General features: G+C 54.8%; 4 protein-coding genes across 4 annotated transcripts; all 4 read left to right on the top strand.

Moving 5' to 3' along the window:
- The first annotated feature begins 4,300 nt into the window (after nt 1-4,300).
- KRT74 (keratin 74) lies at nt 4,301-12,723 on the top strand. The gene is made up of 9 exons (XM_055336869.1): nt 4,301-4,829; nt 5,438-5,652; nt 6,109-6,169; nt 6,644-6,739; nt 7,245-7,409; nt 8,605-8,730; nt 10,138-10,358; nt 10,779-10,813; nt 11,294-12,723. The coding sequence occupies exons 1-9, from the start codon at nt 4,359-4,361 to the stop codon at nt 11,503-11,505; spliced, it is 1,602 nt and encodes a 533-aa protein (XP_055192844.1). The 5' UTR covers nt 4,301-4,358; the 3' UTR covers nt 11,506-12,723.
- Nucleotides 12,724-21,333: 8,610 nt separating this feature from the next.
- KRT71 (keratin 71) lies at nt 21,334-30,036 on the top strand. Its single transcript, XM_055336871.1, has 9 exons — nt 21,334-21,865; nt 23,811-24,025; nt 24,738-24,798; nt 25,321-25,416; nt 25,781-25,945; nt 26,147-26,272; nt 27,690-27,910; nt 28,542-28,576; nt 29,226-30,036. The coding sequence occupies exons 1-9, from the start codon at nt 21,419-21,421 to the stop codon at nt 29,435-29,437; spliced, it is 1,578 nt and encodes a 525-aa protein (XP_055192846.1). The 5' UTR covers nt 21,334-21,418; the 3' UTR covers nt 29,438-30,036.
- A 19,962-nt stretch (nt 30,037-49,998) lies between these two features.
- LOC129517206 (SCO-spondin-like) lies at nt 49,999-51,389 on the top strand. Its single transcript, XM_055336867.1, has 2 exons — nt 49,999-50,396; nt 50,870-51,389. The coding sequence occupies exons 1-2, from the start codon at nt 50,176-50,178 to the stop codon at nt 51,387-51,389; spliced, it is 741 nt and encodes a 246-aa protein (XP_055192842.1). The 5' UTR covers nt 49,999-50,175.
- KRT5 (keratin 5) lies at nt 51,333-57,467 on the top strand. The gene is made up of 9 exons (XM_055336866.1): nt 51,333-51,983; nt 52,539-52,753; nt 53,531-53,591; nt 53,702-53,797; nt 54,390-54,554; nt 54,941-55,066; nt 55,303-55,523; nt 56,293-56,327; nt 56,788-57,467. Exons 1-9 carry the CDS (start codon nt 51,426-51,428, stop codon nt 57,102-57,104), a joined length of 1,794 nt encoding a protein of 597 aa, XP_055192841.1. The 5' UTR covers nt 51,333-51,425; the 3' UTR covers nt 57,105-57,467.
- The last annotated feature ends 3,481 nt before the right edge of the window (nt 57,468-60,948 follow it).

The raw sequence follows: 60,948 nt of genomic DNA, 5'->3' as shown, positions 1-60,948 counted from the left end.
GCTGTCGGACTCGATACTCCAGGACGCAGAGCATGGGGTGCCAGGGAGGGGAAGGGTTCCGGGAGGGGGTGTGGTGAGCATGGGACAAAAGCGGATGAACCTCATTGTTTGAGCTAGCTGAACTGGGATGAGGACAGAAAAACAGCCTCCTTTCTAACTGGTTCAGACAGGTCGAGAGTCCCCGAGCTCACTTTCGAAGGGAAAATCAGAGAATTCAGTTTCGAGTCCTTCTCGTTTCTAAGATGCTGCGGTTTGTCCCCCAAGTCACCCCAACGGTAGCTCACGGATCCCTCAAGTGTCTTCTTCTCTCTGTTAAGGACCTTTATCTACAGGATGCCGCCTCCGTGGACTGTGCCGAGAGGTCATCGGAAGGCCAACGGCCTAGAGAAAGACGGCCTTCAGCAGCCATCCAGAAATCAAGCTCACATCACTTTGGTTATGTCCATCTGGGATTATTCCAGGCCCTGCTTTTGATTTACTGCCCGGTGTGGTGTGCCCTGCAGAATGGGCCTCTCGCCCTCCCCGAGTATCCGTAGCCAAGAATGCAAGAGGCTGTGGTGCTCACGGGCTCAGCTCCCTTGGCGCTTCCTGGGGGACCCGTCTCCCTGACAGTTCTCGTGCAACACAGAGCCTGGTCATTCACCCAGACTGTGAAGTTTCTCCCCTTTAGCCTCACATGATTCCGCACTGTCTACGCCGAGAAGGGAGGTGTCTCAGCCTGCTCCCCCAACTTTGTCTCATGCCCCTGTGCTCCCTGGCCCACACTCCTGGCTCCTGACGCCCACCCCCCCCCCCCACCTCAGAAAGCCCCATGTACTTTATTCTGCTTCCCTGGGGAATTCTATCAAACGTTTAAAGAAGAAACCATACCTATTCTACTAAAGCTGTTTGGAAAGATAGAAAGAGATGGAGTACTTCCAAACTCGTTCTATGAGGCCTGCATTACCCTAATTCCAAAACCAGACAAAGACCCCACCAAAAAGGAGAATTATAGACCAATATCCCTGATGAACACGGATGCAAAAATTCTCAACAAGATACTAGCCAATAGGATCCAACAACACATTAAGAAAATTATTCACCATGACCAAGTAGGATTTATCCCCGGGACACAAGGCTGGTTCAACACTCGTAAAACAGTCAATGTGATTCATCATATCAGCAAGAGAAAAACCAAGATCCATATGATCCTCTCAATAGATGCAGAGAAAGCATTTGACAAAATGCAGCATCCATTCCTGATCAAAACTCTTCAGAGTGTAGGGATAGAGGGAACTTTCCTCAACATCTTAAAAGCCATCTACTAAAAGCCCACAGCAAATATCATTCTCAATGGGGAAGCACTGGGAGCCTTTCCCCTAAGATCAGGAACAAGACAGGGATGTCCACTCTCACCACTGCTATTCAACATAGTATTGGAAGTCCGAGCCTCAGCAATCAGACAACAAAAAGACATTAAAGGCATTCAAATTGGCAAAGAAGTCAAACTCTCCCTCTTCGCCGATGACAGGATACTCTACATAGAAAACCCAAAAGCCTCCACCCCAAGATTGCTAGAACTCATACAGCAATTTGGCAGTGTGGCAGGATATTCTGATTTTTTCTTTGATATTCTGATTTTTTAAAAAGATTTTATTTATTTATTTTAGAACGAGAGAAAGAGCACAAGCAGGGGGAGAGGGAGAAGCAACTCCCCGTTGAGCAAGGAAGCCTGACATGGGGCTCGATCCCAGGACCCCAGGATCATGATCTGAGCCGAAGGTAGACGCTTAGCTGATTGAGCCACCCAGGTGCCCCTCTGATTTTTTTTAAAAAAATCAGAATTCCAGTAACTGCTTGTCTGAGTCACTCATGATCCAATGCAAGCATGTGGCGTGAAAACAAGTGCAACAACAAAACAACTTTCACATGCTTATACCTTGTCTCCTCTGCTCCAATGGCAGTTTCTTAGAGGATGAGGAGAGTGTCTTGGGCGCTTCTCTCTCACTGTCCGGCACAGAGCAGTACACACAGTAGGTGCTCAATTTTATAGCTATTGAATGACCGGTCTCTTCAGGCCTTGGGACACCCATTAGTCTAATGAACCCAAAGACTAGGGTGTGGGGTGAGCGTGGTGACTGATTAGAAGGTAGCCAACTCAGCGAAGGTTGGGACAGCTGGAGGTCCCACGGGGTAGGCAGAGGCAATCCTCTAACATCAGCTAGGAGGGGCACCTGTGCGTGGGCCGCGATGATGGCACCTGCCAGGAAATCCCCCTCTGCCTCCTCCTCTTCCTCCTGTGTCACACCCACCATCACAATGCCATCGTCGCCATCACTGCCCCTCTTACAACCCAGTCCCCAGCACGAAAAGTCTGCTTTTTTCTTGGCTTCTAGCTGTCATCCTATCACGTACCGTGCTGGTTAGGAACATGACCTTGAAACCAGATGCCCTCGAATTCCAGTCCCAGCTCCGATGTACTGGCTGAGTGAGCCTGGGCAAGTTCTTTCACATCTCTAAGCCTCCGGTTCTTCACCTGTCAAGCGCACAAACATCAGGGCTAAAACAGAAATCCTCCTAGTCCTCAGCACAATGCCCGGCACATGCCATGTGAACAACTGATGGGAACTCTTCTTGCTGTCACTGTCACTATTACTCCGGTGGGTGCTCTCGCTGCCACCATCACTGCTACTCCGAGTAGTAAGTGCATCAGTCCCCACTGCCTGGAGCAGGTGCTCTGAAGCAGCCCTTGCCATGAGCGCTGGTGGGGGTACAAGCCCAGGTTCTGGGGGGTCCTCAAAACCCCAATCAAAATGAGCCTGTTTCCCCAGCCTATCCCCCAAAACCGTCATTCACAACACTCTTCCGTCAGTCTGGGGCTTTGGCCCCAGATTAAGTTCTTTATGTAGATTCCTCTCGCTGGTGCACAGCCTCCTTGGTGGCTGCGGCCATATGTTGGTCAAGGGACTTACCCCATTTATTGCCATTCACACACTAGCACTTGCAGCCTGGCTGGGAAAACCATAAGAAACCACTTACGTGATGCCCTCCCGCGCCCTCGCTGGGGCTAGGCGCTGCCAGGGAGCTGAGGAGACAGGGTCCCTAGGAGGAGCTCCCGCTGCTGCCTGCCGGGCTTTGGGGAGAACACCACGTGGGGGGAAGACCCTCTGTGGAGCATTCCAGGCTCCCTCCCACTGGCCCCCTCCTCATCTCCACCCTCCCTTCCCAGCAGCGGGAGCTCTGGTCTACTACTCTCTGGCTGATGCAAATGGGGGGACGCTGCCCAGCTTACTTATAGGAAGTGGTCGGAGTCCACCAGATGGACTAGGGTAGCCACCAGATGCTTGTTTTTGAAGGAATTTTGGGGCATTTCACCCTGCCAGGACTACCTCAGCTGATAAAGGGCTGCTCTCTCCTGTCCCCGAATTGAGTGGCTTCCCGAGGTGACCTGGAAGCTGGCAAACCAGCCCACCCTGCACCCAGGAACGAAACGCAGGGACTCCCGTGGCTTGGGCCCTGGGCATGGAAGGCTTCCCTCAGGGAGCACAAGGCCTGGGGAGACGTTCTCCCCGAGGAGAGAAGAACTAGTGTCTGAGCGCCTATTTGGGGCAGACAACGAGGCCTGGGAGCAAAAACACGGCTGCAGGAACTGCCAGCTGCCTGGAAAGGCACCGTCAAGGTCACCACCACCCAGGCCTTGTCCATGGAAAGGCCCGATAATACCTACGCTGAGGGCCATGCAGACGCCGTGGGGTCATTTCCACTACCGTCCTGGGGTCCGTTCCATTGCTGGACAGCTGGGGTCTTTAGAGACCCAAAGAGGGACCCCTGAGAACTCTGTCTTGGATCTAGATCTTTGAAGCAAAACCTCCTGTTCTTTCCAAGTCTCCCCTCCTCTTTCGTGAGCACTTCAGCTCCTCCATGAGACCAGATACCGGGAGATGGGTTCTCTCAGGAGGGAGATTTTGGGTTTTCAATGAGCCCTTTCCGGATAAAACCAGACGTTTCCTCTGCTCCTTGCTGATAGATAAGGAAGAAGGAGGCAGCCCTGGAAAAATAAAGCTAGGAGATCTCTGACGGGGATAGGTCTCCAGGTCCCTAATTAAGAGCACAGATAATGCCCGATCGGGCCACTCCAGTCTGCAAAGGCAGCATATTCCGCGGCTTCCAGAAACGCTTTGTTGCCGCACCGGCTGGGAGATCTCTGCGCGATGCATTGTCAGTGAAGGCCCCGGGGCCTTCAGCACAAGGCAGGGCGACAGTGCAGAGACGCCCCTTTCCGGTGTCCTGGGCTCGATCGGATAAAAGGAGGCAGCGGCGGGGCGCTGTGCAGGGCGCTCTCTGTCCGTGGCGCCCGCTTCCTCCAGCTCTCTCCCACCATGAGTCGGCAGCTGCGCGTCAAGGCTGCAGGTGACACGGGTGGCTTCAGCGGGCGCTCGGCAGTGGTGCTCAGGAAGGCTGCGGGCGCTGCGGCTTCTTACCGCGCAGCTGGCAAAGGGCTTGGGGCTGGCTTCGGCTCTCAGAGCCTCTACAGTCTCGGAGGGAATCGGCGTAGTTCCCTCGGCGGGGCTGCTGGTGGTGTTCGGACCGCGGGCTCCAGCTTTGGGCCTGGCCCTGGGTGTGGACGCGGCCGGGCCACTGGCTTTGCCGGCAGCATGTTTGGCAGCGTGGCCCTGGGGCCTGTGTGCCTGTCCGCGTGCCCGCCTGGGGGCATCCATCACGTCACCGTCAACAGGAGCCTCCTGGCCCCCCTCAATGTGGAGCTGGACCCCGAGATCCAGAGAGTGCGCACCCAGGAGCGGGAGCAGATCAAAGCTCTGAATAACAAGTTTGCCTCCTTCATCGACAAGGTGGGTCTCAAGGGAGGAGGATGAGACGCTCGGTGGGATGCGAGCTGTCCCCTGCTGCCTGGGAGCGGTCAGGACGCTGTGGCTGGAAAGGTGGCAGCTGGGCCTCAGGAAGGGCTCCCCTGACTGGAACCTCCTGTAAGCCGGGCAGCACAAAGGGATAAAGGAACGTGTCGCTTTCTCGGGGGACTTTGGAAAGGGTGGGAAGTTGGGTACAGGGTAGCCCCATCTTGAGACAGAGGTGCTGGGTTTCTGGAGGACGGCCGGATGACCTCTAGCTCTTTAAAGAAGACGAAGAGCTAGTAGAATCGGCAGTATCGGGAGAGGAGGGCTCAGGGTACAGAAGGAGCCCTTGGCCGGCCTTCAGGGGGAGCATCTCCTGGGCGCCGGGTCAGGCAACGGAAGAAAGCCTTTCTTCTTCCGTGGGATTTCCTTCTTCCGTGAGTTTTCAGGGATTGGTTTTCTCCGGAAGGCTAGGGGGTGAGCACTTGTAAAAGGTCCAGTGTGCATGGAAGTCCAGCACTTGAGACAAATGACTTTAGAAAAATCTATGTAACCTGAGAGTCAATAGTCTGTGTCCACGGACACGACCATCTCCATTGCGGTCCCAGGTGCGGTTCCTGGAGCAGCAGAACCAGGTGCTGGAGACCAAGTGGGAGCTGCTGCAGCAGCTGGATCTGAACAACTGCAGGAAGAACCTGGAGCCCATCCTCGAGGGCTACATCGGCAACCTGCGGAAGCAGCTGGAGACGCTGTCCGGGGACAGGGTGCGGCTGGACTCGGAGCTGAGGAGCGTGCGGGACGTGGTGGAGGACTACAAGAAGAGGTGAGTGGGCCCCCCTCAAGCTCACGAGTCCTGTTCCCAGAGGCTCCCGGGGAAACCCAATCTCTGTGCCAGTTTTTAGGAGGGGAGGGAGCAAGCACCAGGGCCAGGGGCTCACACCTCTCCCCTGGTTGTGGGGGAACAGGCTGCCCTGTTTGATGAGAACTTCCTACCTGGTTGATAGGAAGGGGTTCCATGCTCACTGATCTACTGACTGGTTCACTAGCCAGTCTGGGGAACCTAAGAGGCACCTGGATACTTTCCTAGGATCCAGTGAGTGGAATATAAATGAGGTATTTCAGCGGCATAGGCCTGCCACCCCCGGCCTGTACAGTGCCCCCTTCTCGGAGATCCCGCGGGGACTGTGCCTCCAAGCACTTACTTGCCTGGCCAGTGGGAGCAGGAGGTTCCTTGGCCCAGGGGACTGAGGCCCCTGCTATCTCCTCTCCTTGCCCACAGGTATGAGGTGGAGATTAATCGTCGCACAGCAGCAGAGAACGAGTTTGTGGTGCTCAAGAAGGTAAGGGAGAGAAGAGCCTGTGCTCTCTTGGCTTCCCTATGCTAACTGCCTCCACTCAGGCCTCCAGCCCAGGCACCCTGGGGAGGAGCTGCTGCGTGAGTGGGGATGGGGTCGTTACTCTGGCCTCTTGCAAGCCGAAGAGGCAGGATACACACCCAGGCAAAGGACAGAGACAGACAGGAGACAATTCTGGTCTGGGAAAAGGGAAACTCCGGTCCAGCTTGGCCCTCCTGTGTGACTCGGGGAAGCTCGTTCTACCTTCCTGGGCTTTGTTTTCGCCAGTGTAACCAGAGCAACGTTCCCCTTTCTCTATCTTCAAAGAGTCCGGGAGTATAAGACAAAGCAATATTGAGTAATTTAATTCATCCCTATGCTTCCCTTTGCAGGCAAATCAGATGGCTCTGGGACCAGGGACAGGGAAAGCTCATGAGATGAGGGTTGTATTGACTGAATGTTCTGGGTTCCTCTCGGCAGGATGCAGATGCAGCCTATACGGTCAAGGTGGAGCTCCAGGCCAAAGTAGACTCTCTGGACAAAGACCTCAAGTTCCTCAAGTGTTTGTATGATGCGGTGAGGATGCTCCTGCCTTTACCCCACCCCACCTCTTTCCAGCGGAGGGCTCCACTTGGCCCTCCTGGGGAGTTGCCAATAAGAGCGATTTAGGATAAACAGAATGAAGGATGTTTTTTTGTTTGTCTGTTTGTTTTTGTTTTTTTAGGATGTTGTGATAGAAAGGTACAAAACAGTGCTGGGAGGCCATGGAAATATAGGGTTTTGGTCCCCAGAGGCCATATACACAAGAGACAATCCCACCTGGGCTATAAAAATGATCTTGTGTAAAAATGACCCCAGGAAGTCCTACTCAAGCACAGATTCTTGACTCTGTGAATTATAGAAAATGCCTCCTACTGTCCCCTGCCCATGTGGGGTTCATCCTGATGCTGTGAGCCTTCTCCCTTGGCTCCAGCATTCAGACCTGGAGCTGGCACTTCTTCCCACCACATCAGCCCAGAAGACGAATAGGCAGCAAAGGGAGGCTGGAGGACCCTGACTCTGTCCTCCCCTCCCAACTCAGGAAATAGCCCAGATTCAGACTCATGCCAGCGAAACCTCCGTCATCCTGTCCATGGATAACAACCGGGACCTGGACCTGGACAGCATCATCACCAAGATCCGAGCTCAGTATGAGGAGATCGCCCTGAAGAGCAAGGCCGAGGCGGAGGCGCTGTACCAGAGCAAGGTAGGCCCCCTGGGGGGGGGGGTCTCTGTCCTCCATCAGCCTCTCCTTCCCTGGGAAGGGACACCTCCACCAGCGAATGCAAGGGCCGCCTTTGTAGATGTGCCGAATGAAAGAATGGTTATAACAGGTGCTGTAACGATACCTACTCAAAAAGCATTCTCAGTAGAGACTTATCAACGATAAAACATAAAACTGACCTGGGTGGGCATATTTAAGGGAAAGGGACGGGTAATCCTCTAATGGAGGAAAGAAGAGAGGCGTTGCTGCTGCAGAACAGATGCGTTTCCAGGGACTAGGGCATGTCACCATGGGGCAGAGGGAGAGAGAGTAACAAATCTGCAGGAGAGCAGCAGTGGGAGGCCCAGGGTGGGGGCACAGAGCGAAGAGGAAGCCATGAGCTCCTTTCTGACCAGTGTGGGAAGACTTCCCAGAGGAGGAAGCGGGAGTCTAGGTGCCTTCTGGGGAATGGGAGTTATGTTTGGAGAAGACCCTTTACTTGCGCACCCTCCAGGGCTTTACACCTGCCCTGCTCGGTCACTCCTTTTCACATTTGTTCAATCCCACCGATAGCAAAGATCACAGGTTCCTCATTCCCTGTCCATGGATACATCATCCCCTCTTCTCTGGAGGACTGAGCAAGGGAAGAGGGGAAGATACGGGCTGTAAGCCCTGAGCCAATAATCCTACCACCCCCAGGGTACACACTGTCCTCGGCTTCCCGGCCCCCCACTTGTCACTGAGAAAGGGCTGCAGGAGAACGAATGTTCTGTGAGGGCAGGGATCTCACCTATCCTGCTCACTCCTGCATACCTAGCACCTGGAGGAGAGCCTGGCCTTTAGCAGAGGGCCCTATAAAGAGGTGCTAAATGAGTGGGGAGCACTTCTTACACTTCAGAGGTGCTTAATAAATGTAACCTGCACCGTTCTTCCACGCAGCTCAGGAAAGACTGCAGGCAGGGCCATGAGAAAGGATGGGTCCAGCACACAGGTCCCGCTTAGAGAACTGGGTGGACTTCTTGGTCAGAACCACCACCACGCCACGCAGGTCCCGGATCCGCCATGTCCTATTCTGGAGCCACCTCCTCTGGTTGACCCCAGCCATGGACTTGTATGCTCAGGACCTTTCCCCTTCTTTGTATCGGGAGTAGGGGGTGTGGTCCTGGCTCATAACCAACTTCTATCTCCGGGAAACCAGATCCAAGAGCTGCAGCTGGCAGCAGGCCGGCACGGGGATGACCTCAAACACACCAAGAACGAGATGTCGGAGCTGAACCGGCTCATCCAGAGGATCCGGTGTGAGATTGCGAATGTAAAGAAGCAGGTGGGCAGCAACCTCACAGCGTCAAGGTCTTTGCGAGGTTCAATTTCATCCTCTGCGGTGGAGAACCTGGAGCCCACCCTTGAGTACAAAGCGCATCTTCCGATGGGGCTTGGCAGCCCGTCAGCCATCCACTCCCCCTCTTTCCCACCTGCCCCTGTACCCGTGGTCAGAGCTGGCACTCTGCTCGGAGCTGGGAAGTACCTTGAGCTTACTTCATCTGACTCCCGGTCTGCAGATAAGGAAGATGGACAGATAAGGAGAGGGGAAGGGACTTGCCCGGAGTCCCCAGCTGGTTATTAGCAGAGTCAGGATAGAAATCAGGTTTCTTCCTTCTCCCCCCCCCCCTTCTCAGACCTTTTCTGTATGCGGCAAACTGCTCTACATCCCCTTCAGACGCGCCCTCTGATGGCAGGTCCCATGCCTCCTCCTCCTCCCGCTAGACAGGCAACACACATGGGGTACGTGGGGAATGTGTCCTGGGCCCCTCCGTGGCCATGCTAAGTTCCTGCTCTCAAGGTGGGACATCATCCTAGTGACCCAGGGAGGACAACAGCAGATGAAGCCCTATTGAGTGTCCCTGCCCTGTACCATGGTACCATGTCCACTTCGGCGAGGGGAATAATCCTGCCTTACCTGAAAGCAGTGACACTACGTCATTGGGGAGGTGATGTTAAGGGGCTGGGGAAGCCTTCCTGTGTCCTCCCCAAAGAACCAGGTCAACTCTACCGGTGATAGAACACCAGAGTGAAAGATCAGAGCCCACTCTCTTCCCTGTGTGCCTACGACCTCCACATCGGGTATGTGGGGAGCACGGAGCTTTCCTCTCCATTAGTACAAGGCATCACAGTGCTGCCAGATGCTTGTCAGAGCCCAGTTACAGAGAGTGAGGGATGATGTCAAGCCTTTACCTCTCGCTCTAAGGGAAGCCTTCCTCACCCAATTCAAGCTGACAAGGGGAGCATTTAGCCAGACCCTCCCTGCAGAATGCTGGAATGATCCAGAAACGCTCACTCTTGGTGCTAACTGGTAGCAAGGGTCCCCACTGGGAGCTGTCCTGACGACAGTGGTGCCTTAGAGGCATCCTGGCTGGGGTCTCCGCATGATTCTCCCGGACGTGGCATCCTTTGAACCTAGAGCTGTTGGTGGCCTCCAACCACAGGGACTAGACAACTTGGCAAACACCAACGTTTCTTCCTGTATTCATGAAATGCAACTGCATCAACAGCTTCTCATAGAATATTCATCCGCAACGGAAAATAGAGGAGGCCCAACTCTCCTGCTGCCTCTGCAGCTTTACTCGCTGCCGTCTTGGGCCTCATCTGTGAAGGGAGGGGGTTGTGCCACCCAGCTCAGAACATCTAAAAGCTAGTTTGCATTCCGATGATCACCCTGTTCTTTGGCTTTCAGTGCGCCAACCTGGAGACGGCCATCGCCGACGCCGAGCAGCGGGGCGACTGTGCCCTGAAGGACGCCCGGGCCAAGCTGGACGAGCTGGAGGCCGCCCTGCACCAGGCCAAGGAGGAGCTGGCCCGGATGCTGCGCGAGTACCAGGAGCTCCTGAGCCTGAAGCTGGCCCTGGACATGGAGATCGCCACCTACCGCAAGCTGCTGGAGGGCGAGGAGTGCAGGTGGGGGCGGGGGCGGAGGGGACCGCTGGGGAGATGGGGCTGTGGATGGCTCCCTGCTTGGCTAGGGACATTTGGGAAGTGGAAGACGAAAGACCTGAGCACAAGGAGGTGGTTGGCCTGGGGAGCTCAGCTGCTGCTCCCTGTGAGGGGAGGTCAAACCTGAAGATGGCGCTGCGAAGAGTAAGTGGGGTCGGACAGTCAGGGTTTCATCACTGGCCTTGGCTCGGTCTCGCTGGGCTCCCGGCAGGTCCCTGCCCCTCTACTCCCTCACCTGCAAAATAGGATTATAATTTCCATCTCACAGAGTGTTTTCAGGATGAGTTAAAATACCATACATGGCAAAGCAGGTGCCCATCAGGGTTTAGCTGAGTGTAGACCCTCCGCTGAGGTTCTATCCTTCTCTGACTTTCTGTCTTCTAGGATGTCTGGTGAGAATCCGTCCTCTGTGAGCATCTGTAAGTACCCCTGAGAGACGCATCAGGTGCGAATTCTGGCTGGTCGGGAAAGCCGGGGGCCCCGGGATAGGCCGATGCCACCTCCACTCATGCTCTCCCCCAATCTGGAAGTTTCTGTTACTGTCTTCTGAGACTTCCCTGGCTTCAACGGAAACTTGTTTCCCTTTGTCCCGTGGGAACCGTGGCTGAAGTCATGCCCACCCCAAGTCCTCCTTGCCTCTCCCCGGACATTGTCATCGAGAGAGAGGGTTGCGAATGTGCACGCGGGGGCCAAGCAGCCCGAGAATCTCCAGGAAGGCAGAGACCGCGTCTGTGCCGTGTGGTCCTCACCTCACTCAGAGCCTGGCTCGTCGCAGGCTGCTCACTCATCTCGGTGGTGTTTCCTGGCCGCCGGGGGCTGCTGGGGACAGGGCGGGGGTGGCTCCTTTGCTGACTGACCCTTGCTGCCCTTATTCTCTGCTCTTGGCCCTTCCTCCTCAGCCGTCATCAGCAGCGGTGGAAGCAGCTACTACCGCCCCGACCCTTCCACCGGTGCCGACGCCGGGGCTGGCAGTGTGGCAGGCGGCTCCGGCAGCGCTTGGGCCAGGCAGACCAGGGCCAAAGGGGCACGAGTGGGAGACCTCAAGGACCCCCAGGACCTCAAGGGCAAGAGTGCACCTGCCAGCGCCCCATCCCGGAAAGCCACCCGATAAGCCCCAAGGACCCACTGCCCCCAGCACCTGGGAGAAGGGATGCCCTTGCTGTCACCCACCCTGGCGTTGTCTGCTGTCCCCCACCCCCCACCCCGGAGTCCTGGGACTGTCTATAGTGCACTCAGCCACCGTGCCGTAGCTCATCTCACTGTCCAGCTCGGACTGGCCCCATCGCCACTCTGTCTCCTCAGGTCCCGTGTGGACCCTGTGACTTCTCGTTTTCCCTACTGCCTTCAGTTGGCAAGAGGCTTTGAGACCCAGGCTATAATGAGTCTCTGGGCCCCGGGAAGCTATGGTCCTCCCCAGAAGGAGGGGAGAAGAGGGAGAGGAGAGGGAGGGGAGGAGGAATAGTCTTGCTCTGCACTTAGGCCAAGCCAGCAGCTCTGTGGGGGGTGGGGGGGTCCCACCTCCGGCTTCAGGGGTCAGCCTTGGAGATGTGCGCCCAGGAGGCAACTGGCCAGCCAGGCTTTGCCTGTCCCCTCAGAAAGGACTTTGCAAAACAACCCCCTTGTTTAAGCAGAAAAAGGGCATACTCTCGGGCCACCAGCTGTACCCATCTTCACAAAGCCAAATGACAGGGAACTGGGGGCTTTCCTGCCACCTTGTGTCACCTGCCCACTCCTCTATTACTGGTAAGAGCTACTACTGTAGGTTAAGCAGGTGTGACGTGCCAGGCTCCCTGCATGTGTTGTCCCTCCTGCTTACCCAGTCTGCAGGGTGGCTGCAACCGGCATCCTCAGGAGACCGGAGAAGCCCCAGCCTCTGAAAGTCATGCCCACCCCATGTCCTCCTTGCCTCTCCCCGGACATTGTCATCGAGAGAGAGGGCTGCAAATGTGCACTTGGGGGCCAAGCAGCCCAAGAATCTCCAGGAAGTCACCCACCAAGTGCCAGGGCCCAGAGTTGAGCCCAAGTCTGGCTGACTCCAGGGCCTATATTCTTCCCACGGCATATCACTGCCTCTGTAACGAAGGGAATTTGTTCAAACTCACGATTATTTTGATGAGGGCGCGGGACTATGTTGCCTTTCTGTCACTTCCTGCTGCTGTGAGCTGTGTTCAGTGAGGGGAGCTTGATCTATCTCTGGGGGTGCCGCTCAGCCCAGAAATCACGGCTCTTGATGTAAATATTCCTAAGAATGGCAACACCCAGTCCCTCCTTTGCTTGTGTTAAGGACTCTGGATTTCTGCTGTATATTCAATAAACTGCCCTTTGATGACACCAGTGTCAATCTCACCAAATTGCCCACCCCCTCATGATAACGCCCCCCCCCCCCCGCCCCGGCCCACACATGTGCACAAGCCTTTAGGGAGTCTGGAGGCAGATCAGAGCAGGCTACTCTGGAGGTGATCTCAAGGCTGATGGGAGGGATGGACACACACGCAAAGCCGTGTCCTCGTACAAATCGGGGAAGGGAAGCCCCGTGCAGCCTTGTTGAGAAGAGATCGGAATGCAGAAGCGGAAAAAAAGGAAGGCTCCCTGGAAGAGCAGAAGAGTTTAATCGAATAACTAGAAAGATGGACTCATAGATTCCTGGAGAGAGAACTTAAATCACACCATCACAACAGGTTCGGGGACAGGTTTTGTGTGCTTATTTTGGTGGGGGTTGGAGGTCTTGGATTTTCTGAAGTGGGTAGTGGGGCTGGGTGGGGTTCCGAGTCCCTCAGCTTCGGCCTACAGAATCAGCCCTCTGATGGGCCTTCTGATCCATCTAGTAGCACGGGTGTCCTGAGCTCTTTGCCCCTCCAGCCCTCAGAGGCCTCTCACCCCAGCTGCCACCTCCACTGGCTTCACTGTGCCTTTCACGTATTACAGAGGTCCTCTTCTGCGTGTGCCAAGATGCGATAAACCTTGGGAAGCACAAAAGCCCAAGATTCTGGTGGGCTTTCTGCCCAAATGCTGCTCTTCGATGTCAGTGCTGTCGTCACTGTGGGTGCTGGGAATAGTGCCCTGGGAGTTATTGGGGTTCTGTTCTGGCTTGGCCACTAACCTGTTACACTCACACCAACTGATGAAAGCTGTGGACATTTTCCCCCTAAGAAAGGTATAGAACTAGGTCTGCATGTCCAGAGGTTTGCAAACCCCCAAAGGCCTTCCATGGACTCCCTGCCCAGGACCAGAAAACCCTTAGGCCTTCCCACCTGTCATGCTCTGCCTTTCCCCAAAGATCAAATTCCCAGTGACCCAGTAAGAGAGGCTCTGAGGAGGGGGTCGGTGGGTGGGATCCACAACCTGAAACAGCCTTTAGAGAAACGCATGAGCCATTCACAGGGTTGCCTCCTCCTCCCGGGCCATGGCGCTGGTGTGCCTCTGACCACTGGGTTATGAGGCTTGGGTGCTTGTCCCAGTCCTGGGTGCACAGTGAAGGACCCAGAGGCTAGGTAGATGTGATTTGGGGGGACTGAGGCAATATGTCCTGTGCTGGGGTATTGAGGAGGGCAGAGGGGCAGCCCCTCCGGTTGCAGCTTATCTGCCTGAGAAATGGAGAGATTCGTTGCCATCTGAGACTTAATTAAGATCCTGAGAAGTGCACAAGGATGACTGTACTCTTGCTTTAGGACTCAATTTGGAAATTCCTTTGACGCCCCAGAGAAGAAATCATAGAGATAGGACCACGGTCACCAACTTCAAATTCTGTGGGTCTGGCTTCAGCATACAGGGGCAAAGAGACCAGGAGGACCAGGTGTACATGGAAATTTGGGTTGGAGAGCAGCCCAGGGGAGTGAGGGAGTGTCCACACTGTCTAGGAGGATAAGTATCTGGTCCACTTGCCCTGTGTAGACCTCCAATGAAGGTTCATTTAGGGGCTGAGTCATCTCTCTGGGTGATGCTTACGCTCACACAGTCACTGTGCATGGATCGTCCTTCACATCTTTCATTACCTAGACAACTCCTACTCTCCTTTGACATTCTGTTTGGGTACCCACTCCTCCTGGGAGCCTTTATGAATCTCTAGGCCGGGCTGAGTGCCTGTTTTCTAGAACCTGGCAGTGCCCAATACGCACCTCCAACATGACATTTCCACATGTGATTGAGATGATCTCTCTGTGTGCAACTGATTTCATCAGTGCCAGACTTGGGGGCCCTGAGGGCAAGGACTGGCCTTATTCTCGGCTGGGTTTTACTCTTAAGGGAGCTTCACCTAACAGAGACACCCAGGAGATAATGCTCGTAGGATCTTCCTACCTGCCACAAATATGTTTAAAAGATTTGGGGGAGTAAACTCATATATTTATGGCCATTTTGACAAGGATGCCAACACCATTCCTGGACATGCTGGGACAGTTGGCTATCCAGACGCAAAAGGATGAAGTTGGACTCCCATTTCTCATCGTATGAAAAAATTATGTCAGATGGATCAACAATCTAAGCACAGGAGCTAAAACCATAAAGCTCTTAGAAGAAATATAGAGGTAAATCTTCATGACCTTGGATTTGGCAAAGGATTCTTAGATATGACACCAAAGTGCAAGCACCAAAAGAAAAAATAGGTTAGGTTGGACTGACTCCATCAAAATTTAAGATTTCTATACATCAAAGGACACTACCAAGAAAGTGAAAAGAAAACCTGCAGAATGAGAGAAAACATTTGCAGATCGTATATCTGATGAGGATATAGTGTCCAGAACATGTAAAGAACTCTTGGCGCTCAACAGCAAAAGGAAAAACAACCCCCTTAAAACGTGAGCAAAGGACTTTAACGGACTTTTTCTTTTTAAAGATTTTATTTATTTCTTCATGAGAGACAGAGAGGGGCAGAGACACAGATAGAGGGAGAAGCAGGCCTGCCGTGGGGAGGCCAATGCGGGACTAGATCCCAGATCCCATGATCACGCCCTGAGCGGAAGGCAGATGCTCAACCGTGTCCTAACAGATTTTTTTTTTCTAAGAAGATATAAAAGTGATCAAAAAGCACATGAAAAGATGCTCAACATGATGCATCATCAGGAAGATGCAAATCCAAACCATAATGAGGTACCATTCACACCCACCAGGACGGCTGTAATTAAAAAAAAAAAAAAAACAGTGGAAAATAAAAAGTGTTGGCAAGGGTACAGAGACGTTGGAACTTTTATGCATGGCTGGTGGAAATGTAAAATGGCTCAGTCATTGTGAAAAGCAGTTGGGCAGTTGCTCATAGAGTTACACGCAGGACTGTCATATGAGCGCCCAGTTGCACTCCTTGGTCCAAATCCCCAAGAACGGAAACCAGGCGCTTAAACAGGTTCTTGTACATGCGTGTTCAGAGCAGCCCTGTTTACAATAACCAAAGGTGGAAGCAGATTGCTATGGTCTTAGTGTTTGTAGCTCCCCCAAAATTCACAGGTTGAAATCCTGACCCCCAAAGGTGGTGGTATTTGGAGGTGGGGCCTTGGGGAACTACTTGGGTTATTAGGGTTATTAGGTCATGAATGGGACTGGTGCTCTAACAGAAGAGACCCCGCGGAGCTCCCTGGCCCCTTCTACCATATGAGAACGCAGGGCGAAGTTGCTGGCTGTGCACCAGGGAAAGGGCCCCCTCTGCGGTGAGACCGTGCTGGTGCCTTGACCTTGGACTTCCCAGCTCTCTCTCTCTTAAGTAAATAAACTTTAAAAAATATGATGAAAATGGGACAGTCACCTGTGTGCCACTAATGGAGAGGAACGGAGAGCTAATCCAACAGGTGGACTGTGCTCAGAAGCCAGTGCATTCGTGCACAGACACACGCTCACAAGCTCGCAGGCCTATGTTTGCAGAGGGTACTCGAAAGAGGTAACAACTGGCACAGCTGGGCACCGGCCGCTCACAGTAAATGTCAGCCACAGATCGCTGGGACAGCCATGCCACTGCCTACTGGCTGGACACCCATCCTGCTCATGCCCCTGTTCACGACCACCTGCACACGGATGTGCACCCACACACGTCGTCTGACACGCGCTGGAGCACATCTGCCAGCTGGCACAAGCCCGGGAGCCCGGGGCCGCGGGGGCAAGAAGCATTGCCCGGCCTCGGAGGGACCTCTTGGGTCATTTTGGAAGGATGCACCCAGCACCTGGGCAACAAGGCGCGGAGGTGCGGCCGGCCCTGACGGGGAGGGTGTGGAGATTGGGAAGGGCTCTGGGGAGGCTTCTTTGCATTGAGCCCCGGCTCCTCTGCTCATGTGACCCCCACTGAGTCACCTAACGCCCTGCTGCCTCGGTATCTTCATCTGTAAAGTGGGGTAATCACAGTACCTGCCTCTCAGGGCTGTTGTGAGGACTAAATGAGTCCATACACAGGCAGTGCTTCGAGCAGCGCCTGGCCGAGCTCCAGGACGCGGTAGTTGTAGGTAGCAGCAGCAGCGCCACCGTCATCATCATCATTTACGTGCTTCTCCCATCCGCCTCCGGGAGGAGGTGCAGCAGCTAGGAGCATCCCCCGTTTTAGAGATGTGCAAGCTGGGACACCTGCCTGCAGTCACCCGGCAGGACCCAGACCCGGGCCCTCAGACTCCTGGATCCACACGCTTGGCCAGAAGCGCGCGGTGGGGCTGGGGGAAGGAGAGGGCCAGCAAAGCTCAAAGGAGATGCTCCCGGCCCCAGAGCTGAGTGAGGAGGAAGCCGCTCGGGCAGCCACGCTGCAGCGGGGAACGGGGCTCAGCGCCATGCAGGACGGGCCTCCTCTGTCCTTTATATCCCAGCCCCTCTGGGATGAGCTCACCTCCAGCCTTGCCAGCTGCAAACCTGCTGAACAGCTGTCCTGCCCCCAGATGAGTGGCTCTGCTTGCGGCCAAGTCCCCCCAGGGACCGCACTCCATCCAGCTGGCTGGGCGCTCAGTGCCCCACGTGCCTGAAGCTGTGGGGGGGCGGGGGGGCACAGGGGCGGGAGGAGGAGGGAGACCTGTGGAGGGTCCACAGGCGTCCGCTCCCTTCCTGAGTCCACCCGCCGAGGAGGGCTGGCAGGATCTGAGCTGACGTCATCCAAATAACCCAGCTCATCTTGTCTAATTTTGGAGACAATTATTTGCTCCGAGCACCACCTGCCTCTCTTGGTGCCTCCAGCCCCTCCGCACCCCCCACTCCTACCCACACAGCAGCCACATCCTGCTTTCCCAAGCTGTATCGCTCGGGTTCTATTTGGCTCCAGAGCCCTCAAGGACTCCCTGTCACTCACCCTATAACATCCTAGAACATACACAGCTTGGGCTCCAGGAGCCGTCCCCCATGGTGGCCCTTTCCTAGCGCTTGGTCCAGCTAGAGAGGCCTTTCTCACCCGTGCCCTTCCTGGCTGCTTTTGTCATTCCCCGTTGCTGGTCCACCCAAGCCTTTTTCCCTGAACAGACTGGAGCCCAGACCTCCTCCTCCAGGCAGCCCTCGTGGATCCAGATTCCCTTCTCCTCTGCGTCTTCTCTTTTTCTCTCACCCAGCAATTACCCTCTTGGGTTGTACTAGGCCACTCTCCCTCTGAGGCCTTCTCTGGAGGTTTATCAGACCCCAGAAGGCTGAGAGTAAGGAGCCAACCGTCTCCACTGGGACCACGGAGTCGCGACAAGCATGTCCAACGGATCATCACAAATGTAGAAGCAAAAACATCCAAAAAGCTACAAATTATTTGCATAAATTAAATAACAATATTTTGGCTATAAAACCAAGAGCAATGGGACGCCTGGGGGGCTCAGCGGTTGAGCGTCTGCCTTCGGCTCAGGGCGTGACCCCGGGGTCTCGGGATCGAGTCCCGCGTCGGGCTCCCTGCATGGAGCCTGCTCCTCCCTCTGCCTGCGTCTCTCCTCTCTCTCTCTCTGCATCTCTTGTGAATAAATAAATAAAATCCTTAAAAAAAAAAAAAGCAACCAAGAGCCATACAAATGTAATTCATGCAAGAAGCAATTTAAACTTTTCCTTGAGTGTGTAAGGAAAGCTAGAGGGTCCTGGTAACTCGGGGGTTTGATTCTCTGATTGATGCACTTCCCCACCATTTCGCAGATGGGTGAAACTGGGGCGAGGAGATGTCCGAGCCTGGCTCACCATCTAATTCCCAGTTAGAAGACCAAGTGATCCCGGGAGCTCAAAGGACGTGAGGGGAAGATGAAGCTGGGGAGGGGATGAGGGCAACTGTCTCCTGTCTCTGCTGCCACCACCAGAGGCGTCCCAAAGCAGGGGACTGTGCCTCCCCCTGCCCCTGCGTCTCCCCAGAAACTTACTTAAGGCTAGGGCAGGGCCTTCGTAACCTTGCTGAACCCTGGCTCTGTCCTGGTTTCCCTCCGTCCCTCCTTTTTTCCTCCAGCAAAAAAACGCAGGCACCCCGGGAGCCCTACCTGGGCCCACCCTTCCTGTGGGTGGCCCCGAACTCTCCTCCTTCTCCTCCTATCATCATCCTCGTCAACAACATGGGGTGTTCCATTCCCGATGGCCAGTATCTGATTAACTAATTCACGCTAAGGTGTTAATGACTTGTTAATGTCTTGATGAGAGGCTTTTCCCAGGGATCCCTGCACTTGGATGGATCCAGAAACTAAGATCTTTGAGGGCAGGATAGTGTGAGGCACCCCCGCCCCCAGCACCCGGTAGGTGCTCAGTAACTGATCGTGGATCAATAGCAACAGGTCTAATGTTTGAGAAGTGCTTCCTACTGAGCTTTGTACTTGGCAGGCGCCTGTTAGTGCCGATTATTATTATTATTTCTAATAATAATAATAATAATAAAATGGCAAATTTTCCGTGGTCAGAAATGGTCTGAGTGGAGAGATTTCCCAAGCCTGGGATCTCTGGGAACATCGGTCCCTCCTTGTCCGACAGCAGGTGACACAGCATGGAGATGTGCCGACCCAGGTGTCCTCTCCCTCCCAGAAGGAGGGTGCAGAGGAGGAGAGGACAGGTCGATCCCTAGCTTCTACTTGACGCCCCACTTTTGGTAGTCGATGACATCGGTTGAACATTGAACACGTCGCAGGCACGTGCCAAGCTCTCCACTCGGGTTAGCACACGGAGCTGCCGCAGCTACCCCATGAGGGGTTTATTATCCCATTTACGTCAGGGAAACCGAGCCTTGGAGTGGTGAAGCCCTGCTGGGTGCTGCAGTGGGATTCAGAGCCCTGGAGCCAGCTCCTGGCCTGGGCTCCCACCTGGTGGCATCTAGGCAGACGCGGGCCGTGGGCTCCCTGAAAATGCACCATTCCTGCTGCTTGGTGGCCGCCCCAGCAACCGCCCGTCCTCTGGCACCTGGGAGCGATGTCCCGAGGCTGGCCGTGGGGCCCTGAGGACAGGTACAGAGGAAGGGGTCGCCTGGGGGCCATGGGACCCTCACCCGGCCCCACGTCCTAGGGGACCTGGCAGCAGAGGCGTCAGTGGACAGAGCAGTCCAGCACGCGGAGCGGCGACCATGGTACACGGGGTTCGAGGCAGGATTTTGAAAGAGCAGAGGGTTTGGACCGGAAGGGATGGGGAGAAAGGGTGTATCAGGCCGGGTAGGGATGGTGCGGGGAAATCACGGGGTGCTTGGAGATGAGGCCTGAGGGGAGGCGTCCCGGCAGAGGCAGGGAACAGCTAGGAAGGAGGCTGTGGGCCGAGGCGCGCAGGTACACGCACGTCACACACACAGCGAAGCCCTGGGGGGGTGGGGAGGGACCTCGGGCTAGGAGGGGTCCCAAGAGCTGGGAGAGCGTTTAGCCTTAGGCCACAAGCCGTGTCCCCTCCACGGGGCACGCGCCTGGCGCACGGAGGCTGTCGGTGGAGGTCTATGGAGGGGAGATGGGCGGTGGAGGGGGGGTGGGAGGATGAGGACCAGCAAGTGGTCTCCGAGCTGGGGGACCGTCCACCCTCCTGACAAGGGAAAACTGAGATGACACGGCCTGCAGAGGGACCTCCTGGGAGCGGCCTCCACTGTGGAGATGCCAGGCCTCCCGGGCTCCCAGCCGGGCCCCCACCCCCAGGCTCACCCCGACGGCAGCTCCTCCACCTGAACCCAAAGCAAATGGTTCCAAACCATTCCTGTCCTCGCCTTGCTTGTCAACACGTTCACGTCCGAAGGAAGACGGAAATGAGCCAAGAGACCCCCCAGGACACTTCCTTCGAGGCCTCCAGCCCCCGCGAGCCTCCTCTGCCTCCCTGCCTCCCGTGACGCGACTTCCTGAGGCTTTAGCCACCCGCCCCCCAATCCCAGCCTCCTGTCCTGGGATCTGTCCCACGCCGGCCGCCCAGCGACCGTGTCTGGTGCAGCCTGCAGCCTGCCTGGCAGGGCTCTGGGAGGGGTGACACGTGCGGGGGGCCAGTTCCCGCGGAACCATCGGAAGCACGTGGCGACCCCGCCGCCGCGCTCCCGCCCCATGCCAGGGAGAGGGTCACCCTCCACCCCTCACACCCAGGAGGCAGAGCCGCTGTGGATTAGGGGAAGAGGCCACGGGGCAGGGCGCGGGGTGCCTCGGGAGGCCCAAACGAAGGGGCTCTTTCCGGGAAGGAGGAGGACACAGCTGTGGGTTCGAGCCCCTGGATACTCTACGCAGCGGCCCCCCCTGTCCAGCGCAGTCCATACCCTTCTAGCTCCCTGCGCCCCCGGGAGGCAGCCTGTGACCCAGAGAAGACTAAGCAGGATAGGGATGGTGAAGTGCCAGTGACATCCCCCTGGAGAGGCTGGGGCCTGGGGCAAATTACCCGATAACAGCAGGTTAATTAGATAAAACCCAAATTACATGAGCAAGGCTTGCAAGCCCAGCAATTTGAAGGTTTCATGTTGTTTCAGAGGTGGGGAGGGCTTGATCTCTAGCTCAGCATAGAGAAAATGACTTCTTGCTCCCAGGCAAGCCAAACCCATGAATTAAGCTCTTGACTGCCCGTCCACGAGCCCCAGTGCCAAGCACATATAAGGAAGGGTGCCTGCCAGTCCTCACTGCAACCTGCAGAGCCCGGGTAGGATTTGGCCTCCGTCCCTCCAGCATCTGAACTCCATCTCCACCACCAGCATGAGCCGCCAATTCACCTGCAAGTCGGGAGCTGCCTCCAAGGGGGGCTTCAGCGGCTGCTCGGCTGTGCTCTCCGGGGGCAGCTCATCCTCCTACCGGGCAGGGGGCAAAGGGCTCAGCGGAGGCTTTGGGAGCCGGAGCCTCTACAGCCTGGGGGGCATCCGGAACATCTCCTTTAATGTGGCCAGCAGCAGCGGGAAAAGCGGAGGTTATGGGTTTGGTCGAGGCCGGGCCAGTGGCTTTGCTGGGAGCATGTTTGGCAGCGTGGCCCTGGGGCCCGTGTGCCCGTCCGTGTGCCCTCCGGGGGGCATCCATCAGGTCACCGTCAACGAGAGCCTCCTGGCCCCCCTCAACGTGGAGCTGGACCCCGAGATCCAGAAAGTGAGAGCCCAGGAGCGGGAGCAGATCAAGGCGCTGAACAACAAGTTCGCCTCCTTCATCGACAAGGTGGGACGACCTTCCCTTCTCTTCTTAGAGCCTGAGCTGTTGTGACAGCAAAAGGGATTCAGGTCAGACATGAGGAGGCACGTAACGTGGACGAAGCAGGTGTCTTCTTTCATCGGGGTGATTTGTGTGAGATTCCCTGCAGACTTTCCTGGGAGAAGACAGAACGAGGCTGTCTCTACTGGCAGGGGCGTGTGGGGGTGGTGGTGGGGTTCCTGGCAGGAGCTCCAGAGGAAAGGCCCCCGCTTCTTACTGGAGGGTCGGCTTGGTGCCATTGCTGAGCCTCGGGCCCTTGCAGCTCACGTGTGGGAAGAGCCAGTGCGAGGGAACCTGACCCAGAGTCTTCCTCCCACCCATTGGGAGCGGGTCTCATCCACTAGTCATTTGACTGGATGGATCAGGAGCATCCCTTTGTGGTCATTCCCACATGGGCCCCTCGAGAGGCCGACGAGGGCAGTGGGGGGGGGGGGTGTCCCCACAGAGCTCTGACGTCAGACCTGGCTTCCGCTCTGTCCCCATCACTTACCGGCTATGTCTTGGCTGAGCCAGCCGCAGAGCCGGCTGTGGGGAGGGTTGTTTATCCTGCCTGCGCCTCTCCTTCCTTATCTCTGTAATGCAGATAATAGCCTACCCCTTGGGGTTTTTGTCAGGTTTGGGAAAGAAAATGCATGTGAAGATGTTGGCACAGTGCCTCCCGCATGCTGAGTGCTCCCAAGTGCTGGTTATTGTCACTATCATTTTCATCTTCGGACAAGTGGGGGAGGAGTGTCGAGAAGGGGAGGAACCTGAGGTCTGGAAGAGGCCTCGAGGCATCATCCAGTCCAGATAGGCCTCGGACTTTTGGTAGATGAGAAATTATTACTCCCGTTCGGTGAGTCAGCAGAGGCACTGAGGTACATGCCTTGCCAGGGAACAGCATCTGGGGGTGGTGGGTGGAGGGATGGAAGGTGAGGCCCAGTCCCGGGGACCGCAGGGCCATGTGGGCACATGACATTCTCAGTGATCCCGATTGTCCAGCGTGCGGGGTCCTGGGTGGAGGGTTTACTCTGCGCTAAACGCTCAGTCTCAGGGGTATACGTGAAAGAGTCAGGATTAGTCAAGCCAAACCAATGCTGGAGGATCTGCTGGGGGGGCAGGCAGTTTGGGGGCTGATCCCATCTCAACGCTGAGTCCCAGCCAGTTTTCTGAGGCCCTGTGCTTATGACAACAGGGAAGACAACCTTATTTAGACAGTGGCTGTGCTCACCTGGATTAAGTCATTTTTAAAAAAAATTTGCGCGCCTCCCCCCGACGCAGCACACAAGAGAAGAGTATGTGGATCCACTGCCTCTGGTCGGTCTCCTGGCCCAGGGAGGCGACAGGGGCCCAGGGAGCATTGTCTATCCACGTTGCCCCACGTGTCATGCTTGCTCCACGGAAGATGGTTCTGAGGAGCAGAGTTAGGGCAGAGGGAGGAGGCCACGGGCAATGATGGAGTTGGAGCCTGATGCAGAAATCTAGAATGCCTGGAAAGTCTTGGCCCATTGAGCCTCACTGAGCTTGATATGCTATAAAATGAAGACCAGATTCCCTACTTCAGAATGGTCAGATTTTCCAAAAATGGACCCAGCCTGTCTCCGTCCTGGTAGTTTTTAGGTTCAGCCCTGCCCTGCGCTGGGTTGGCCACATTGGGTTCTGAATGACAGGATACATGAGTTCTGGGGCCACATGTCTGGGTTCAGCTCCGGGCTCCCTCCCACTTATCAAACCGTTGGACCTTGGAAAGAGGCCGAACTTCTCTATGGCTCAGTTTCCCTTCCATTAAATGGGGTTACTGGCCTGCCCGCCTCATGCAGCCGTTGTGAGGGGCAAAGGAGAAAATGCAGGCAGAGCGCTTTGCACGGAGCCTTTGGATGACGGGTATGACTGCGTCCTCGGGGCTCAACAGTTTCTGCACTTTGGGTCCCAGGTGCGGTTCCTGGAGCAGCAGAACCAGGTGCTGGAGACCAAGTGGGAGCTGCTGCAGCAGCTGGATCTGAACAACTGCAAGAACAACCTGGAGCCCATCCTCGAGGGCTACATCAGCAACCTGCGGAAGCAGCTGGAGACGCTGTCCGGGGACAGGGTGCGGCTGGACTCGGAGCTGAGGAGCGTGCGGGATGTGGTGGAGGACTACAAGAAGAGGTGAGCGGGGAAGGGGTCTCCCCGCAGCCGGGCAACTGCCCCTTTCCCTCTGAGCTCCTTCTGCAGGAGTGGCAGCTACCTCGGCTTGAGGTTTTTGGAGACGAGCGGCAGTGTCCCTTGTCATACCAAGCAGGATTATTCCAACAAAACTCTGGAACTTGCTCTCTGCACCTCCAGCCTCTGGTCTGGCACTTAGGACAAATGCTCATTTAGCTGGACAGTGGTCAAAGGACTACATCTGGCTGGATGAGGGAAACCTTGGGTAAGCTACTCAATCTCCTAGAGCTTCTGGGTTCTCCTTGGTAAAAGGAGGCTTAAACCCGTCCACCTCCCAGAAGGGCTATGAGGAGTAACTAAGGAAACACTCCCGCTCGTCTGTAAGGCTGTAGTCAAGTTTCCAAGGAGGAGCTTGGTTCTTGCTACCTATGAGATTTCCCATAGAACGTTGGCTCCACATGCTCCTACTTCATTTTCAATAACCACCTCCACCTTTTTTTTTTTTAACTCCAAACTCAGTCTCCATGTCCCCTGCTCCACAAAGCCTTCCTTGCCTGGTGGCCCCACCAGCCCAGTACTCTGTGGCCCATTAGCCTCTGTCCCTCAAACGGGCACACTGCCTCTTGTGTAGAGCCTTCCTTGAGTGAAAGAGGGTCCTCAGCGAGAAGGTTCTAAGTGAGACGTAGTCACCGACCGAGCCCTGGCATTTTGGCAGGTACGAGGAAGAAATCAACAGGAGGACGGCTGCAGAGAATGAGTTTGTGCTGCTCAAGAAGGTGAGGAGGAAGGCAGGCCTTGAGTCCAGGGCCGCCTGGGACCAGGGGGAGCCGAGCCTACCCGGGGGCTCTGCTCGTGGCGAGAGAGCCAGTTCCAAACTAGTGGCGTGAAGGCCGAGGAAAACCACGATGGACTTTCCAGAGAGGGAATGAGAAGGCAGAGAGAGTTCGATGGCCTTCCTGAGCGTTTCATGTGGACGGGGTTTGTCCACAGTGAAGAACGGCAGAGGACGACACACAGGGCCTCCCCTGCGGCCACAGGGCCTGACTCAGACGTCAGAGGGACGGCTGGTGGCGGCCTGGCTGGGGCTCCCTTCCTTAGGGGGGTGCCCTATCCCTGCTGAGGGAGCCGATTCTCAGGACGGGGTGGGGCTGGGCCTTTTGCTCCACCCTCTCCTTTCCCATGAGCCTCCCAGAGAGAAAAGGGCAGCTTTTCTGTGTGTGCAAGGCACCCGGGCTGGGTGGGTGCTTCCTTCTCGGCTGCACGGGCAGTGACTGAGGGACGTCGGGGGCATCTTTCAGGATGTGGATGCGGCTTATGCCAATAAGGTGGAGCTGCAGGCCAAAGTGGACTCCATGGACCAGGAGATCAAATTCTTCAAGTGTCTCTATGAAGCTGTAAGTCTATGTCTACCCCCCGCCCCCAAGGGCAGCCAGTGGGTAAAACTGTTCTCGGGGTTGGGAGAGGCTCTCCGCTCTCAGGGAGGTCCCCCTGTTAGGCACTCATCTCCCATTTCAGCCCCGAGAGGCTCCTAACCTCCACCCTCTGGGTGGAAAGGAAATGGTCCGGGTCCTGGCTTCACAGTGGTAGGAATCCATCTGGGGCTGGAGGAAACTCATCTTGCCCGGGGAGCAGCAGCCTTGGTCCAGAGCCTCTAAGTCAACAGCACCCAGATTTGTTTATGTTGCTTGGGAGACGGGTGAAGGGGGGGTGTTGGGCTCTGATAGTCAAGTCCTGAGACCAGCCCTGGTCCCCATGTAGGAGATCGCTCAGATCCAGTCCCACATCAGCGATATGTCCGTCATCCTGTCCATGGACAACAACCGGGACCTGAACCTGGACAGCATCATCGACGAGGTCCGCGCCCAGTACGAGGAGATCGCCCTGAAGAGCAAGGCCGAGGCCGAGGCGCTGTACCAGACCAAGGTGAGCTGGGCTGAGGCAGGACCAAAGAGGGCATCCCCAGCAGGCATGAGGGCTAGGTCTGATCATTCCCAGAACAGAGGCTGTGTCCACTTAAGCATCCACCATGCCCTTCCCCTGGGACATCACCAATCCCGAGACATCATGTGGTCCCATGGCACGCTCCTCATGCTCACCCCTGGCTCTGTGCTTTGGGCTCCCCAGTTCCAGGAGCTGCAGCTAGCAGCCGGCCGGCATGGGGATGACCTCAAAAACACCAAGAACGAGATCTCGGAGCTCACCCGGCTCATCCAGAGAATCCGCTCAGAGATTGAGAATGTGAAGAAGCAGGTGAGGGGACCGGTTGCCCATGGCCTGGGGCAGGAGGGCATAATTGGAGGGGAAATGAGTTGGCCAAGGACATCAGCCTCTCAAATCTCTGCCCACAAGAGGAAAGGAGCCAATGAGGTCACTGTCTCAAATCCTTGGAGCAGACATCCCTGGGGCATCTCATCTCCCACTCACCCCAAGGACCTCTGCTTTGAAGCCCCTCCTGTGGGAAGTCTTCTCTCTCATTCCCCAGTATGGGCTAGGACCACTTCCCCCCATTCCCTCTGCCCCTATCACGTGCTCCCTGGAGCCTCTGCTTATCCTGTCCTTGTCCCACTTGGTGATTCCCCAACGCCAGCCTGTCCCTTTTCCCACTGGACTGGAGGAAGGCAGAGAGCTGGCTGCTTTGCTCCCCATTGCTTTCCCAAGGTCTGGTACAGTGCCTGGCACATAGTAGCAGCTTAATAAACGTATGTTGATGAAAACACTGATAAGAGGGCTCAGAGAGCGCCTATTAAAGCACCTTCTGTGCCTATTCATTAAGGCCTTGCTCAGACCCCTCCCGGGACTCTAGGCTGCAGTCTCAGCTTGAGTAGGTGGGGAGACAGGATGTGGTTATAGGATAACCATGGCAGCGCCTCCTATCGCTTTATCATGCTGAAGCGTCTCAAAGACTCCATGAGGCAAGCGCTCCCCATCGTTACAGATGAGGACACTGAGGCTCAGACAGGTTCAGTGGGTTGCAAGCTGGTGAGTGTCAGAGCTGTGATGGGAACCCACTCTGACTCCTAGTCCAGTGCTCTCTCCATCTTCCCATGGGCCTTAATACTTAGTGACTCCAGGACGTGGGGTAAGTTGGTCGTCCTCTCTGCACAGGGTGGTGTAAGGACAGCATGAGTGAAGGTATGCAAAAGGCGTGTAAGGGCTGAGGGTAGTGCCAGGCATACAGTGAGCACTTGGGAAATAATAGTTGGTTCTGGAGACTCCTTCCCTGTGCCCCTCGTCTCTGGCCCTATGCACCTGCGCAGCCCCTGTCCTTGCACTTGCAACACCATATTCCAAGGAACTCTCTTCCCAGACTGTAAACAACTCAAGAGCAGAAAGCCAATCTTCCTCTTATTCGACACCCTTGGTACGTAGGTGGCCAAGTAAATGTCTTTGTAATGAACCGACGAGGTACTGAAGTGGCTAAGGTCACAGGAAGGAGGGCGACTATTTCTTATCACCACCAATGCCTAAACAGAAGCAAGCGGAGAGACATAGAGCTAGGAAGGACTTGCCGGCCCCAGAGGGGGCTCCGGCCTAGAAGACGGGCAGGAGGTGTGAAGGGAGGAGGTGGGCATCTCTGCCCAGGAGTCCCCAAGCACTAGTAGGATTTGGATGTGGGGGACTCTAATCCCCCCTTCCAGTTTTCCAGCTTCTCTGATTCCCTGTGCAGGCTTCCAACCTGGAGACGGCCATCGCCGACGCCGAGCAGCGGGGTGACAATGCCCTGAAGGACGCCCGGGCCAAGCTGGACGAGCTGGAGGCCGCCCTGCACCAGGCCAAGGAGGAGCTGGCCCGGATGCTGCGCGAGTACCAGGAGCTCCTGAGCCTGAAGCTGGCCCTGGACATGGAGATCGCCACCTACCGCAAGCTGCTGGAGAGCGAAGAGTGCAGGTGGGGGGCTGGGGGTGTGCTCTGCAGGAGAGCCCCAGGGGTTTGAGAAGGACAAAAGGAGAAAGCTTAGCAGGGTCTCCTCCAGAAAAGGGCGTCCTTGGGTGATGATGGGAATACATCAACAGTAATTCAGAATCCGTCCCGGGCACGAGCGCTCCCTGTATGCCAGGCACTGTGCCTTGGGGATCAGCCCATCCACCCTTGAGTTCCCTGGATATACCTACGCATACTGTCCACCCCATTACTACGTGAGGTCTTCTGTTCCGACTTCCTTACCTATCCAGGTACAAGGTGAGCTTGTCACAGATGTTCCAGGGCAACCTTTCCAGCTTCCCCAATGTTCTCAGCAGATGAGAACGACTCAGTGCCCGGGCCTGGCCTTGGGAAGCGTGCATGCCGCCCCGCGCGTGTGCCTCGTGCCCACTACTGTGACTTGGACTGTTGCCTGGTCACCCCAGGGGCAGCAGCCACAGCTTCTCAAGCTCTGCTTGTGCCAAAGAAGCCCTGGAATTTCCATAGCGGCCCATTGGGTTCAGAAACCCACATCAGGCCCGTGGGGACACTAGCTTTGAGGTGAATAGGTTGTGGGTTGGGTGACTGCTCACTCTCATTTTCTTTCTTTCCCAAACAGGATGTCAGGAGAATTTCCCTCCCCTGTCAGCATCTGTAAGTACTTGTGTGCTTGGACCTAAGACTGTAGAATCTGCGGGTCGGAAAGGGCCTTAGTTGCACCCCGTGTGCTGTGCGTAGCTGAGCAAACTAAGGAGCAGAGAGCAACAAACTTTGAGGTCACACAGCCAGATAGCAGAGGCACGGCCAACGAGCAGGCGACTCCCAGCCCAGAGCCGCTCCCTCCCCATCCCTGTCTCCCTGCTCCAGTGCTCGGAGGCAGCTGGGAAGTCTGTGGCTACTGGGAAGGGGAAACAAAGGATGCAAGTGTGGGAGGCTTGAGCACCGCCCCCTCCCCACCTGGCTGCAAGTCTGGGCTGGGGAATTAGAGGCCGGGAAGGAATCCGTGATGGCAGGACAGCTAGCAAGAAGGGGAGGACAGGTTGGAGGCTGGGAAGTTTACCAAAAAGGCTAAGAGAAGCGAGGCGGTCCCTGGAATGGCAGGTTGGTGCTCTGGTTCCTGGACCAACGCGAGGGGCTTCTGAGAATTAAGAATCGGCCAGATGGGGCTAAGCTGGGCCAGGCAAGGGCAGGACTGGGGGAAGCGATCTTTGGGATTTACCCCCACTCGGGGGAGGGGGAGGAGTGGCCAGACCGAAGAGCCTCCCGTGCCCGGCTGAGGATGCCACCCGCTGTCCCTCCGCAGCCATCATCAGCAGCACGAGCGGCAGCGGCGGCTACGGCTTCAGGCCCAGCTCCGTGAGCGGCGGCTACGTGGCCAGCAGCGGCAGCTGCATCTCCGGCGTGTGCAGCGTCCGCGGCGGGGACAGCCGGGGCAGGGGCAGCGGCAGCGACTACAGGGATACCCTGGGGAAGGGCTCCAGCCAGAGCACCTCCTCCAAGAAGGCCGGCAGGTAGAGACGCTGCCACGCCACCGCCGCCGCAGCGTCCCCAGCTGTGTCCCATGCGCGCTCTCCCGTCCCCGTCAGCCCCTCTCCACCCTGCCCTGCTCTTGTCCCTCCGGCCACCCTACTTCCCCCAGCCTGCGTCTCCCTGAGCCTGGACAGGTGTGGATGGCCCTACCTGGCAAAATTCCTCCTGGCGCCTGCCTGGCGTCCGCCTCCTTGGCTAAGGTCCCCCCAGCCAGGCCGTGGGCTCAGCTCAGCTCCCGGCCTTCCGTCCTCCGCGCAGCCTCCGGCTCCATCACCAACTACAGTCTGGCTCCCCGGGTCACAGACCGAGGCCCCGCTCTCACACTGGGGCCTCTGCCCCAGCGACTGCCTAAGCTGGGAGCTGGTTCTGTGTTCAAGAAAAGGAGGACCGAAGGGCACCAGCCAAGGGAGGCCGGTCCCCACGCCACCCTGGCCCCGTCTCATGGCTCATTCCGAGTAGGACCAAGTACGACTCAGGTCTCTCTTGCTCTCCTGTATCCAGAAGCAGAGAAGAGGAGGCCCCTCCACATCTCCTTTCTTCTTAGAGGCCCCCCCATTGCATCCTCAATAAACAGCACGATCTGACAGCTTGGTCTCGGAGTGGTCAAGGTGGGGACACCTACTCAGTGCACCACCCAGGCACACGCAGACACACACACCGGGTGCGCTGCGCCTTGCCCTGCAGCCTGCTGTAGAGCCGAAGAAGCAGCTCTCAGAGCACGGTGGCCCGGGGGCTGGGCAGTGCGGACCCTGCAGGGCAATGAAGCATGAGGCGTGGGCCGACGGAGTTTGGGAGGAGGGAGGAAGGGGAGGTGGGAGAGAAGAAAGGAGGAACACAGGAAGGGTGCGGTGTGCATGCAGCACGGTTTGTGGCTTTCAACCAAAGAATTACCTGTGTCTACTGATAGAAATGGTCCTGATGCTGACGGGGACCCTCTGGCCTCCATCTAAGAGCTGGATCTTTCCTGGAGGGAAGCTGGGGGCGTGGTAGGCGGGTGTCTGTGTTTATTCAACCCTTTCCTCACTGCTCAGAGGCCTGGGCCTTTGGGGGGTCACCCAGGAAGGGTAGAGACGATGGGGACCCCACACTCTGAGCCTGCTGGGATGCTAAGATAGGAAACAAGCTCTTGGAGCCTAAGCCTGGACCAGGGTGAAGGGAGTCGGGGGTCAGGGCAGGCTGTGAATTTCAGAGACTGTGTAGACGGCACCGTCCCAGACAGCCATGCGGCCTGGGGTGGGGAGGGCTGCGGGAAGACAGGCAGGTCTCCCAGCGACCAGCACGAGCCAGCAAGCCTCAGCCAGGAATCCTTGGGGGCCTGAGGATCTTACAAGATGAAAGGTAGAGGGGCTGGAGGAGAGAGGGATGGATGGGCTGGCTTGGCGTGGGCCAACGTCACAGGGCCAGGCTCAAACCCCTGCCACCCAGGAGGTGGCCATCAGCTAGAGCCTCCCATGGCTCTCAACCTGGAAGTCAACACCACCATGTGGGTGGAGGAGGGTGAGCAGTGCAAGACTCAGTCATGGGTTTACTTCCATCCTGTGTGAGTGTGTGTGTGTGTGTTCAGAATTGGGTAGCGACCAACCAAGAGCAAAAAGAGCCACATCCTACCTGCTGCCTCTGCTACCTTTGCAGCAGTAAGAACTGAGGTGGGATAACGGGAGAGAGACTTTCCAGTTGAGAGACTTTGAAGAGCTGCACTAGGTTCTCGAGTGGAGGGATGGAGGATGCTTCTTCAGATGCCGCTGGCTCCTCACCCGGATGTGGGGGGGAAGTGAAGAACCCTCCCACCTCCCCTTGTGCCCAGGGCTCTCCGGGGTTTCCTGGGTGGGCCGGGTTGTCCTGGGTTTTGAGTCTGTTTTCTAGAGCAGCAGATCAAGGTGCTGGAGGCTGAGTGGAGCTTCCCGTGGGGATAAAGTGAGAGCACCACGATCTCGGTGGAGATCCGAGTTACGAGCTTGGCAGGTGCCAGAGTGAGGGACTCAGCTGGCTGTGGGCTACAGACCAGGCAGGAGTTGACGGATGACGTGGAGGGCTCCCCCGAGAGAGAGCTCCGAGGAAAGAGAATAATGACAATGACTCCCAGGTAGGGTGGCCATGAGGTCACACGAATCTAGGTGGTCATTTGATCATGGTGGCCAAGAGCAGGGGTTCTTCACGCAAGCTCAAAAATAACCTGGGAACTTAAAAAAAAAAACACCGATGTCCGAGCCACTTACTCCAAACCAGCTAAGGCGGTCTACTGGGGTGGGGCCCCGGCCTTCACGGGGATCTTTCGAAAGGCAGCAAGGGAATTCTAGTGAGAATGGAATCAGTGGAGAAAGAGGCCCGAACTCCAGTAAAGGTAGCAGGGTCTTGGAACGAGGGAGCGGAGATGGGGCCAGGGCAGGCGGATGGCGGGGTGAGCTCTGAGAGGGACGTGGGCGCGGGGCACTGAGGAAGCTTACACCTAACAGGCTAGACCCGAGTCAGGTGAAACGGCCGTGTGCTGAGGGACTGGGCGGCAGGGCTCTGGGGCACCAAGAGGGCATGAGGGGTGGGCAAGGGAGCCGGTCGCAGGTGTATGAGAGCATCGTGATGGGCCCCGAGTCCCCCTCCGGATCTGTGCCCTGGCGCTGCCTTCCTCCCCTCACAGCTATGGTGGAGAAGCAGAAAGCAAAATCACAGCCTGCACTCAGGAAGCTTCTGGTCCCACGGGCAGGAGGAGCCACCCAGGAAGGACACGGATGGAGGAAAACGTGGTGCACATGAGTGAAGTCCCCAACCCACCTCATTGGTCCTTTCTGTCGCCTCCCCCAAAGCCGGTGAGGGTCTGGACCGTCCTCACCTTTGTACTCTCGTGCCTGGCACACCACGTGCCCTGAGCACAAGCTGGTGGACGGATTACCCCTCCCCAACCCCTCATGGGACTCTGACTCCAGGTCGCCACCGTGGCCACTGAAGGACCCCTGGAGGGGCCCCTGCTGCCAGGCACAGCACCAGCCCATCTGGGGGGGCTGCCGGGGTCAAGCTGCCCAGAGACGTGGAGGTTGGCCCTCTCAGGACATCTCTGGAGGCCAAGGAGAATAAAAAAGGGTTCCTTATGGTGCCTGGGGGGCCTGCCACGGGGCTGAGCCTCCCGGCCTTGATCACGGCTCCTTCTCTCCACCCATGAAGCCTCACCCCCTCGGCCCTTCCGGGGCCGCAGCCCCAGAGCACCAGACCGGGGCCCGGGAGGGATGGGAAACCGCCCATGGAGCGGAGCGCCCACTGTGGGCCCGACTCTCCCTGAGCGGCACATGCCACCTGTGCCACCTCTCTGAGGTGGGTGTTATTATTCCCGAGCCAGAGACCTGCGACAGCCAGGGCCACGGAGCCAGGATTCCATGAGGTCGGTCTCTCCAAAGCCCACGCTCTTTCCCGTCACCACCCTGCCTGCCGGTGTGGGAACCATGTGCCTCTGCCCACCCAGCTGCTGTGCGTTCCCACCCTGCGGGCTCCCTGCCCGGCGTCTGCTGGAACTTCCATCATATTCCATCATCCGGAGCCTGATGTCTCTGTGTCCCAGGCACTGGCACACTTGCCGTGTAACCCTGATCTCCCCACTGTAGGCTGCCGGCAGAGGCTGTGGCCCCATTGTCACCTGCCCGTTCTAGAGGCCAGTCCCCTCAATGGTGGGGGCTGTCCAAGCAGCACATGGATCAAGCCCCCCTTGAGGCCCTGGTATCCTGTGCCAGAGGTGGCAGAGGAAGTGGGTGGTGTTGGTCCCGGAGAGGGAGCAGGAGGGAGCCTCAGGGGGGAGGGGAGTTTGGACCCCGCGTGCGGGGAGGGGCACCTCTGGGGGTAATGGGGCTGACGCAGCCTGCGGTGGGCAGTGTACCCTGAGGGGCTGGCGGGGCTCTGGGGGCAGGAGGATCAGGATGCAACCCTAGACCAGCAAGAAGAATCTGGAGAAGCACAAAGGAGGTGGCCCCGGTCGTGCGAGCGGGCCTTGGGGGCACGGTCCTTTCTCCAGACAATGGTCCGGTAGCCGGTCCAGCGGCCGAGGGCAGCCAGCCCCTCTGCAAGCACCGCGGGCAGAGGCATCTTCGCTTTGCTCGGGCGCAGGTGTCGAGTCTCACGCCTCGGCCTCCGACGAGTCCCGCGTCGCGTCCGACCGCCCCCCTGCAGCCACCCTGGGCCTTGGCTCCCCGCCACGCGATGGGGATGGTTTCCTGTCTGGCCCCCTCGCGGGCCGGAGACTCTCGGTCCTGCCGCCGCGCCTGCTGGCCCCGGTGTCCAACGTCCCCGGTCAGCTGTGGGCTTATCCCAGCACGGCTAGATTTCTCCCCCCCCTCGGCCCCGGTTCTTTCTCGTGCTCTCCACGCTGCCAGGGATGCCGTCGCCGTCTCTCACCGGTGCCAGTGGAGGAGGGAGAAAGAGCCCCCCAAGGACGAAGACGGAGCCATAAACAGGTGATTCAGGAGCACAGATGACCCAAGGATTAGCTCCATTTATAAGAAATTGAAAACATTCGTTTCCTAGGAACTAGCTCCCCTCACATGGTCCTGATTTTATTTTTTAATGGCTCCCCGATTGTCTTGGAATCTCTTCAAATCGGGAGAGAGGGGTCTCCAGGCTGCCATAGAAAACCCTCAAAAGAAGGAAAAGGTGGACAAACCATGGCTTTTAGGACAGATGGGACAAGGAGGGGATAAGACAAGGGTGGGTGGTGGGAAGATCTCTGCTTGATTTTCTGCCCTAAGCAGACAAGTGGGGAAGCAGGGAAACGGGCCCCGTCCAGACCGAGGGAGATTTGAAAATGAGGGTTCATGGGGGGACCTCGCTCCCCAAAGCCAGGAAGCCCAGAGTCCTCCCTCTGCACATGCTCGGCTGGCGGGCCAGCCCAGGCCCATCGCTCTCTCCGAGACCCCTTTCCCCACAGGCAGGGTAACCGAGGGCGTCTTCCCAACTCGGTGGGAGGCAGGCTGGGCACTGCCCTTTGAGTGTCCTTCATACTTTCTCACAGCAAAGGTGACACTGAGTGAAAGAAAGGCCTGGCCAGGGGGATCCCTGGGGGGCTCAGCGGTTTAGCACCTGCCGTTGGCCCAGGGCGCGATCCTGGAGTCCTGGAATCGAGTCCTACATCGGGCTCCCTGCATGGAGCCTGCTTCTCCCTCTGCCTGTGGCTCTGCCTCTCTCTCTGTGTCTCTTATGAATAAATAAATAAAATCTTAAAAAAAAAATAAAAAAGAAAGAAAGAAAGGCCTGGCCTGAAGGAGGTGGGCCGTGAGGGAGCTCTGAGCAAGCCCCGGACCTGCAGGCCTGTAGAGTGGGGCGCAGAGAGCCCACGATCAGTTAGGATTTCCAATCAGATATAGGGCTGCCGGCCTTGGATGTTGCCAAAACCAGACATTCAAGAAAAAAAAAAAAGAAACAATTACCATCCACTGCCGTTACCGTTTCATAAAGGAAAAGGATAACTTAGCAGTAGGAAGGACACCTCTCAGAATTCAGTTCAATCCCTTAGATTAAATGAAGTTAGCCCCGTGTAAACCGTGTCGCCTGCCCTTTCTTCCCCCCTATTAGCTCGGGACTAGGAAAACTGCTTCAAGCTGCAACCTCTTTGTTCTCTCTCTGTGTCCTCATCTAAACAACGAGAACAAAGTCACTCTGGCAACTTGGCAACATTTAGAAAATCATCGGGACGACAATGAAGGGGAAGCCTGTAGAAACCCAGCGCGAGCCATGCAGTGAGGCCAGGCGCCAGGCTGCAGAGGCGAGGCCTCATGGGGCTATGGGGCAGGAGCTCTGGTCCCCAGATCCACCTCCCTCGCAGCCCTGTGCCCCACGGGTGAGTTCACTACCCTCTCTCTGTCGGTTTCCCCTTCCGAGAAAAGAGAAGAATTCGCTCCTGGCACTCCTGGGGTTGCCCCGGAAACTACCAGCCCTACAGTCGATGTCAGCTGCTATCACTATTCACTATTAGTGTTCTCACCCTACTACTGAGACAGTGGTAACTACCTAGGAAACCAGGGGGACGTTTCGGGCTCCCGTGGGGACTCTGCTCCAGTTCCGTCTGCCCGTCTCCCCCGTCTTTGCCTCCTACCCCAGACTCTTGTATTTGAGCCCGTGTTTCTGAACCCTGCCTCCTTCGGGGCCTAAGCTATTCAGAAGCAGGCCCAGGGTCTCCTCGCCATGGTGAGGCTCTTCTTGGAACCGAGCCCCCGGAACCTCCTCCTGAAGCCATGCCTCAGCCCCGACATGTACGGGTTGCTCTTGGTGGCTTGCCCTCAGCAGGATTGCGGGTGTCACCCCTAAGAGCTCATGGCCTTTCGTAGTCTCGGCGGATGTGTCCCTTTCCTCCCGGGCTCCCTGGCAGGACAGAGCCTGGGAGGAGCAACGGAGTCTTGTGCAGTGTCCAGGACAGAACTGCCACAAGCTGAACCCGCTCTTCTTGGTGATGGTGGCACAAGAAACCCGCAGAGCCGGTGCCTGGTGCTCCACCACCACCCAACCCCTGCCCCACGCCCCTCTCTGCCACTCAACCACCCCCCGCCTCACTCCAGACCCAACTTTGATGGAGGTGGGGATGGCCACCTGACACCCCCATGGACCACGAGCGCCAGCAGGCACCTGCCCAGGATGACTTCCTGCCTGGAGAGTCCCAGAGCAAGAGCGGGCAGGCCGCGCTCCCGGTCCGTGTCCAGCCCGGCAATAGCATCTCTGCGGCACCGCGACTCACCATCTAGGGAGGCCACCAGGACCGTGGAGAGGAGAATAGACTGGAGAAAGGCCCCGAGTGGAGCGAAGGGGGGGGGGCCTCTAGGCCACATCTCTGAGGCCTGCAGATTTGGAAATGAAGCATGGGAGGGACCTCTGGCCCTCGGCAGAGGCGGGCTTGCGGAGCGGGCAGGGGGCAGTAGGAAGATTGGAGACAGCCGTGCGCTGATACCAGCTTTGTCCGCTCTCTGAAAGAAATGTGCCTACATAGATATGCCTACACACGCATATAGGTACCTCTGTACCTACATAGGAGTTTTGGTTTTTTATTTCATTTCATTTTATTTATTTATTTTTAAGTAATCGCTACACTCACCGTGGAGCCCGAATTCACAATCCCAAGACGGAGTCACATGCTCTACCAACTGAGCCAGTGAGCTACCCCTGTACATAGGTTTTTCATTTTTTGTTTTTTAAAAAGATTTATTTATTTATTTATTTATTTATTTATTTATTTATTTATGAGAGACAGAGAGAGAGAGAGAGAGAGAGAGAGGCAGAGACACAGGCAGAGGGAGAAGCAGGCTCCATGCAGGGAGCCCGATGTGGGACCCGATCCCAGGACCCCGGGATCACGCCCTGAGCTGAAGGCAGACACTCAACCACTGAGCACCCAGGTGTCCCTATTACTTTTGTCTTTAATTTAATGTATCTAATTGTAAGTTTAGATAATTTAATTCGAATTGTGGCTATGTATAATAAGCAGCTCCCAAAATTCTTGAAAATGTAACAGTTGGCTGTGGTCAGCCAGCTGAACTTGCCCCAGCACAACCCTGGTCAGAGATAAGAATAAAGGGAGGCTGCAAATGGGACAATGGGTTTTCGGAAGGAATGAAAATGGAATTTTTCTTCGTTGAACTAAACGGGCATTTATTGAGTGTGATGGTTAAGTTTATGTGTCAGCCTGACTGGGCTATAGGATGCCAGACGTTTGGTCAAACATTATTCTAGGTGTGTCTGGGAGGGCGTTTCTCGATGACATTAACATTTGAATCTGTAGACTGAGTAAATCTGATGGTCCTCCCTGCTGTGGGTGGGCCTCCTCCCATCGACTGAGTACCCGAATAGAACAAAAATGCTGAGTTAGAAGAGACTTTGCTGGTTTGTCTATTTGAGCTGGGGCATTGGTGTTGTCCCTCAGACTAAAATTTGCACATCAGCTCCCCTGGTTCTCAGACCTTTGAACCCTCACTGGAACTACACCACTAGCCCACCTGGTCTCCAGCTTGCTAAGTACAGATCTTGGAACTTCTCGGCTTCCCTAATCACGTGAGCCAGTTCCTTATAATGAATATCTGTATCTATCCATCTCTCTCTCTCTCTCTCTCTCTTGCTTTTTCTAGCTATCTATCTCTATCTAGTTATCTCTTTATCTCTCTCTATCTCTGTATCTCTCCATCCATCCAACCATCCATCCATCCATCCATCCAACCATCCATCCATCCAACCATCCATCCATCCATCCATCCAACCATCCATCCATCCATCCATCCATCCATCCACCCATGCATCTACCTATCTCCTGTTACTTCTGTTTCTCTGGAGAACCCTAATTAAAACAGTGAGGTCCCCTATGGCGCAGGGATTGTGCTGGATGGCTGGTGCAAGGCGGGGAGGGTGGGAATATGGTTCTGGCCCTCAGAGGTCTTGTGAGTTAAGGGAGGCACAGATGCTCACAGAAACAATAACTTGTGCAAGCTCTAGTGATGGCCCTGAAGGTTGTAGACCCCAGATGTGGAGAGGGGAAAGGATGTCTTCACCTTGTCCTCAGCTTCCTTGAACGTTGGATGACAAGCTTCTCTTCCAGCTGCTGAGGTGTCTTCACACAGGATGAGAGCAGTGGTGGCTTCCTGGATGAAGCCAGCCTTTAGGGGCAGGTATATGAAGCTCATTTTGAGAAGGAGATGATTACTCTGGTGGGAAGAATAAGAATAAGGGGGAAGGAGGAGCAAAGAGGGTGAGGGTAATCACCAGACTTCTAGAGTTGGAGATGCCCTTAGATTTAGAGATCTCGCAGATGAGCAATGTGAGGATTGCAGAGGTCAAGGAACTTGCCCACGGTCACACAGCTAGCTGATGAAAATATCAGGCCCACTTGACTCGAGATAGATAAGCCTGTTCTTAATTTATGCATTCATGCCCAAACTCACATATTCGTGTAATTATCCCAGTTAGCAACTTATTTCCAGATGCATGGGGGCGGGGGTCCAGGACTCTCAGAAAGCCATCCTCAAAAAAGGGCAGGGAATATGGAGACAACACTATGAAATGCCTAAGAAAAAACAATGAGGACATCCTATTAAATAAGTAGCTTTCATTAGTCTCTGAGAAAGGGTGTAGATATTTGGATACCTTGGCCTTGCATATGCTGTCGTGGGGGGAGACCCCAGTAGCTTCCTCTCTACATCCCCATCCTTAGCTCCCAGACCTGAAGTACCAAGGAGAACGCAGTCAGCAGGCTCGCTGTCTGACCTCTTGAGAGCCCCAAGCACCCCAGGTAGCCCCACCGCCTCCACACACTGAGCCGAAGCCAATGGAGATGATCTGCTGAGACATCCAGGCTTTAGGTCCCCAGCGGCCAGGCTCAAATGAGAGTCTTCTTGGACTCCTCAGAGTTCCAGGTCTGCATGTGGCAGCATAGAGAGGGCCTCCAGCTCCCCGACTCCAGCCTGCCCTTCTCTTGCTACCCTTGGCTCTGTCCTCACTTCGAGGACCTCATGCAAACCCTGGCCTATGCTTCCAAGCTCAAGCCACAGCTGCAGACAGACAGGAGGCATGCCCACCAGCAAGGCAGTCTGTGCTCCAGAAGATGGGCCTGGGGAAGAGGCCCTCACAGGCCTGAGTGTGGGCTGGGGGTCGTAGGTGGGCAATTCTGGGGTTTGGATTGCCTAAAAGAGAAGAGTGGCTGCAGATGAGCTTGTCCCAGTGGCCCTACAGACTCCTAGCTCTGTGAGGAGAGGGCAGCTGGTGGGGACCAAAGCAGGACCCACTAGAGAAGGGTCTAAGGCAGGGGCCCTAGTGAACTAGTATAGGGGTGTTCCTGGACACAGGACTCATACTTGGGACAACAACTGGGGCAGACCTAGGCACCTAGGCCAAGGTGAGGGTGTCAAAGGACAGGAAGATGAAGCAGGTAAAGGAGCGGTACTGAGCCCATCAGGGAGATGGGAAATACACACAGTGAGAAACCTTAGCGGTAGGAATAACGGTACTAGCTATTGTCTGTTGAGAGCTTCTTGGGTGCCAGACCATGGGCCAGATTCTTTAAGGATATTTCCTTGTTCAGTCCTCATCAACAACTCTATTAGCACCCCCATTTTATAGAAATAAGGAAACCTAGGGGCAGAGAGACTACAAAATGTACTTGGGGGTGTGTGAACCAGAAGTGGTCCTCACATTCTCTCCTACCTGGATGGTGCACGTGTACTGGTGCTGGGCCAGAGGAAATTTCAGTTTCCCTCTTGCTTCTGTCCCAGGGCCGGGACACTGGTGTTGAGAGAGGTGTTCCATGAAGCTGCGGATTCCGTATGGGACCAATGAAGTAGGTCTGGGAGAGCAGAGGGTGGAGCTGGAGCCAGTACTGTGAACTGGGCAGGACTGCCAGATATGCTCAAGGCCATGCAAGAGTCTGAATGTCCACATGGTCAAGGTCCTCCTTAAGGGGTGGCCAGTGTGGCCATGGTCATGAGCCTGGTATGCTGGGGAGGGGGCAAAGGCCCCCAAAGGAGAAGCTTTTCAGGAATTTCTCCTGGGTCCTGCCTGAGGTCAGTGGCAGTGGTTCTCGGCATCTCTAGGTGGGCGCTACCTATCACAGGGGGGTAGGGTCAGGTGCCAGAGGTACCCCTCTCTTCCCCAAAACATACCTGGGCTGAATCGGCCACAGCCTCAGTTGTTTTGACGGCCTTGTCAGAAGCTGCTGCTTGCTACACTCATCCTCTCGCCGGGTAAGGACTGTAATTTGGCTTTCTAGGTGCTCATTTGTGGTTTCCAGACACTTGATGGTATAATTACAGAAATGGACTCACCACCTCCCTGACTCTGGGTCAGGTGTACCTGTTGGTCCAGAGTTTGCCGCTGGACATTCTGAGGACATAAAGCAGCCCAGGTATTGCCCCTGCCCCTGTCCCATCCTCAGTGCCACAGAGGGGTCTCCTCCTCGCTTGGTAGGAGAGGAGACCTGAGAATAGAGAGCAAGGCCCGGCCTTCTGATGGAGAATGGATGCCGGGAGCCAGGAAACAAAGGGGACGGTCTAGTCCTATTTTGGAAAAACCCAAAAGGAGGAACCTGGAGGCACATTAGGAAGAAGGTTGGGGCAGAAGCTTGAGGATGGGGCTGAGAGGAGCAGGAGGGACCTGGCAATGCAGCTCCCCCTCCCTGCAGACACGTGAAAGGCTGCTTCCCAAAACACAGAGGCCATCCCTGCTGGCACACAAAATCTTCCCGGGCTTTCATAGCCTGTTTTATAGTGCTGACATTATTTTTGATGTGTATCAGAAAAGGTGCCATTCAATAGCTAAAAAGTTGCTTTATAAACTAGGTATACAGGGCAGACTTGCAGGCCCATCTAAAGCAACACTATTAAAGAAAATAACATCCAAGTGGTTTGTAGATATGGGCAAAATCCTGGCGTGGTGCCCACATGGCTGTAGATGGGGAAATGTTGACGACACTGTGTCATTTTCAGAGGGCAGTGGGGGGAAAACAGGCCCTGGCTGGAGAGGCCGGCAGTCCCAGTGTAGGGGTGCGTTGGCTGCCAGGCCCGAGGGCTCTGAGAAGCACAGGGCCAGGCAAGCTGCCACAGTGTAGACTGCTTGGGATGGAAGTACATTTTTCTCCTTGAGAGTCAGTGTCCTCCAAGTCAGAGAGGGAGTAGCGACTCAGAAATGTCCCCAAATATGGAAATGGAAACATTTGCCAGGGGGAAAGAGAAATTCGAGCCTCTTCTGTGTCAGTCCATCAAGTAGAACCACGACCAAGAAGCATATGTTATAGGGAGGCGACTTGGACTCTCAGTGAGGAAGGGCTTGCTTTTTTCTAATGAGAACTGTTGGAAAATGGGCCCTGGGACAGGGGAGAGTGGTCCCCTCACTGGCTTCCAGTAGGCCAGGGGAAGGTGCCCCCTTGGGTACCTCCCAGCAAGTAGTGTGACTCTCCAATGAGGCAAGGTAGGAGGGACACGACCACCATGTTCTGAGAGATGGCTGAGGAGAGGGTCAGCCAGGTGGCTCATGCCAGTGTTCCCGGGGCCCAGCCTGAAGGGAGATGCTCAGCAGGCCGGTTGAGGCCAACTCTAGTTGCTGGGAATGGAATGAATGAGAGCAGGGAGAGGGAGACTCCGTGGAACCTGACAGAAAGTCCTTCTTCCTTCAACACTCAGGAGATGTTCGGATGGAGACCCTGCCTCAGACATCTCAGGATGCTGGTCCATGGAAAACAATCACAGCCTGGAGCTGAGTGTGTCAAAATGAAGAACGTGGCCAACCTGCTGCCCAAGCTGAGGCCCAGGTTGAGTCCCCATATCAGACCAAGGCAGGTAATTGATAGTGCTGGAGGCCTTTGGAGGTGTCTGCCCAACTGACTCATGAGGTGGGGCCCAATTTGGCAATCCGAACCCCATGTTTGGGTCTCAGGACAGCCATCCTGCATGGGCTTCCTCAGGGAGCAAAGCCAAGACGTCACCTACTCTGCTCCTTCCACTTCTGTCTGGGGCTGCCCCTCACCCGTGGAAGAGCCATGAGCCAGCCGCGCTCGTTTCCCTGGAGGAATGTGGAGAGGACCAAGGCTGCGGGAATCCTCGCGGGGGAGCAAGGTGCCAGGGAGGGCGGAACTGTGTCATATTAGGCATGCCGCATGCTTCTCAAGGAGTATACCTCAGTCAAAATCTCAACGCAAAGAAAGGGCAGTCTGTTTTCTGCCAACCAAGACGACTATGGGGCTTTGGGAAGACAAACAGAGACCACTCTATTTGGGGTTAGCCCTCTGGGGACTGTCTGGGAAAGGGTGGGGCCATTTGCCTTGCCTCCCTCACATGGAACTGGACCATGGGGAAATGTCAGCATTTGTCCAAGGTCCTCAGGGAGACGCCAGCTGTGTTGTCATATTCCAAGACAGACACATTCTTCACCAACTGTCAGGCTCTTCCTTACAAATTGCCATCTTGCCTTTCTTGGCCACACCAGTGTGAAGATCTATAGCTGGTGGCAGGTGATGGGGAGACAACCTAAGGTAGACAAAAGCACCAACAAGTGAAGTCAAGTGGCTAGGAGATGAGGCCACCAAGCTGACAAGACCAATCCCCCCTCCCCCCCCCAAAAAAAACAACCAGGACGAAGCATGACAAGTAGAGTGTTCTTTACCATGCAGCCTGGGCCCAGCCCAAGAGGCCAGGTCCCAGGATGGAGCAGACATGAACTTGATGGCTTATGCTCTTCAAATAGTAACCAAAGGATCGGTTGAATTCCAGCCTGGGTCCCCCCTACCCTCCGCCAATGAGTAAGCACCTGCAACCATCAGTTTGTGCCCAATATGTGGAGTGGGCAAGTAGATGAGACTTGAGGCGATCCTGTGCTGTGGGCGGCTTTTGGAGAGGGGCTGTGAGGAGAGGAACTGGGAGGGAGGGATGGACAGGCCTGGGTGGAGGAGGTAGGGGTGAGGTCTTGAGGTTGGGAAAGGGTTAGCTGGCTGTGGTGTGGAGGATAAAGAGTAGGTTCCTTGGCCAAAGCAGAATCTGGATAGAGACAGTGTATTTGTTTCCTGTTGTTGCTGTAACAAATGGCCAGAAACTCAGTGGTGGAAATAACAAAACCTGAGGTCATCGCTCTAGAGTCAGAAAGGGATATCACTGGGCTAAAATCAAGGTGTGGGCCAGACTGCGTTTGTTCTGGAGGCTCTAGGGGAGAATCCGTTTCTCTGCCTTTTGCAGCTTCTAGAGGCCGCCCACCTGCCTTGGCTTTCAGGTCCCATCCTCCCTTCCTCAAAGATGGCAATGGTGATCTTTGAGCTTGATGTCACTCTGACCTCCCCTCTGCCCCCCTCCTCCACTTTTTCAGGACCCTTAGGATTATACAGAACCTACCTAGATAATCTAGGGTAATTTTAAGAGTAGCTGATTAACCTTAATTTTTCCTGTAGCCTTAATTTCCCTTTGTCATGTAGCATGACATTATCCGGGTTGTGGGGATTAGGGCATGGACCTGAGCCCACCACAGATGGCAGTAGGAATGGTGAGGAAGGGGGATCCAGAGGAATGAGGGTGCGAGTATAAGGCCAATAGGAAGCTACTGTGTGTTCTTGAGCAAAGGAAGGCCACACTTTACCAAGTGACTGGGGGTAACTTCGATTCTCAGGGTTAATGTGAGATCACTTTCCAGACTCAGAACAATGGAGACATGTTATGTCTGAGGTCTTGCAGACCATAACACGTTATTGTTCTCTGCTGAGGGCAGCGTGCCAACCTGCAGGAGGCCATGGCTGGCGCCAGAGTGAGGGGCCCCAGCCCTCAGGGATGCCCAGGTCAGCTGGCAGGCAGGGATTGCCCAAGAAGCTGGATAGGTCATGACATTCTGACTGGGAGGTATCTATTGCCATTGAGTGTCTCCCTGACCCTGAATGGTGAAGCTGCCCTTTCCAGGGAGGTCTGGGGGGTGAGGAGGTCAGTGGGTGGGACAAGCCCTTGAGGCAGACTCAAACCGGTTGGGGCTCCTGGGCTGCTGAGGAGGGAAGTAGGGCATGGTGGGGGTGGTGGGAGGGGGGGTCATTATGAATGAAGCTTTTGTTCACTCCTTAACACATACCCTGTCTGGGAAGGCTGATGGGTAGGTAAGTGGAGAACACCCAGGCCTCATAGATTTGGAGAGTCAGAAGGTCCCACCTTGCGGGGGGGCATCATGGTGTTGATGGCCTTAGAGGTGCCTCCAGAATTTCTGCTTGAGCAGAGCTTGGGGTTTTAGGATGGTGATCTGGTTGGAAAAGGGCGATGGCATGACAGAGCCAGCTCAGGACTGGTGTGCACAGCAGCACACCATTTTCATTTAAGTGGTATGGTGACTTGAGGGGCGCTGCTGTTGGAGAGCATGAGGGTGCTGGGCTCCTCGGGGTCTCCTGGGCGTCACCACTTAGGCGTAGGTTGGGCCGGTTGAGAACATAGGCACTAGGATCGGCCAGACCTGGGGTCAGATCTCAGGCTTGACGTTTACCAGCTGATGACCTTAGACACAATTCCTCTCTGGGGTTCAGAAAACAGGAATGATAACAGCTTTACGGCCTATGATAATGTGAGTAGTACATCAGACAATGCACGGTCGATCCTAGCACAATTTCATGAGGCTACATATCTGAGTGAGCTGGGGTTCATTTCTTTTCTGAGTGGGGTGGCCTCCCCCAAGGAGTTGGTCTAATCCCTGGGGCACTTGGTAGCCCGCCCATCCCAAAGAATCAAAAATGCCAAATAACCCTCATGCTGGGTCACCCCTTCTCATCTACTCATCTTCATGGCCTCTGTTCCTCTGGAGCAAAGTTCTGGGGGACCCTATCTGGATGTCGTATAGGGAGCTTCAAGGGCGGGAAAGATGAGCAATGGAAGGACAAGCTGGAAGCCAAACCAAGACCCTGGGTCCCACATGTGGCATTGGGAGCAGTGGTTGTCAGACACATCTCTGCCATCTGGGATGAACTGCTGCCAAGGCGTCTGGGCCTTTGCCCTGTGTCTGGTGCTAGGGACGTAGGGAGAGGAGTGCAGCAGGCCACCCCCAGGCCTCAGCCCCAAGAACATCATATAAGATGACCCCAATCCACTGGAGTCTTGCCCTGGAGTTCCAGCTGTCCCACCCCAGGCCCTGGCGGTCCCAAGCAGGGAAGAGTCTCCCCAAGGACCACACCTCTATCCCCACTCAAGGATCCAGCCTCCTCCCCACCAGGGCTGCTGCAAGATGCTGACACATGCTGACTGTTGGGTGGCATCTGAGGTCCTCCGTGTTTGCCCCCCTCACAGGCTTGCCAGAGACCAGAGCGGCTGCCGAGGTCCTCGTCGGGTCAAGTCAGACAACAGTAAGTCAGGCGTTGCGAGCCAACAATGTGAGCATCAACGATGGTGAAGACGAGGGCTTTTGGAGTCACGCTTTCCTGGGTTCATATCTTGGCTCTGTCACCAGCTACTTATGTTCTCTGGGTCTCAGTTCCCTCATTTGTAAAATAAGGATAATAATTGGCTCACCTCATGACGTTGTTAATGAGTTACTACATCCAGACCTGTGCCTGGCACTCAATCAGTGCCGTATACATGTGCCTGTTGTCACTGTCTTTTGTCACACCACCAAACACATCCTGAGCGCTGACCCATCCCATGTTCTGAGTCGTTCCGGGATCACGGAAAGTCCAGTTTCAGAGAGGCACCCCATCCAGCCATTGTCAGACGCCCACTTGGAACAGACTCCCTGAGAAGCCTCGGGGTCTTTGCCCCATGTGGTGTGGCAGTGAAGCCAAGACAGAGAGAGAATCAGAGACAAAGACAGAGAGACAAAGACAGAGACAACACTCAGAGTAACTGTCCTTTCAGCGTGAAAGCCGGGGAATGGCTGGGCCCTGGGGTAAGGGTGTGGTTGGGTCCACCTGGCAGGACCGTGGAGCTGAGGCTGAACAGCCATGGGAATCCAGGGACCAGGTGGGATGAGGGACAATGGGAGCCCTTGAGAACTGCTCCAGCAGATGTGGACTGAGTACACAGCCAGCTGTCTGTCCAGAGCACAATGTGGTCTGGACACAGGCAAACAGTCATGTGATTCTCGTTCCTTCTATCAGTGGGAGGAGGGATGGGAGAGGGGCAGGAGGAAAGAGGTATTGTTCCTCTTCCACCTGGTACCAGCACCCACAGTCTAGAGGGACCAGGCGACCAGGGACACATTCCTCAGGGGGGCAGGGGGACATCAAAGGCCTCCATGCCGACTGGCTCAGAGCCTAGTCTCCACCCGCCCTTGCACAGCCACCCGCTGTCCCCAGGCGGGTGATGTGGGTCACCATCCTGGGCCCGGCGAGGAGATTGGGGAGCCCAGCCCTGTCCTGAGATGTGGTGTCTCCCCTAGAAGCCACACTCCCATGCTGGCAGCCCGGTGCATGCCCCCCCCACCCCCACCCCAACTGCCCGGTGTTGAATGAAGAAACAATGACATGATTGGTACAAGAGTTTTCTCAGTTGCCTTGGACATTGCGTCTCTCTTGGAAAACGCTAACCTGTTTTCACAAGCCCTCGACAGAGGCTGTCGGACCCAGTGGACAGTGAGCGAGGCCGTTCCTGCGCCTGTGGGGGGTGAGGACAGGGTCTGGGGTGCAGGGCTCCTGGACCGGGGAGGTGTCCCTGTGCCTCCGGGACTGTCCCAGCTCCCAGTGTCTCCTGGGATGGCCCAGGGACTTCTTCTGCCCACATCCCTACACCGTGGCCCATACCGACTCACCCCCACATGATTCCAGCTCACCCCGAGCTGGGGGGTTGGGGGGGGCAAATGGAAACCAGTCGCCGTCCCCGTGCCTTGCACTAGGGCAGGAGGAAGCTGCAGTGCTCCGAGCAGAGGCTCTCGCCGAGAGCACAAGCCCAGCCACTGCCTCCGCCTTCCCTTCCCTTCCCTGGTCGTGGCCGCTGCGAGGCATGTAGGACGGAGAGGGAGGGAGAGAACGTGCAGGTTAGGGATGCAAGGGGGGCTCCCTACAGCCTCTGACCCCATCAGGATAGAAGCCTGGCATGAAGGAGTCGTGTGCCTGCCTCTCCTTCGTAGAGAAAGTGCTGCAGGTTCCCGGAGTTCCAGGCACACTCATACCCACGTGTAAGGACCCACGCAAATGCCAAGAAAGCGGCAAAAGCCCTTCTTTGCTTCGTCACCATTTTCGATGCACAGATGCAAAGTCCGTAGGACAGACACTGCCTTGCATGTGGTGAGGCCTCTGTAATGTTTATTGGAAAAAAATAAAGCCACCGTCCATGAGAAAGCCAAGCGCAGAGGGTTTTGCTGTATATCCTTCTTTAAGTCCCTCTGACTAATTAAAGTATTTGTTGATTTCCAGCCCATAGTTTCAATCAACCCAGGGGGATTTTCAAAGGCTTTGGTGTGCCATTGGCAAAACACCCTTCGAATGAGGGAAGAGCGTTCTCCAGACGTGCAGGGGCCTGTCGGAGGGCAGCTCGGAGCTCCGTCCCACAAGCGCCAATCGCCTGCGCGGTGTGAGGGGTGGGGGCCGGGGCTGCTCCCCAGGCCCCCCTGCATGTTTGCCGCACCCTCCCGCCAACCCCAGCCAGCTCGAAATCCCGACTCCAGCTCGCATGGGGCCTCTTTCCCTCTGCATCCGCGGACCGCGCTTCCTCCCAGCTCCCTGGGGCAGACCGCAGTGCAAGGCGAGGTCGGGTGTCCAGGGTCCCAACAGCGCAAGGGCTGCCCGGGGACCAAGACGCGGCCCAGAGGAGGCGCACAAGCTTCTCTACCTATGCAGCAGCCTACAGTTTGGGTGAAGCCCTTGCACAACAAAAGTCAACCCCAGGGGCCCACTATCACCATGACCCGAGTGACAGCAAGAGGGCATCACCCCCAAAACCCACCCAAGTCAAGGCTTGCTTGGCTGCTTTGCTTGTGGACCTTTGCATTCCTACCCAGCTCTGTTTTCGGTCGTGGGGGTTGACAGTCCCGGGAGAGGCGGGGTGGGCCTCGGGGCAGCACACGGCCGAGGGAGGGTGGGGTGGCCGACACAGATCCCCAGTCCACAGAGGCGCCGGGCTCCTCGGCGGCCCTGCAGCCCTGAGCATCTAGCTGCCATCAGCCTTGGGCGGGGTGGGGGCAGGATTCCACTGACTCTGGGTGGAGGCAGGAAAATTCTTCCGTCCGTTCCTCCCCGAGGCAGGGCTTTGTGAGGAGGTGCCGGGGCTGGCACACAGTCCACCTGCCCTTGCCCATCCTGCCGGGTCTGGCTCTGCACTCCCAGATGGGGCCGCCAGCCGCTGCCCAGTGAATAGGGTGATTCACACTCCAACTATTGCTCCCCACTTTTCATGCTGAGCACACACAGGATAGGAAGTCCGCAAAGGGAGGACGCTACAGATTGCTTTCTCCCCCAGAGGGGTGCGTGGAGGCTGGGGCAGGGCACAGGGGCTGCTGGGGGGCTCAGGGGCACAGGTTTCAGGACCGAGGGTGGCGGGAGAAGAACAGAGCAAAGTCCAAGGGAGGGAGAGTCATAGCTCTGTCTGCAGAGGGTGCCCAGGCTAGAGGGGACAGGGGACCCACCTTCTGGGCAGAAGCAGGTGGTTGGGACTCTGAGACTCAGCATGGGGCGAGGGAGAGCCTCACACCAAGATCTGGGGAAGGAGTGGAGGGAGATGCCCTACATGTCTGTTGGTTCAATTTAAAAAAAAAGTTTGCTGAGCCCCCCTGCTGTGTGCAGCCGGGCTGAGCCTGTGAAGCGATGTGAAGCGGAGCCAGGTGTGTGCCCTAACCTCGGGGAGTGTCCGGCTCAGTGAGACCTGGAGCAAAACTGTCTTCTGTTACCTGTAGGTTCTACTCCTCATTGCACGCCCATTGCAGCGGGGCTGGGAGGAGGGGGCCCTGGGACATTTATCCCCTGCCCACCTGCTCCGCAAGGGAGGCTAGGGTGTCCTGCTCCCTCCGTGGGGACACCGGCCGAGCCGGCCGCTAGAGCTCATTTAGCCCAGCATCCGTCTTTTGCTGATGGGAAAAGCTAAGCAACGTGTGCTGCCAAGACCTGGTAACTCCCTCTGTGGGCGCCCAGCAGAGGAGCTCCGGAGCTCCCAGTAATCTCACTCTTCCTGCCTCGGAAATGCCAGGCCGGGGTGGGACTGGCCCGCACTGTGGTGTCCCGGGGGCCCCTATTATCTGTAGCCCTCCCGGTCTGGCACCGCAGGAGGGGCTGCCTTCCTGCATAGGGGGTAGGGGAGGGTTCCCATGAACCTCGGACAGAAAAGCGCCGCTTCCCCCCACCCCAGCCCCAAACACTCGCTGCCACAGTTACTCGCCACCCACACACCTTGGGTTCCTGGCATTGAATCTGAGCTTGGCACACTCTAGAGGTTCTCAGACTGGCCAGGATGCATTCCTGTTCCACCGAGTCCTTCTCTTTCCTCTACGCAGCTGGGGGGTGGCAGGGTAGGAGGGGGGAGAGATGGAGTGAAGAGAATGTCCCAGTGTCTCGGGCGGGGTGGGGCTTCCCTGGGGCATACCCAGGACCTGTGAGGGGGCGGGGGGCGTGTACCGGGATGGTGGTCCCCCAGTGGAGAGGGGGAACCACGCTAGGGGTCCCCAGGCACCTGCTTTCACCTTGGATCTGCTCCATCAGGGGCTGAGAGTCCCCCCAGTAGGTCTCAGGGTCCCCCGGACACACACGTCTGTTCCCCGAGGGGCAGCAACGTGTGAAACTGGTGAAGTCGGTAAAACTAATCTCTGTGAGTCTCAGGAGTTCTCCAGGCGGGGAGGCAAGCCAGACCTCGTTGCCCAAGACTTACGAGGCGAGCTCTGGCCATCGGTCTGTCTGTCTGGATTTACCTGTCCACTGCTGGCTCATCACAGCCCTCTGGTGAGCGAGCACATCGGAGCTGATCCCAGCAGCTTAGGATCATTTTCCCACGGCCACGGGTTCCCTGGAGCCAACCGCAGGCCTGACTACAGATTCTTGAGTCTGGGCTGGGTCCTCATTCCTTTACTCTTGAGAATGTACTCCCTTGGCCCCAAGGCTTTCAATCCACCCCCCATTTCCCCCAGGGCACCCCCACACCCTGTCCCTGCTCTTAATGGCCCAGTGCTCCCAGTGCTGAGTCTTGGGGAGGCCCAGAGGCGGCCCCAGTCAAGTCTGCGGCCAAAAGGAGGGTGTGGTGTAAGACGGACACTTGCTAAAACCTACCCAGCCCCCAGCTCCTCCACGTGGTCCCAGGGCCCACCTGGACTAGCAGGGCGGAGGGGTCTGGCGGGAGTCCCCCCTGAAGCAGCCATGGCAGACGGTGATGCCAGCTGCCCGGTCCCCCAGATCTGCTCCACGCGGCCTCTGGGGCAGGACGACCCATAGACTTAGAATGCCACTTTCCATTCCCCTGGCCCTTCAGGGAACTTGGGGCTGGCGCTTAGAAAGCACAGCAGTCCCCGCTGCCTGCAACGGGGTGGTTCTCCGTTATAACAGGCCGGCGGATTCTCAACATGTTCCTGATGAGATTAGAAGCTCCTGCAGGTATGTGTTTGTGGCAGCCTTCAGCCTGTATCAACAGATACGATGACTCATTTCTTCCCCGGTGGAATAACTGAGGGCTTGCTGGAACACACCTGGGGGGCTGGGGCAGCAGACGGAGCAGCTCCCTCCGAGGAGGGACGTGACCGCCAGGCTGAGTCTGGGGACCTTTTGTGAGGGATTGCATGGCTTTGCGAAGCCCCCGCAGGGTCCTGTAGAGGCCCAAGAGCAAGGGGGAAAGGTCAAAGCCACAAAAACCACTGACTCGGGAGGAGCTGCGGAGGGATAGGCCTGCCCCTGTAGGGCGCAAAGCGACATAGACCCCGGGGTGGAGGATGTCCCACATTCCCTGCTTCTGGAGCTCATGGCTTGGGGAGACAACCAGAGAGCCTGCCCTGGGCTCCGGGATGATAACTTTGCCTCCCTCAAGAACGGGAATCCTGCAGTCAAGGACAGACGTCTATTTTCCCCTCTAGCACACGGCTGGGATGTCAGCAACCCTCCGCCGGAAAGAGTAAAATAGAGCAGATCCCTGGCCCTGGAGGATGCCTTGGCCTCCAATTCATGGGCAGCGTGCCCTGCGCTGAGATGGCTGGGACACTGGCCGCCCGGACACTGGCCAAAGTAAGTGACCCCTTGTCTCTGGTGCTCCTTCCTGGGTGCTCACAGCCCCGGGGCCCCCACGGCGAAGAGAGACTGGCTGGCAGCTTCGCCAACTCTCTGCCAAGACATCAGCGCTGCAAGGCAAGGTTATTCCTAACCGAGCACAGCCTGCCAGGAAGCCAGCGTTTGCACCCCACACCACCGTGCAGGTGTGCCGGTGAGCTCACAGCTGCCCCCCAGGCATGCCCAGCCCACTTAATCATTCACAGCTCGACAGCTCTCCCGCCCAGCCCAGTTCTAGGGAATAAAAAGGGGGGACTGCAGCTCCCCGGTAACAGAGCCACCTTCTGCGTCCTGCCGCGCTCTGTTCTCGCCAGCACTCCCAACCCCTAGGGCCCAGTACTCTTGCTCCACCAGGATCAAGCCATCATGTCTCGCCAGTCGAGTGTATCCTTCCGGAGCGGGGGCAGCCGTAGCTTCAGCGCTGCCTCTGCCATTACCCCGTCTGTCTCCCGCACCAGCTTCACCTCCGTGTCCCGCTCCGGGGGTGGCGGTGGCGGCTTTGGCAGGGTCAGCCTAGGGGGTGCTTGTGGAGCAGGTGGCTATGGCAGCCGCAGCCTCTACAACCTGGGAGGCTCCAAGAGGATCTCCATCAGCACTAGCGGTGGCGGCTTCAGGAACCGATTTGGCGCAGGTGCTGGTGCTGGAGGCGGCTATGGCTTCGGAGGTGGAGCCGGGAGTGGATTTGGCTTTGGCGGTGGAGCTGGTGCAGGCTTTGGGCTCGGTGGCGGCGCTGGCTTTGGAGGTGGCTTCGGTGGCCCTGGCTTCCCCGTGTGCCCCCCCGGAGGCATCCAAGAGGTCACGGTCAACCAGAGCCTCCTGACTCCCCTCAACCTGCAAATCGACCCCGCCATCCAGCGGGTGAGGACGGAGGAGCGCGAGCAGATCAAGACCCTCAACAACAAGTTCGCCTCCTTCATCGACAAGGTGAGCGGGATCCTTTGTGAAAAACCACCACGCGTGTGGAATAAATGCCAAAGAAAGTGGGAAGAGGGGAGATTTTCTGACCTGGTGCAAATATCTTCATAGTTGGCAGTTTTTTTCTGTGTATTTTTCTGGATTTGTGGCCCATTTTCTTAGTTAGACTGCTAGTTGGTCGCTTAGAAGAGAGGATCTCATTTCTTCCCCTTCAGAGATGACCCCATAAGGGCTCCTCGATCCCTGGGGGGCAAAGAGTAGAATTCTGGGCTTCCTGGAATAGTGCTGATTAAGTAGAAAGGTAGATGAGTTCATTGGGCAGGAGCCTGAGGGCCTGCACCAGTGTCCCGGGCACCAGTCACCAGTCACCCAGCTGTGCCCAGGTGACCCATAGAAGAGTGGGGGAAGGCACCTCACTCTGGACCTCCACTCCTGGGGCTCACAGCCAGGCGCTGTTGGGTGGAGAGGTGTAGAGGACCAGAGTGAAATGGGAGAAAAACGGGGGAATTGATGATGGAAACATGAAATTCAAGTTTCTCCACCTTTAAACTCCGTCTCCTCCAGGTGCGCTTCCTGGAGCAACAGAACAAGGTCCTGGACACCAAGTGGACTCTGCTCCAGGAGCAGGGCACCAAGACCGTGAGGCAGAACCTGGAGCCCCTGTTTGAGCAGTACATCAACAACCTCAGGAGACAGCTGGACAGCATCCTGGGGGAGAGGGGCCGCCTGGACTCGGAGCTGAGGAACATGCAGGACCTGGTGGAGGACTTCAAGAACAAGTGAGTTGCAGGGAGCAGACACAGGACCAGTGATGTCTTCTTGGCACCGGATGTGCTTGATAACCAGGCGGCTTGCTGCTTATGCCTTCCCCACGGGCTAGACATATATACCTTCCATGGGCACCTGAAGTCCTGGAAAAAGAAAATGCAGTCCATGTTTAGAAAGTACCAGCCCCAATCTCAGTCCCTCGGTACCACCAGTATTTGGCCACCAGCCAGAGCAACAAGCTCACTCGGTGCCCTTGGTATGACCTGGTGAAATAAGCCATCATGTAATCCTTGCTCTTTGGGGCTTTTCTCCCCAGTGTAGTCAAAGTCCACAGTGCAGGCTCTCTGATGGATTTTCCCCAAACCTAACTTAGTGGCTCAAATAATTTATTTAATCCTTGTGGAGCAGCAGCTGGGTTGGTAGCTTTTTTGGTTTGTTTTCACAAGGCTGTGAAAGCTGGGGAAAAAAAACCTACTAGGGAAATGGACTAGATATGGAGTTGGGGAGAAACAACACAGCTTCTTTATGGGAATATTCTTGAAGCAACCGAGTGGTGACAATAACATAATGATTATCTGGTAGGCAGTTACCGAAAAACCAATATTCTTGTGGGTAGGACCTTGTCCAGGGGCTCACACTACCAGCGCTCCCTTCCTTTCTGCCTGTATGATCTGAGAAGACCCTTCCCAGCGGGAAGGCAGGCCCAAGTGGTCTTGATGCAATAAAGACCCCAGGTCCCACCTGTCCCTCCTCCTCTGATCAGCACTCCGCATCCTTTTTACCACCAGGTACGAAGATGAAATCAACAAGCGTACCACCGCTGAGAATGAGTTTGTGATGCTGAAGAAGGTGCGTGGGTAAAAGACCACCCGTAGCCTGTGGCTATGCTGCCCTAAGGTGTCGTTCATTTAAGACAGGGTAAGAATTGGGTACAGTGTCAATCATCCCTGTTTCTCTAGGACGTGGACGCCGCCTACATGAACAAGGTGGAGCTAGAGGCCAAGGTTGATGCCTTGATGGATGAGATCAACTTCATGAAGATGTTCTTTGAGGCGGTAAGAGATGCCCCCGCATCTGGGACCCATAGACATGGGACATTACCAGGAATCAAGGGCTCCAGGATTGACTTCAGTGGTTCCTAAGCTGTGGGCACACCTCTGTCTCTCTTCCCCCCTTTGGTATTAGTCACATTTTATTACTTATGAAGACAGCCCTTGGAAAAGAAGAAAGTCAATTTTCAAACAAAAGTCCTCTTCCACAGTCATTTTGCAGAGTAGAGTCTGGAGTGCATTGCCAGAGGCACGAGTATACCTTTCCTGGCCACCTCCCCTTTCTGGAGTGGCATCCCCTCTCTGTTTTCTCCCAGCCTGGAGTCCATGCGACTAGATTATTTTAAAATAAGTCAATGACCCAAGAAGACACAAGTTGGAGAGGTTACAAGATAGGGATTTCTTGGAGGTTCAAAGTTGTAGAAGTTTTTAAAAAACTAGATCGAGTCGTGATCTGGATTTTTTATTAACTCATCTTCATTTTTGATGTAGGTGGCTATTATTCCTTTTCTCAAGTTGATATACCACAATGAGTGGAAGATTTGAATGGATTTGACATTAAATAACACAGAATGCCTGACTTCAAATCTCCCCGCAGGAGCTGTCCCAGATGCAGACGCATGTCTCGGACACGTCTGTGGTCCTGTCCATGGACAACAACCGTTCCCTGGACCTGGACAGCATCATCGCTGAGGTCAAGGCCCAGTATGAGGACATCGCCAACCGCAGCCGGACGGAAGCGGAGTCCTGGTACCAGACCAAGGTGAGTGCTATGGCAAATACATCCTGAGTGAGGGGATGGACATGTGTCTAGGATTCTACGCCATTGACAAAATGCTGAGGATGGGGGTCGTGAAACCTGCTGAGGCCTTGTAGGGTCACTTATACGAAGAGTCATGTATGCATTTGCCACATAAACTCAAGATAAGGAGAATCTCATTCTGAATCCCACACCTGTGTCTCTATGAAAGCAAAGGATTAAAGGGCAAGTTATCTAAGACCAGGTCCACCTGGACAACACTGAAACTGGCCCCAGGCCTCAGATAATGACACCACTTACCACTTCTTGGTAGTTCCTACCTGTGAGCTTTGAGAAAATGTTTCCATGCTCAAATAAATGGGATCTTTCCTCTTTTCCTATGGCTTCAGTATGAGGAGCTGCAGCAGACAGCAGGCCGTCACGGGGATGATCTCCGCAACACCAAGCAAGAGATCTCTGAGATGAACCGGATGATCCAGAGGCTGAGAGCCGAGATTGACAATGTCAAGAAGCAGGTAGGAAGAGGTTGCAAGAAGGCAAGGAAGGGGCTTGAGCTCTGAAAGGCAGACCTATTTTGTTTTGTTTTACTTTTTATGAACACACCCCCCCCCCAGAGCTAGAACAAGCGTTTCAATGTTCCACCATCTACAGTGACCAGTGTACTGGCTTCTCCCTGGAATCCCAGAAAGAGATACAAAAGGCCTAGGTCAGCTACGAAAGGGTTCCCACTCACACTTCTTTCCCTCTGTAGTGCGCCAACCTGCAGAATGCCATCGCTGATGCTGAACAGCGCGGGGAGCTGGCCCTCAAGGATGCCAAGAACAAGCTGGCTGAGCTGGAGGATGCCCTGCAGAAGGCCAAGCAGGACATGGCCCGGCTGCTGAGGGAGTACCAGGAGCTCATGAACACCAAGCTGGCCCTGGACGTGGAGATCGCAACCTACAGGAAGCTGCTGGAGGGCGAGGAGTGCAGGTGGGTGACATAAAGCGGACTTCAACAGCCCAGGATGGCGTCACATTTGACAAAATGGAGCTTCTTCTCCGCTACAGGATGTAAATCACACACACAAGTGACTGCTTTCTTGTGCATGATAATTATTCTCCACTAATCCAGTTTACCCACCATGAACAACAAGCTAACCCACACAATGTGGCCCCAACTCATCTTGCTGACCCTCTTCCCACCACCAGTATTCGTTCTCACCCTGTTCCCACCACCAGATTCCTCTTCTTCAAACAACTAAGCAACTCAACAAATGTCTTCCCCATTCTTCAAGTCCCCCTTCTTTTAATAAGCCTTTCATGATTACTCGAGCTAAGTTCAATTCACTTGCCTTTGGATTCTTAAACTATTCCATTTTCTGCAATCTTCTGACATTACCCACTACCCATCCTTCCTGTTAGAAGTATGTCAGTCCATGCCAAATTCCCTCAGAGAATGTAAGCTCCTACCAGGCTCAAACTGCTTCATACATATTCATAGTTCCCACAGCCTCTTACTCATGCTTTCCATATAATGGGTGGAGGAATGTGAATTACAATCTTCTTTCAATAACCTGTCTTTAGGTCAAACAGGTTGACACTTGTCTTCATTGGGAAGTCACTTGAGAGGGCTATCTCTTTCTCTAATTTAAGCAGCTCTGGGGCATACAGGCCCCTTGCTTATAGAACAAGCTCAGAACACGGCTAGTACTGTCTTTTGAGGAGTTTTTAACTCTTGCTTTAATTTTTTCCCCTTTTAGACTGAGTGGAGAAGGAGTTGGACCTGTCAACATCTGTAAGTACCTTTGAGCAGACATTAACAATGATGGTAATATGGGGTATTTGGGGCCAACTCAGAATCCCGTTGTTTCTGGACACTGGAAACTCCCATCCTAATATGTGGTTATTTAATATACTTAGAGAGAAGCAGGTGGTGGAGGGGAAAAAACACTGGTTGAGACATGAACCAACATGTTCATGTCTTATTTCTTAAAGGGTAGGCCCAGTATCCCATACATCCTGTGCCCTCTCCCCTCACTTTCCCTACCCCCTGAGGACTTAGCACCATCCCTTGCCTTCCAGGCTCACTAACTTTCTGTTAGGGACCTTAAATAAATAGCTTAGTTCTGAGACTCATTTGCTACTCTGTGAAAGGGGCCAGGTACAGTGTTAACACTAGTGGGATCAAATAACTTGGGCACATAAGATCAATCTAGTACACTGGTCTCACCAACTTCTCCCTCCTTTCTCTGCAGCTGTCATCACAAACAGTGTGTCCTCTGCCTACGGCGGCGGCAGTGGTTTTGGTGGAGGCAGTGGCTTTGGTGGTGGCCTCGGTGGCGGTCTGGGCGGTGGTCTTGGCGGTGGTCTTGGAGGAGGTGGCAGCGGGAGCTACTACTCCAGCAGCAGTGGAGGCGTCGGCCTGGGTGGTGGGCTCAGTGTAGGGGGCTCTGGCTTCAGTGCAGGCAGTGGCCGAAGCCTGGGAATGGGCTTTGGCAGTGGCGGGGGCAGCAGCTCCAGTGTCAAGTTTGTCTCTACCACCTCCTCTTCCCGGAAGAGTTTCAAGAGTTAAGAGCCTGCTGCAAGTCACTGCCTCCCAAGAGCAGCAATCCAGCCTGAGGTGACTGCCTCTTCCAGGTGGTTGCCCAAACCGAGTTTTCCCTTTTTCTGGAGTGTAGTTTAAACCACCATTTGCAGAGCCACATTCTTGGTTCCCCAAAGGGCCCAATCCCTGCTCTCTAGTCTCCCATGTCATGATTCTGTGTTCTGCTTCAAATCAGTCTTTAGGTGTCTATAGCATGTTCCTTGATGAGAAAAGTATCCAAAGTTTCTTAATACCTAAACCTTCAGAACAGTGTCCACATCCCAAACCCAAATTTTGTTCTGGTTCTGACTACCTCCAGAATGTGTTCAATAAAATGCTTTTATAATATAATCTCTTGTGCAGAATTGTTTTTTCAAGGCATATAACCAGCCTAGAAACCCCACAAGGGTCAATCTGTTCAGATGTGATTGGTTCCTTTGATGATGCATGGGGAGAATGGAATACCCTTGAGGATGGCAAACTGGCCATCCTGGGTGGTCCAGAGACTCCAAGAGGCTTGAGAGAAGGTTGTTAAAGCCTCTAGAATGAAGGAGTGTCTGGTAGGCATGAATGGTAATGTCCACTGTATTGCGATTTGGACAGATTTTAGAGCTTTTTGTTGGAGAGGGGCTCCATTCAAGGTGGGCTGATTTGCAAGCAATAGCATAAATGGGCCTAAGCAAAAATTTTAAATAAAGAATATGTTACCTTCAGAACTCAAAATAGCCTAAAAGATGCTAGGACTATTCTGGTATTATGAGTACCAAGCAGGTCAATAGCTGTTTCTTGACAGTGTCAGGGTGGCTTTAGGATTACCAGATAATTTCAGGTATTTAACTGAGGCAGCAAGTATTTGCACTATTTATAGAGCAGTGGCTCATCCTCTTTGTGAGTTCCTTTGTATTTGCATGTCCTGAATGAGTATGTCCAGTAAATCTCTTCCGAGGAGCATTTGTCAGTGTAATAGCATACCTGTGCTCCTGTAGAAATTCAGATGCATTTAAGGTCTTGCCTGCAAAGATTGTGGGAATGGCAGGGCTCTTGAGGCATTCCCTGAGCATCTGAGTTAAAGATGTATTGTGCCCTTCTGGAGTAAAGGCAAACTGACTGAAAGGCTGTGGGGATGGATATTGAACAGAATATTATTAACCAAATCCATGAAAGTAAAAGTATTTGCCAGTTGCTGATTGGGTAGAGTCAGCAATTTCATTAATATTGGGTAGGGGCCTTAATGACTGTAATCATCACATTAAGGCTGTAATAATTCACTATGAGGTATCTTTATTCTTTCCAAGTTTAAAACCAAGCCAAATTGGATTGTTGAATGGAGAAACAGTAAGCATAATCCCCCTTCTCTAAACAGATCCCATAAAATGGGTTTCATTCTTTGAAGGCCCTGTTCTAATTTACATTGAGACATATTCACTATTTTAACTAGCAGAAGGTCTATGGAGTCTGATTTTGTCAAGCCAATGAATAAGTGTCAAGGACTTGATTTAATTTTAGTTTGTTACTCATTGAGTTTGAGTGTGCATGACCGCTGTGAGATGTTTTAGGGGGCCATGCATGAAATTTAGGCAAGTCAATAGTGCTAATAATTAAGGTGAGGCATACCTGTCTGTTCTCCATTTTGGGTTCATTAGCTACCCCAAGATTACAGGGGTACCATGTTTAAATATAGTGAGATCCCAGGCCTAAGTGTAATTTGACCTCCAGTATGGATCAAGGCCACAAAGATTGGCCAATTAGTGTATTTCAGATATTAAAGTTAATTCAGAACCCATATGCTAGAGGCACAAAGCCAATCCATGCTCTTTTTTATCTTTTTGATGTAAAAATTCTTTTAGTAAATTTCGAATTTCCAATTAAATTGTTTCAGTTCTTTGCTTCCTGTTTCCAGATTTTTCTTCCTTTCTTTCTTTTCTCTTCTCCTTTTTCTTCTTCTTCTCTTCCTTTCTCTTTCTCTCTCTTCTTTCCTTTCTTCCTTTGTTCTTCCCTTTGTTCCTTCTCTTCATTCCTCCTTCTACTCTCTCTCCCATTCTTTCTTTCTCTCTTTTTCTTTGCTGTGTTTATTTGATATACTTGTGGGAGAAAGGGATTATTCTCTTTCTTTCCCATATCTTCCTCCAGAGAGCCTCAAGTTGGTATCATCAGGGTTTGGGGCCTCCCTCATCGAAATAGTTGAAATAACCTCGTAGTTATATCACAGTTGTGACATATTTGTTTTCCCCTAGAGCTCTGAGGATGAGGATCTTTTTTGGCAACAGGAGGAGAAGCAGCAGCAGCAATAAACACATTTTGCAGGGTCCTAGTAAACTACCTGCTTTTCAGATGTGGCCTCAGCATGCCACATAGGGACTGGTCTTTCTCCACAAGGCTGACCACCTTATGGGACCATATATTGCACAGATTATTGATCTTTCCCTTGAGCACTTCACAGAATGGAGACCAACATCTTGAGACACACACTAATGGTCACAGGGTAAGAGTCATTCTCATGATCTTAGCATCAGTCATATTTTATGGGAGAATCCAGAAACACAATTCAATATGAGACTATAGAAAGGTCTGGTCTGAGTGCATGACCCAGTGCCATATTAAGGAGTGCCCCAGTCCCATTCTTGCCTCTAAATAACAATTGTTGAAACTTCTGACATAAGTCAGGTAGGTCTATAACAGATGCCTTGGTAGAACTCAGTAAATGTATCACAAACACAGCTCAGAGTGCAAGTTTGATATCAGGCAGCTACACAACTCAAAGAACCTACTAGACATAAAGCAGTAGCTCAAACTGAATGCTCACAAGTACACAGCAGAGCTATATTGCAAGGCAAAGTAAGAAAAGAAAGACCCCAGTGGTAACAGTCATCATCTAGACATACTGCTCACTGTGCCAATTATTATGGCCACTCAACGAGGCAGGATGAGTCTCCACTCAAAATTTGGTTCAACTATTGAGATTGATGACAGTACACATACACACCAAGATAGTATGAAAATATATTGCTCATATAATAAGGCTCCCTGGGGAGAGAACAGGAGGTCTCCCAGGCTAATCCAAATATGGCTTGAAAGAGGAGGGAATGGAGATGGAGTGCAGATTTTTATGGTGACTAGGGATGAGGCCAGGTTGAGGATTACCACATGGGGCTTGAAGTTCCCACTAATCACAAAAGAGGGAACATCCAGGATTTCTTATCCAGGTTTTCTCAGATGTGGAAAGAGGGGAAGAGGGAAGAATAGAGCTTAGAAACTGTCAAATATCATTATGGTAAGGGGGGCTCAACATTTGAAAAAACACAATTATATAATATACAATGTTAACAGAATAAAATGAGAGAAATCAAATGCTCTCTCTTTCTTGCTCTCTCTCTCTGTCTCTCTGTCTCTCTCTGTCTCTCTGTCTCTCTCTCTCACACACACACATCCCAGACAGCAAATATCATATTCAATGACCAAAAATTTCCCATTGAGACCAGGAAGGATGCAAAGATAACTGTGATCACTACAATTATTCAACATTATCCTAGAGATCATAGCTAGAGTGCTAAGGTAAGACAAAGAAATAAACATCTTAAGGATTAGAAAGAAAGAAAACAAACTGCAGTTATTCACATATGACATGATTATGTATGTAGAAAATCAAAAGATTCTCTAAACTATCAGAATTAATAATGAAATTTATCAAGGTCACTAGAAAATTAATATAAAAATCTTTGGATTTCTATATTCTAGTAAGAAACACTTAGAAAGTGAAATATAAAAGATACCATTTTTGTTGTATTAAAAATATCTGATGCCTAAGAATAAAGATATGCAAAACATAGACACA

Source organism: Nyctereutes procyonoides, unplaced genomic scaffold (assembly GCF_905146905.1).
Source record: "Nyctereutes procyonoides isolate TBG_1078 unplaced genomic scaffold, NYPRO_anot_genome, whole genome shotgun sequence".
NCBI classification, from domain to species: domain Eukaryota; kingdom Metazoa; phylum Chordata; class Mammalia; order Carnivora; family Canidae; genus Nyctereutes; species Nyctereutes procyonoides.
Note: the sequence above shows the minus strand (reverse complement) of the source record. Positions and strands in the feature narration are given on the sequence as shown.

Excerpts from the sequence above, each read along its gene's own strand:
- KRT5 (XM_055336866.1), top strand. The coding sequence starts at position 51,426 with ATGTCTCGCCAGTCGAGTGTATCCTTCCGGAGCGGGGGCAGCCGTAGC. Across the intron at positions 53,798-54,389 it reads TGAAGATGTTCTTTGAGGCG|GAGCTGTCCCAGATGCAGAC; the intron begins GTAAGAGATGCC and ends ATCTCCCCGCAG. Across the intron at positions 54,555-54,940 it reads AGTCCTGGTACCAGACCAAG|TATGAGGAGCTGCAGCAGAC; the intron begins GTGAGTGCTATG and ends CTATGGCTTCAG.
- KRT71 (XM_055336871.1), top strand. The coding sequence starts at position 21,419 with ATGAGCCGCCAATTCACCTGCAAGTCGGGAGCTGCCTCCAAGGGGGGC. Across the intron at positions 24,799-25,320 it reads AGTTTGTGCTGCTCAAGAAG|GATGTGGATGCGGCTTATGC; the intron begins GTGAGGAGGAAG and ends GGCATCTTTCAG. Across the intron at positions 27,911-28,541 it reads CTGGAGAGCGAAGAGTGCAG|GATGTCAGGAGAATTTCCCT; the intron begins GTGGGGGGCTGG and ends TTTCCCAAACAG.
- LOC129517206 (XM_055336867.1), top strand. The coding sequence starts at position 50,176 with ATGCCAGCTGCCCGGTCCCCCAGATCTGCTCCACGCGGCCTCTGGGGC. Across the intron at positions 50,397-50,869 it reads GAGATTAGAAGCTCCTGCAG|CACACGGCTGGGATGTCAGC; the intron begins GTATGTGTTTGT and ends TTTCCCCTCTAG.
- KRT74 (XM_055336869.1), top strand. The coding sequence starts at position 4,359 with ATGAGTCGGCAGCTGCGCGTCAAGGCTGCAGGTGACACGGGTGGCTTC. Across the intron at positions 5,653-6,108 it reads GTGGAGGACTACAAGAAGAG|GTATGAGGTGGAGATTAATC; the intron begins GTGAGTGGGCCC and ends CCTTGCCCACAG. Across the intron at positions 7,410-8,604 it reads AGGCGCTGTACCAGAGCAAG|ATCCAAGAGCTGCAGCTGGC; the intron begins GTAGGCCCCCTG and ends CCGGGAAACCAG.